The 66,351-nt window shown below is 42.7% G+C and overlaps 3 protein-coding genes across 4 annotated transcripts in view; 1 reads left to right on the forward strand and 2 right to left on the reverse strand.

The window, feature by feature from the left end:
- The window catches only part of WDR31 (WD repeat domain 31), a 23,780-nt gene extending 13,533 nt beyond the window's left edge, over positions 1 to 10,247 (reverse strand). The window contains exons 1-5 of one of the 2 annotated variants that reach the window (XM_027869612.1): positions 10,131 to 10,247; positions 8,914 to 9,008; positions 5,714 to 5,838; positions 5,099 to 5,228; positions 2,359 to 2,433 (exon numbers count right to left, since the gene is read on the reverse strand). In XM_027869612.1, coding sequence (XP_027725413.1) covers positions 2,359 to 2,433; positions 5,099 to 5,228; positions 5,714 to 5,760 — 252 coding nt within the window. In that variant the 5' untranslated portion in view covers positions 5,761 to 5,838; positions 8,914 to 9,008; positions 10,131 to 10,247. Of the gene's footprint in view, positions 1 to 2,358; positions 2,434 to 5,098; positions 5,283 to 5,713; positions 5,839 to 8,913; positions 9,009 to 10,130 lie in introns of both variants that reach the window. The other variant, XM_027869611.1, reaches the window with a different exon arrangement.
- Positions 10,248 to 22,986: 12,739 nt separating this feature from the next.
- BSPRY (B-box and SPRY domain containing) lies at positions 22,987 to 37,212 on the forward strand. Its single transcript, XM_027869288.1, is given in 7 exon segments — positions 22,987 to 23,031; positions 23,033 to 23,545; positions 28,899 to 28,997; positions 30,024 to 30,254; positions 32,056 to 32,081; positions 34,819 to 34,943; positions 35,840 to 37,212. Coding segments are annotated over 7 exon segments (1,566 nt in total). The 3' UTR covers positions 36,367 to 37,212.
- A 2,198-nt stretch (positions 37,213 to 39,410) lies between these two features.
- On the reverse strand, positions 39,411 to 42,027 carry HDHD3 (haloacid dehalogenase like hydrolase domain containing 3). The gene is made up of 2 exons (XM_027869637.1): positions 41,989 to 42,027; positions 39,411 to 40,355 (listed from the first exon to the last, which is right to left on the reverse strand). The coding sequence occupies exon 2, from the start codon at positions 40,349 to 40,351 to the stop codon at positions 39,605 to 39,607; it is 747 nt and encodes a 248-aa protein (XP_027725438.1). The 5' UTR covers positions 40,352 to 40,355; positions 41,989 to 42,027; the 3' UTR covers positions 39,411 to 39,604.
- Between the last annotated feature and the right edge of the window lie 24,324 nt (positions 42,028 to 66,351).

Consider the following 66,351-nt stretch of genomic DNA (forward strand, 5'->3'; position numbering starts at 1 on the left):
ACCCATCTGAAATCCTACCTCTTTGGTGAAACTCTTCCTGACCAACAAAGGCCCAGAGAGTTTTCCCTGCTCTGAGCACCTGAAGCACTGATTTTCTGTTCTATGTTATTCATTTGGCACTTTATCATATAATGCCTTTAGATTTTACTCTATTATTTTTTAAATTCATTAGTTTTATTTAGCTTTTCTTGTCTATAAATTCTCTCTCTCTAGTTAGACAGCAGTCTCTCTCTTTATCTTCCGCTGCTCTCAACAACCCTGACAACACAATAACAAGTCCCTTGTATATCACATGCATTCAATTTAAACTCTGTTGACCATGTGAATAATGTAGTTTGAGTCAGGAAGAATTTCCTCTGTACTTTGATTTGGGGAAGGGTTGGTTCTGTTCTCTCTTAACCATCACTTGAGCTACTGGGAGGATAAGCAAAAGTCAGATGCTTTACACTTAAGCAAAAATAATGGGAAATGTAGTATGTTCTTCTGTTCCTGGAGTAGGGACTGACAATATCAATACCTCTAGTATTTTTCTTTAGGATTAAATAGTCAATCAATTAATCAGGGGGAAGGGAGAAGGGAATAAGCATTTATTAAATGCCAACTATATGTCAGGCATTGTGCTAAGTGCTTTACTATCCCATTTAATCCCACTAAGTGCTTCATTATCCCATTTAATCCTCACAACAGCAGAGGGGGTAGGAGGGGTAGGTGCTATTACTATCTCCATGATATAGTTGAGGAAACTGAAGCAGACAGAGGTTAAGTGATTTGTCCAGGGTTACACAGCTAGTGTCTGAGGTTGGATTTGACCTCAGGTCTTCCTGACTCCAGGCTCAGCATTCTATCTACTGTGCCACTTAGGTGTCAACAAATGTTTATTTAAAAAAAAAGTGTTTAAGAAGTACCTGTGATATACCAGAGACTGTTCTAGTCTCTGTTCTCAAGGAGCTTATACCCTATGCGGGAAATAACATATATAGATAAGGATAGGGATATGGATTTAGATACAGATTTATACACATACATAAAGTATATATAAAATAAATGAATACAAGCTAATTTGGAGAGGGAGATACTAGCCGCTGGAAAAATCAAGAAAGGTTTCTTCTAGAAGGTGGTACTTCAGCTAAGTTTAGATGGAAGCTGGGTATTCTAAAAGGGGGAGGTAAAAAAGGTAACTTCCTCTTAGTATCCTTCATCCTCATCCCTACACACTGTGAATGGTTTCACCCTTTCCTTTGACACATCATATCACCCTGACTGATTCCATTTAGTTCACTTCATTGTCCTCTCATCACTTTCTAGATGACCTCCTACTCATCTTTTCTCCTCTCCATACAAGCTAAGCTTAAATCTAAAGGGTCTAATAAAGTAAACTCAAAAGACAGTTTGCAGAAGTTAAGCATTAATGGGGAAGAGGCAGTGTAAGGGCATGGAGATGAGAGATGGAGGGTCATGGGACAGGAACAGTAAGATGGCATTTTGACTGGGCTGTGGAGTGAAAGGGAGTAATATATAGTAAGTGCTGGAAAGGTCAGTTGGAGCCAGGTTGTGAAGAGTTTTAAATGACAAACTGAAGAGTTTATAGTTAATCCTACAAGTAATATAGAACTACTAATTATGTAGTACTAACGAATCTTTTATTAGTTTGGGTTTTTTTTTCCCTAGAGGTTGGACAAACTCCCTATACAATGATAATTCATCACCACTCACCTGGGCTGTTTTAATAGCTAACTGGTCTCTGCTTCTGGTCTCTTTTCTCTAATCCATTCTCCACACAGATGCCAAATTGATATTCATAAAACATCTGACCACATATATCACTCTGCTATTTGAAAATCTTCATTTGGCTTCTTATCATTGCCTTTAGGATAAAATGCAAAAATCCTCAGGCTGGCGTTTAAAGCCCTTTAGAGGACGGCTTCTGCCTGTCTCTCTGGTCTGATTCACATCACTCCCCTTCACTCTTGCAATGGGCCTGCCAGCTGTCTGCTCTGCAACATTTCATCTTCTGCCCCTTCGCCTCTGTGCCTCTGCCAGCGGGTCCTTCGTATGCCTGGAATGTACTTCTTCCCCCCATCTCTCCCTCCCTCCTCACCTGGGCTTTCTTCCACATACAGCTCAGATCTAACTTCCTTTTCCGATCCCCCAGTTGTTAGTATTCTCTCCATCCTAAAAATCACTTTCTGTTTCTTTGTATAAAGTGCACTTCTCTGTGTCCACAGGTTACCCCCACCCCCTGCAAACACTGTGAGAGCAGAGATGGCTTTGGTTTTGCCTCTGTATCCTCAGAGTCCAGGGCAGTACCTTACACATAGCAGGTATTTTAAAACGCTTGCTGAATTACATTGAACATACCTTGGTGATTTCCCGTTCGTGTCCTTTGAACTGTTTCATTATATCTCCAGATCTCCAATTGTAAGCCACGACCATCTGAGGAGAGTGGTGAGAACCAGTTAACTTGACCATTATCTTCTGATTCAAATCAATACTACACCTATTGTTCACAGGCCCCTGTCCTTATACCACTTCCTCTTAGTATCCTTCATCCTCATCCCTCCACACTGTGAATGGTTTCACCCTTTCCTTTGACACATCATATCACCCTGACTGATTCCATTTAATTCACTTCATTGTCCTCTCATCACTTTCCAGATGACCTCCTACTCATCTTTTCTCCTCTCCATACAAGCTAAGCTTAAATCTAAAGGGTCTAATAAAGTAAACTCAAAAGACAGTTTGCAGAAGTTAAGGGTTAATACATTGGCCTTAAAAAAAAAAAGGTCATTGAAATGTTTTGTTTTTACATAATGGTCTATTATGAATATATCCTCCCACTCATTCCTGTTTGAAATTGAATCTCCTTAGATTGGCCAACATGACAAAACAAGTAACTGATAAATGTTGGAGAAGATGTGGGAAAATTGGAACACTAATGCATTGTTGATGGAGTTGTGAAATGATCCAACTATTTTGGAGAGCAATTTGGAACTATGCCCAAAGAGCTATAAAAATGTACATATCCTTTGACCCAGCAGTAACACTTCCAGGGTTGTATCCCAGAGAGATCATACCAATGAGAAAAGAACCCACATGTACAAAAATATTTATAGCAGCTCTTTCTGTGGCGGCAAATATTGGAAATTGAGAGGATGCCCATCAATTGGGGAATGGCTGAACAAGTTGTGATATACGAATGTAATGGAATACTACTGTGCTATAAGAAATGATGAGCAGGCAGACTTTAAAAAAACCTGGAAAGACTTGTATGGTCTGATGCTTAGTGAAGTGAGCAGAACCAGGAGAACATTGTATACAGCAATAGCCCCGTTGTACAATGACTAATATTGATAGACTTAGCCCTTCTCAGCAATGCAAGGATCTAAGACATCTCCAAAGGCCTTATGATGGAAAATGCTATCCACATCCAGAGAAAGAACTATGGAGTTTGAATGCTATCAAAGCATACTATTTGCTGTCTTTTTCTTCTGTTGTGTTTTGTTTCCTCTTTCTGGTGGTTCCTCCTATTGATTCTAACTCTTACTTACAACATCACTAATGTGAAAATATGTTTAATAGGAATGTATATGTATAGCCTATATCAGATTGTGTGCCATCTTGGGCAGGGAGGCGGGAAGAGAGGGGGAGAAAAATTTAAAACTCAAAAGCTTATGGAAGTGATTGTTGATAAAATCAAAATAAATTAATTAAAAAAAAGAAATTGAATCTCCTTTGTAGCAAATGAAAAGTTAAACAAAAACAAACAATATAGTGACCATGTCTACTGATGTATACAACATTCTGAACCCTGCAGTCCCTCAACTCTCTGCCATATAGACAGGCAGTTCATTATTAGTTCTCCAAGACTGAGACTGAGTATTATAATTACTAGAGTACGGTTTCCTTTAATTGTTGTTTTCATTAATGTTATTGTAAGGGACAGCTAGGTGACACAGTGGATAGAGCACCCAGACTGGAGTCAGGAAGACTCATCTTCCTGATCTCAAACCTGACCTCAGGTACTTACTAGCTGTGTGACCCTGGGCAAGTCATTTAACCATGTTGGCCTCAGTTTCCTCATCTGTAAAATGAACTGGAGAAGTAAATGGCAAACCACTCCAGTACCTTTGCCAAGAAAATCATATTTGCATATCACGATTTGTTCTTTGTTGTTCAGTCATTTCATACTCTTCGTGACCCCGTTTGGGGTTTTCTTGGCAAAGGTACTAGAATAGTTGGCCATTTCCTTCTCCAGCTCATTTTACAGATGAGGAAACTAAGGCAGACAGGGTTAAGTGACTTGCCCAGGGTCACACAGCTAGTAAGTGCCTGAGGTCAGGTTTGAGATCAGGGAGATGAGTCTTCCTGACTCTAGGAGCTCTATCCACTGCGCCACCTAGATGCCCATGAACATAGCTGAACAATTTGTTCAGCCATTCCCTAATTGACGGGTACTTCCTTTGTGTCTACCTCTTTGTTGACACAAAAAATGCTTCAATGCATATTTTGGTATATACTGTACCTTTCTATCTTTGTCCTTCTTAGGGCATATGCTGAGAAGGTCAAAAGTATAAACAATTTAGTTACTTTTCTTGAAAAAGTCCAAATTGCTTTCCAGAACTTTTAGACTTTTAAGAAAAAACAGGGGCAGCTAGGTGGCGCAGTGGATAGAGCACCAGCCCTGGAGTCAGAGGGACCTGAGTTCAGATCTGGCCTCAGACATACTCACTAGCTATGTGACCCCTGGGCAAGTCACTTAACCCTAATTGCCTCCAAAGAATGAAAGAAAATATGAAAAACACAGGAAATAAAACAATCACATGCAAAAATATGTGATGAGGAGGGGAGTGCTAGAATAAGGTGTGAACATGGCTCCTCAAACCTGAGAGATAAAGCTACCAGCACAGAACAAGATGAACAATCTAGTTCAGCTAACCAATGGTTCCTAAATCTATAACAGCAGAACGTGGATACTTCTAACTCTGAACTTTTAAATTCTAATTTTAAGATTATCAACTACATTTAATCAAATCTGTTCTCCCAGAGCCACTCTAATTATTCTGCTCACCCACGCAACAACTGGCACTGTCATCTTTACCTTATCTTTTCCTCCTGAGACACAAATGTCTGGATTCAGAGCAGTAACTGAGTTGACAGCATCGGTGTGAGCTTGTTTGTACTCCTGGACCACTTTAGTAGATCCATTCTCCTCCACATATCCTTCAGTTCTGGTAGACAGGGCAGTCAAATCAAAGGGTGAAAATTTCAGGAGGGTACCGGGACTAGGGAAAGGAATGATCTGAAATGAAATGGGGATGTCAGGCCAACATAAGTTGGACTGAAGCACAGAAAATGATGCGGGCAAATCAGACACTAAAAAGCTTGCTAGGAACTTGGAGTTGTTATTTCTCTATAAATGCTCAGATAAACTAATACAGACAAAAAAATAGGTCTTGTTAATGTTCAGGCAATTTTCCACAAAGATTTGCAGGCTTTCCTGACTCAGAAAGAGGCATTAGCAATGTCAAGACTTTCAGGACATATCCAAACCAACAGGAACACATGAATTTGTCCTTCAAGGGATGGTAATTCAGCCTCCCTGGCCACCCTCTCTAAGCTGTTTTGTTTAGCGGAAGGGTGCATTTGGTGGCTTGTGATGTGGCTCTGGGCTGGAAAGCTTGGGGAGCCCTGGGTTACAGCAAGGTCATTGTACCTGTATTTGTAGGTATTATGTTTGATTTTGCTCTGGAGCTTGCCCATGGTTCAAAGTACTTGGTCAACACCTGTGCCAATGCTACCTGCCACTGCTGGCACATCTGAGCTGGCATTCCTGGGGATCTGCAAAAGTCATATACCACCTGAACGTTACAACAAGAACAACAATTCTACCAGTGATAAAGAAGTAGGGGCTGATGGTCAGAAGGCTTGCTACTAGGTATGTGGGTTAGTAATTAAGAGATGTGGTGGTGCCTTTCCATTCTCTTTCCATACCAATGAATGAATGAATCAATGAACCAATAAATATTTAAGCACTTTCTATGTGCCAGGAACTATGGAGATAAAAGGACAAAGAATGAAACAAGAAAATCAGTTCTACTGTAACGACTGTTTTGAAAATGCAAATTTGTTCCAATGTGATTGATACATTAGGGAACATTTTGAACATCATGCTAATTTCAAGTCTGCTTCTGCTCAACTTCTTCCAGGGAAAAAGAGTGAGAATGCAGAAAACTACATCATTTCACAATAACTCACAAGCAGTAACCTTTCCAAAGTCCACTTCTAGAAGCAAACCTGAGATCTCTGTCAAGGTAACCGTGCCATATTTATTGTACTTCTGGTGCAGCAGGAGCTGTCGGCAGAGAAGGGCTGGTCCATACCATTCTTAAACCCTTCTGATAAGGCCTTGGGCAGAAGTTCAGAGTTTCAACCCTCCCAACTACTTCCTTGTATGCTGCTGACAAGGGGTGGGGGAAGTGAGAGGGAGGTCAAGCAGCAGCCCATGGAAGTGGCCACTATCTGTGGTAGTATTTGTGTATTTCTTAACCATTTGACATGAACAAAACTGAGCTACTGTTTTTTACTAAGTTCCTATCTTTTTTTTTCCTAATGTGTCACTGACAAAGTTTTTGAGCATTTTGCGCCAAACCTATTTTCCCTGTGTTTTTTTATTGAGAGATTTTGCATAATGCGGTGGTTTTTTTTTTTTTTGTCCAATTACAGTGAAACTGATTGTACCTGCTCTCAATGGGTTTATATTTGATTGGTGGAGACAATAAATACATATTATACATATATATATAGCATAAGTATAAAGTGAATAAATACTAATGTATACAAAGTAGTTAAATGCAAGGTAGTTTCTGAGGAAGGACACTAGCAGGGGCAGGACAGGTTTCATGAAGAAGATAGTGTCTTAAAGGAAGAAAGGGGCCTCTATGAGGAGGAGGTAAGAGGGGAGTGTGTCCCAGATATGTGGAACAGCTAATGCAAAAGCACAGAGATGGGAGATAGGAGTGTCATATGTGAGAAACAGAGAGAAGGTGGGTTTGGCTGCAGAGCAGAGTTCAGGAGGTGGAGTCATGTCCAGAGAAGCTAGAAGGATAGCTTGGGGTCAGGTGGCATAGGGCTTTAAAAGCTATAGAGTTTATATTTTATCCTAGAGATAATGGAAGTTTTATAGGATTGACATGGTTACATCTGTACATAAGTTAAATTACTTTGGTAATTGTGCAGAATGGACTAGAGTAGTGAAAGTCTTAAGACAAGAACACCAGAATAGGAGACTGTTGTAATAACTTAGACTAGAGTCTGGATTCAGGACAAGGAGGGGGTGAAGGCCTGAACTAAGGTGGTAGCTACATAAATAGAGAGAAGGGATCGGATATGAGAGATATTGTGAAGGTAGAAACGCCAAGATTTGGTGACTGATTGTATATATGAGTCGAAAAACATGAAAGACCGTAAGGACAGTGATGCCTTCAACAGAAACAGAGACGTTTGGAGCAGGAGAGGTTTGGGGGGGACGATGATGAGCACAATTTTGGACACATTTGAGTTTGAGGTATCTTCAGGACATTTGGTCTAAAAACATCCAATATGTGATTGATGATGCAAGACTGAAGCTAGGAGAAAAACTGGGGCTAGATACAGAATCTGGGCCATCTGCATAGCTGATAGTGGAAATTGATGAGGTTACTAAGAGACAGAGCACAGAGAAGAGAGTGTGTGCCATAACTCTGGGGAGCACTCCCAGATGAGGGTGCATAATACAGATGATGAGCTGGCAAAGGAGACTGAGAAGGAAATGTCAGACAGGAGGAGGATCATGGAGACCCAGAGAAGAGAGAATATCCATGAGGAGAGAATCACCAAGAGTATTAAATGCAGATGAAGGATGAGGACCGCAGATGTGACAGCTAAGGGAACATTGGTAACTTTGGAAACAGCAGCTCTAGTCGAAAGAAGTCAAAAGCCAGATTGCAAAGAGCTGTTAACAGCTCAGTGAGAAGAGAAGAAATGGAAACTGTTAGCATGGACTGCTTTTTCAAGGTGTTTGGTTGAGAAATAGAGGGCGAGACCTTCAGTGCGATGGTAGGTTTAGTGAAAGTTTTTTAAGGGTAGTAAAGGCTTAGGTACCATGTTTGAATGCAGAAGAAATGAACCTGGAGGTGGGAAATGGCCGAAGATTTCAGAGAAAAGAGGGGGGAGATGACTGAGGATGTAATCTTCTAGAGAAGATGGGAGGGGAGGGGGAGAAAAAACTAGACACCTGGACTCAGATTTCTAGGTAGTTAGGAGAACTAAACAGAGATAGGGAAATCACCCCCCTCCTCCTTTCCTATGGGGTTTGGTCTATACAGATAAATAAGAAGGAATTCATGGGAAGCAACAGCCCCAAGAAAAGAAACTCTGCACTGTGAGTATCTCTACTTATTTCTTCTAGGAAGAACTGTTTCTAAGGATATACCTCAATTGTGGCTAGAGAGTATTCTCCATGTAGCAGATGCTGCTAAATGTTTGCTTAAGTAGACACGATGTCTAGACTCCTAATCTACCAAATTATTCCTTTTCCCAAGACTATGACAAATTTTAAAAAAGAAAACAAAAATGGCATTTTTTTTCCCTATATCTGGTACTGCAATTGCACTGGTCTCAGTTTGAAATAATTTGATTGGGTTCTTAACTCTTCAAGTGACATCTTATTTGTAAGAAGTATCTGCGAGCTGGTCAATGTGGGAATTTGTTTTCCTTGACTATAGTTTGTAATGAATTTTGTTTGTCTTTTTCTTTCCTTTTTTTGGGGGGGGGCAGGAGGAAGAAAATTCAGACCTGAAAATAAAATAAAATTTATTTTTTAAAAAAACATTTGTAGGGCTTTACAATAAAAAGATAACTTTTGAAATTACTTACCCCAAATCCCAACCAGATCTGTGTAGTAAATGGATATATCTGAAGATTTCCAATTTGTTCTGGGAGAAGTGATTCAGATAGACCCTTGCTAGTCACTGCAATGAATAATAATATACTTAGTTATTCTTTCTCATTGGCCATATAATTCCAAAGCAAAAAGATTTATAAAATAACCTTTCTTTTCAAAAGAACCTTTAAAATTTTGAGATTAATTTCATTTTTCCCAACAATTGGAAAAATTTACAGTAGTGCAAACATTCTTAGGAATAAATGATAAGCATAGAAACCTTCAAGGTAATTTATTTCATCCTCCCCATAAATATTTCAGGGTAAGCTTAGATTCCACTAACATGTTGTTAATTCATCTCTTCATCAAATAATCTGTTTCTTTGGAGTTTCTAGTTTTGTGATGACAATTTCACCTATTTAAAACTATATATTATACACACACACATACAAATACACACACATAAAAGTATGACTCACTGAATAATGTCAGAGCTGGAAAGGCCCTTAGACACCATCTAATCTAACCTCCTCATTTTACATAAGGGGAAACTGAGACCTACAAAAAGGAAGTGAATTCCCAATGACACACAAAGAGCAAGTAAAAAGCATGATGATGTGACTAATGGAGGAAAAAGGAAAGAGGGAGACAGGGAAGGAGAGGGGGTATCAGCCTTACTCCTACAGGACCGCCGCCCCCCCCCCTCCCCCCCGCCCCAGATCAGGGGCCAGGAAACCCAACAAAGGCGGGGGAGGGGAGATAGGCAGAAGGATTCGAGCTGGAAGCTGGGATTTAAGAGTTATCTCATCTCTTAGGATTATGATCTGAGGCTGGAAGGGCTTTTGTGAGTCATGGGGTCCGATTCTCTCATTCACAGATGAAGAAGCTGAGGTTCAGGGAAGGGAAGCTCAAGAGCACACAGGTAGTAGAGGCTAGATCTGAACCCAAGTCCTCGAGTCCAGAGCCGTGGGCCTCGCCCCGGCACCATTCAGCCAGGGAAGCGAAAGGCCGCGAAGGGGGAACCTCGGTGGCAGCCCCTCCGCTGGGGGGTTCCAGTCTGACCCGCGGGGAGGAAATCTCGTGGGGGCCCTGTCCCGCCCCCGCCTCTGGAACGGGACTCGGTGTCCCAACGATGCAGGGGCTCGGCTCTTCTCCCTAGCCCGCCCCCCTCCCACGTTCCCTACCACCTTCATCCCCACTCCATACGCACTGTCAGGGGCTGAGGCAGGGCTGGCGAAGAGGCCTGGGGTCTGCAAACTCCAGTCTCCATGCGCGCAGGAATCGGTTCTCCAGGCCGTCCCTTAGCAACGAAGCGCCCGTCGCTAGGGCGGCTGTGTGCCGGCCAAATGCGTCCGGGCGGCAGCGCGGGAGGGGCAGAAAAGGGTTCCGCCAATCGAGAGTCCCGCCCCCGGCTGTGCCCAGCTCCTTCTCCCAGGACGGGACTGCCCCGCCTCCTCTTCCCCTCCTCCCATCCCAGGGCTTCCCCCCTCCCCCAGAGCTCTCGGCGTCTCCACCGCGCTGTCCCAGGCCTGACCCTGGCCCGAGGGCTTCTCGTACTCTGGGAGACTGCTGGGGAGTGGGTAGCGCGCTGGGCCTGGGGTCATATACAGCCAAATACAGTCTCAGAAGCATAACCAGTTTGTGACCCCTGAGCAAATCACTTAACCTCTTGTGTGCCTCAATTTCCTCATCTGTAAAATGGGTAAGATAGTACTAGCACCTACCTCCCAGGATTGTTGTGAGGTTCAAAAGAGATAATATTTGTAAAGTGGTTAAATCATTATGTAGAAGTTAGTTATGATTAAGTCACTTAGTACTCCCTGGGCCTCAGTTTTCTCATCTGTACAATGAACAGGTTGGACAAGATGGCCTCAGAGGTCTCTTCCAGACATATATGATCCCATGACTCTTTTTTTACTTAAAAAAAAGTATTCTTAATTTAACAAACATCAAATAAAGTGCGCATCTCCATCTTATACGTAGAACAAGAGAGGATTGTATGTGAAACCATGAATGTTGTTTAGAGCTTGCTTTTCAGGTATACTCTGTAATAAAGTCAACGTGGAACTTGCAAAGCTGTTCTGCTGGTCCGTGATTCATTCCTTTTGGTCTCCTGTTTTCTTCTCCCTAGGGAGGCCTGGTGGGGCTGAAAGGCTTGAAACTCCTTTTCTAAATCTTCTTTCCCTCCTACCTCCTGTCCTTCTTTGGGAGAAAAAAGAAAGAAAGAAAAAGAAAACTCTTGTAACAAATATACATAGCTAAGCAAAACAAATTCCAACATTGGCCATATCTAAAAAAAAGTCACATTCTGCATCTTCAGTCAGTCAATAAACATTTATTTTTTTTTCAAGGGTTACAAATGTCATCTATCCTTGTAAGGATGTAAACAGTTTGCCCTTATTAATAACATGTTGTTTCTTTCTATCCCATTTACCTTTTTATGTCTCTCTTGAGTCTTGTATTTGAAGATCAAATTTTCTGTTGAGCTCTGGTCTTTTTATCAGGAAGGTTTGGAAGTCCCCTATTTCGTTGAATATCCATCTCCTCCCCTGAAAGATCATGATCATTTTCACTGGGTAGTTGATCCTTGGTTGTAATTCAAGCTCCTTTGCCTTATGGAATATCATGTTCCATGCCCTACAGTCTTTTAATGTAGAAGCTGCAAGGTCCTGTGTAATCCTGACTGTGGTTCCATGACATTTAAATTGTTTCTTTCTGGCTGCTTGCAGTATTTTCTCTTTGACTTGGTAATTTTGGAATTTGACTACTATATTCCTTGGCGTTTTCAATTTGGGATCTCTTTCAGGAAGTGATCGGTGGATTCTTTCTATGGCTATTTTACCTTCTAGTTCTAGGACCTCAGGGCAGTTTTCCTTGATGATTTCCTGAAAGATGCTGCCCAGGATCTTTTTTTAATTGTGATTTTCAGGTATACCAATAATTTTAAAATTGTCTCTCCTGGATCTGATGCAATTTAGGGGTTCAGGGGTGCTGGGACCCCAATATCACAACACACAGGTCCTGCCCAATTCTACCCAAGCCTCCTTTTAGTCAAAGACAGGGTTTATTAGAACATCCATCATATTGGGCAGACTTTCAAGGAGTCTGAACATTAGTAAGCTATTGGCTAGATTTTAAGAATCTAAGCCAATAAACATTTATTAAATGTCTACTTACATGCCAGGCTCTATGCTGCTTGCTGGGGATACAAAGAAAGGGAAAAGACAGTCCCTGCTGTCAAGGAGCTCACAGTCTAATGGATGAGACAAATGCAAACATCTATATACACATAAGATTTTGTGTATAGATATAGGTACACACACGATAAATTGGAAAGAACAAAGAACAAAGGCATTAGAATGAAGGAGAATGAGGAAAGGCTCACCTTAGAACGTGAGATTTTAAGTGGGTCTTGAAGGAAATCTTCAATCCATCACCCTTCTGTCAAGAAGGTGACAAAGGTCACTTGTCATAACCTTTGGTAATGACTTCAAGGTAAAGGAGCTCAAGGTGGGTAGCACGTTTCATCACTAGCACTCTATCGTGATTGAGCCTATGATTCTTTTTTAATAGTATTTTATTTTTTCCAATTACATATAAAGACAATTTTTAACATTCCTTTTTTTTAAATAAAATTTTGAGTTCCAAATTTTCTCCCTCCCTCCCTAAGCAATTTGATATAGGTTATACATGTGCAATCATGTAAAATATATTTCCATATTAATCATATTGTGAAAGAAGAAACAGTTTGTAAAAAAATTTAGTTTGCAAAAGGAAAAAATTTTTTAAAAAAAGTGAAAATAGTATCGATGTTCATTCAGACTCTATAGTTCTTTCTATGGATGTGGATAGCATTTTCCATCATGAGTCTTTTGGAATTGTCTTTGTATACAATTTGTCATTGCATTGCTGAGAAGAGCCAAGTCTATCAAAGTTGATCATTGCACAATGTTGCTGTTATTGTGTACAGTGTTCTCCTGGTTCTGCTCAGTTCACTCACCATCAGTTCGTGTAAGTCTTTCCAGGTTTTTCTGAAATCTGCCTGCTCATCATTTCTTATAGCACAATTGCATTCCATTACATTCATATACCACAACTTGTTCAGCCATTCCCCAGTCGACGGGCATCCATTCAGTTACCAATTCTTTGCCACCACCAAAAGAGCTGCTACAAATATTTTTGTGCATGTGAGTCGTTTTCACTTTTTTTATGATCCCTTTGGGATACAGACCTAGAAGTGTTATTGCTGGGACAAAGGGCATGCAGTTTGATTGCCCTTTGGACATCCTTTCAAATTTGAGCCCATGATTCTTGAGGGCAAGGACCTTTTGTCTTTGTATCCAGGAAGTCCAGGAGGTGGAGGTGAGAAGAAAAGGATTCTAGGCAATGTGTAATGACCAATGCAAAGGCACACACAGAGAAAGGTGAGTGTCCTGTGTGGAGAAAAGGGAGAAGACCTGTTTGGCTAGATGACAGTGTGCAAGGGAGTAAGGTCCGTTGATGATGGAAAGCTAAGTTGGGGGAGGTTGTGATGGACTGACTTTACAAGCACAACAGACAAGTTTCTATTGCACCCGTTGATTAAAGGAATGACAGAGAGATGTGTGCTTAAGAAAAATGAATTTGGTAGCAGTATGTAGGATGGACTAGAGTGGGAAGAGACCTGCAGGCCGGTTTTCAAAGAAGCAGAGCAATTAGAGACCAAATTGCCAACATTCACTAGATTCTGGAGAAAACAAGGAAATTCCAGAAAAATATCAACTTCTGCTTCATTGACTATACTAAAGCCTTGGACTGTGTGGATTACAACAAAATATGGTAAGCCCTCAAGGAGATGGGAGTGCCAACTCATCTTCCTTGTCTCCTGAGGAATTTATATGCTGGCCAAGAAACAACAATTAAAACCGACCGTGGAACAACTGATGGTTTAAGATTGAGAACGGATCACGACAGGCTGTATATTGTTGCCTTATTTAACTTTTGTGAAGAGTGCATCATGAGAAATGCCACACTGGACGAATCGAAAGCTAGAATTAAGATTGCTGGAAGAAATAGCAACAATCTCAAGTATGCAGATGATACCATTCTGATGGCAGAAACTGAAAAGGAATTAAGCATCTTGATGATGGTGTCTTGGAGCGTGTAAAAACTGGCTTGAAGCTTAACGTTAAAAAAAGAAAAACAATCTTAGCAACTGGAGACTGTACTAAGTGCGGCAAAAGAAAGGCAAAAACAATCTTTGCTCTCAAGGAACTCACATTCTAATGGGGGGGTCCAGCACATAGCATGTAAATAATTAGGTAAGTATAAAACATACAGAGAGAGTGGATGGAAGGTGATCTCAGAAGGGGGAGGAGATGGGAGAAGTAGTGAGGTTTGAAATGAGTTTTCAAAGAAGTAGGGGCAGCTATGTGGCACAGTGGGTAGAGCACCAGCCCTGGAGTCCGGAGGTCCTGAGTTCAAATACAGCCTCAAATGCTTACTAGCTGTGTGACCCTGGGCAAGTCACTTAACTCCATTGCCTCAAAAAATGAAATAAAAGAAGTCAGAGAAGCTCAGGGGTGGGGATAAGGAAGTGGAGCGTTCCACCACTACCAGTACAAAGCTGTGGAGATGGAAGATGGAGGGAGGGTCCTATTAGAACAACAAATTAGCCTGTGTAGCATACATGAAGCAGAGTATTGTGTAAAAAGGCTGCAAAGGTAGGAAGAGATCAAGTTATAAGAATCTTGAGAGGCCAAACAGAGCGGCTCCCCTTCAAAACCTACGTTGCTAATGAAAGAGAAATTCCCTCTCCTAGGCCCACAACAATCTAGTTGAAATCTCCCAAGGCTTAGTTTAAAAAAAAAAAATTTTTCAGGGGCATAGTTAATTTATTTGTTCAGCTAACCTGAGTTGTGTCCTTTACTCAATCAGAGAGATGTTCATTCTTTATAAAGGGATCATAGGATTCTAGGCTTGTTAACACATTAAAACCTCATCATTTGTGATGACATTCCATGATGATATCAACTAAGCTGAGGGAAGGGGAGCAGTGGAGAAATCCTACCCCACGTAACTTACACTACCCATCCACTGAGTAACTCCTGTGACTGTCCCTTCTTCCTACCTTCTTTTTATTTATTTATTTATTTTTTTTCTTCCTCTCTTCTTAAAATCCTTCCTCAAAACCAGCTTCTTCCAATGGCCCTTTCATGGACCCTTTGAGGTCCCTGAAGAAAACAAGTGATGCATATAGAACCATAAATTTGGAGTATAAGTCAGAGGATGTGGCTTCTAGTCAGTCCTGCCGCACCCTAAGTGACCCCTCTAAATTTGATGTTGTTTCCTCATCTGAAAAATGAGAGGGGTGGAGAAACTGGTACCATTCATTCATACATTCATGTATTCAATAGACATTTACTGAGGATCTGTTATGTGCAAAGTGCGTGAAATACAAAGCTGTGCAGGAACCTACAATCAAGTAATCTGAGATAAGACAAGCCCAATGAAAGACATAAGGGGGACATGATTATTTTTTTCAAAAATTTCTATCTGAATTGGTTTGCAAGTTTCTTTGTACCCAGTATTTTAGGCTTTGGTTTACTTCTTTCATTCCTCAGGTGAAACTTTCCCTAGATCCTTCAATTATGACATGCTATCCTGGTTACCCTCTCCTGGACCTAATCCAGTTTGTTAGTGTCTTTTAAGATACAGTGGCCAGGAGCAGCTAGGTGGTATAGTGGATAGAGCACTGGCCCTGGAGTCAGGAGGACCTGAGTTCAAATGTGGCCTGAGACCAAACACTTGATGCTTACTAGCTGTGTGACCCTGGGCAAGTCACTTACCCCCAATTGCCTTTAAAAAAAAAATGGCAGTGGCCAGCTCTATTGTATTGTTGGTTCTCCATTATGAGCTTTTCATAGAGCAGTGTGGCAATATACAATGAGTCACAATACTTTCATTACTAAGGTTATATCCTGAGTATGATAAAGGGGAAATTCATGTCTACATGAATTTTAGCAAGTGCTTGTTTTTTGGCAATAGCAAGAAGAAAGGAAGGAAGGAAGGAAGAAAGAAAGAAGGAAAGAAAGAAAAGGAAGGAAGAAAGAAAAAAGGAAGGAAGAAAGAAAGAAAAGAAGGAAGGAAGGAAGAAAGAAAGAAAAGAAGGAAGGAAGGAAGGAAGAACTTATGTGTCCAACAAGTTTTTGGTGTCTCATTTCATACCACTAAATAATATTTTCCAAAACATTTTTTGCCATCCTCCCTCATACCCACTATCAAATTGACCTTGTCAAATATAAGAATTGACTTAACTTGGAGGAGAGAGTGAGGAGGTCAGGCATTCCACAACTACCATACAAAGGTGTGGAAATGAGAAATGGAGGGTCCCATTAGAAAAACAGCAAGTCAGTCAGTGTAGTGAAACTTTTCAACTTCTTTTCTCCCTGGGTTCTGTCTCAGTGTCCATTTCAAATTCCTCTTTCTGTTTAAAAAAATTTTTTTTAAATACCAATCCTCTTTTTTTCAGAGGTTCATACTTTCTGTCTCCGTCTGTATATGTCTATTACTCTGGGACCTCTCTATCTCCCTAAATCAATCAGACCTAGAAAAATGTCTCATGCAGATTTTTTTTTGGATTTCCTGAACAGGAGTTCGTGTGGTATGTTTTCTAGAACTTTTTGGAGGAGCTAGGAAAGTGGGATCTCGATATGATGTATTTCTTTGTTATTCTACCACTCACACAGTCACCATCCTAATTCAGACCCTTAATAACTCATCTGTCATCACACCAATCCAATGTTCATATAGCTGACAAAGTGATTTGCCTAAAATGCAGGTCTAATCATGTCACATCCTTTCACAGGTGTGCTGGAGCCAGTTCAAACTGGCTCTCAATAGCTGATTGTTAAATTTTCAGTTCAAGCATTACACCTTGGGATCCCCAAACTATAAATCAGGGCTTGATTTATTGTTCCACTGTTGCCCAGACTTAAGAAAATGTTTAGAATTCAGATTAAGCTTAAAAGTGTATTGGTGAATACTTTTTGGAGAGCCAGTTGTTGAATATTTGCTGGCACATCCCTGTCTCCTGCTTAATAAACTGTGGTGGTTTTCTGTTATGCCTAGAATCATACTGGGTACTAAAATTTCTTCATGGCCCCTTCTGCTTTTTCAGCCTTCTTACATACTGGTGTTCTCCAGCCGTATTGGCCAACTTGCTGTTCTGGACATACAAGATAAGGAGTTCAAATCAGGATTCAGACACTTAATAGCTATGTGACCCTTGACAAGTCACTTAACCTCTGTCTGCCTCAGTTTTGTCATCTGTAAAGTAGGTATAATAATAGTACCTCTCTTCCCAGGGTTGTGAGATTAAATGAGATAATATTTGTTAAGCTCTTACACAATGCCTGGCACAAAGAAATAGGTCTCCACATAGTAGGCACTTGATAGATAATAGACTTTTTTTTTTAGGCAATTGGGGTTAAGTGACTTACCCCCAGGGTCACACAGCTAGTAAGTGTCAAGTGTCTGCTCTGAGGTCGGATTTGAACTCAGGTCCTCCTGACCCCAGGGGCCAGTGCTCTATCCACTGAGCCACCTAGCTGCCCTTATGATACACATTTAATAAATGCTTTTCCCCTTCCCTTTCTCCTATCTTTGTTTCCTTATATTGTCTATCTCCCATGTCTGGAATGAACCAGACGAGCAATGAATGGGGTGTGCAATCTGCACCCTTGAAGGGAAAAGGATACTTACATCCATGAGAGATTGTAGGTCCATTGAAGTATCAAAGAGGTTAATTGTTAATTAGAAGAAGTTAATTGTTAGATTTATGACAATTAAAAGAAAATATAGTGCCCAGAAGTGAAAACAGTACTCCAGATAAGCTCAGTGACCATCTCAGAGTACAACAGGACTATCACCTCCCTCATTAGTGGGATATTTGTTGTTCAGTCATTTAGTTGTATTGGAATCTTTGTGACCCTGTGGACCATACTGTCCATGGGGTTTTCTTGGCAAGGATACTAGAGTGGCTTCCCATTTCCTTCTACGGGGACACTAGATTTTAATTAATGCAGTTTTTGGGATAGACCATATACTGTGATGCTGTACAAATAATACATTTTATACTAAAAACGATGATTACTTAAAAGAAAATAGATGTGACCCAGCAAAACCACAGTTTGGCAGTTGTCACTGGTACAAGACAGTTGAAAAACCAGGCAGAAGGCTTCCAGCATCTACAGGAAATAGGTATTAGGGTCCATGTGCTGCAGCAGAATGAGAGGAAGGTTAGGTTAGCAGGCTGGCTGATCCTGGAGGCAGGGAGGGAGAAGGGGAAGAAAGGAGAGGGAAAAGGAGGAGAACAGAGCGGACAGATAGAGGAAGGCTGGGAGCTCACGATAAGAAAAACTCCAGAAGAAATGCTTGCTGTTTAGAGCCCAGGGAACGGGGGTGACCAAATTCTGGTGAATTGCCATCGTTGCTCTGAAAAAAACAAAAGACTAAAATGTGGTTCCAAGATAAGGAATTTATAGTGGATTTGAAAGGCAGTACAGTGCAGTGGAAAGAGTATCTGAATCCTGATGGGCATATCCCCTCTTCTCCCAGAGCCTTGTTTTCCTCATTTGTAAAAATGGAGGTGATAGTACTTGAAATACCCACTCTATTGGCTTGTTAGTTTTTTTTGTTTGTTTATCTGTTTTTGGAGACAAGTAGGATTAAGTGACTTGCCCAGGATCACGCAGCTAGTAAGCCTCTGAGATTGGATTTGAGCTCAGGTCCTCCAGACTCCAGGGCTGATGCTCTCTAGCTGCCTCTTTGATTTCATATTCTACTGTGTGACTTTGGGCAAGTCAATTCACCCTCTCTCTACCTCAATTTTTTTTCAATTGTAAAATAATCTTAACTATCTACCTTACAGCTAGTTGGTGCAATGGATAGATTGCTGGGCCTACAGTGAGGAAGACTCATCTTCTTGAGTTCAAATCTGCCTTTAGACACCCTTACTACCTGTGTAAGCAAGTCACTTAACCCTGTTTGCCTCAGTTCCTCATCTGCAAAATGAGTTGGAGAAGGAAATGGCGAACCACTCCAGTATCTTTGCCAAGAAAACCCCAAATGGGGTCATGAAGAGTTAGACACGACTGAATATCAACCTTACAAGGTTTGTTATCAAGAGAGTAGGTTGTAGGGAGCAGTTAGGTGGCTGCTCGGTGGCGCAGTGGATAGAGTACCAGCCCTGGAGTCAGGAGGACTGGAGTTCAAATTCGACCCAGACACTTGACTGACTGTGTGACCCTGGGCAAGTCACTTAACCCCATTGCCTAGCAAAAAAACAAAAAAAAAGAGAGTAGGTTGTGAACCTTAAAGGGTTAGATGTAAAATACAATTAGGAGGTAGAATATGAAAGGGTAAATAGAAACTCTAGTTGTGAAGAGGATGTTTTGTAATATATAAAAGAGGTTTATATGTTAAAAAAAATTTATTAAGGAAGTTCAGGATCAATTTGATGAGTATCTTCTCATTCAACTATTTAATCAACTTGATGAGATTAGAGGGAATGTGTCTTTGTCTAAATGTGCCTTTCATGAAGGTAAATCTTATTCTGGGGACACAGGGAACGCCTCTAATTGGTTGCCATGATTGGACTGACTCCAAGATAGCACGTCAGGAATTCTCAAACTTTTTGGCCTCAAGATCCCTTCACATTTTTAAAAAGTTGTTGAGGACCCCAAAGAGCTTTTGCTTATGTGGGTTATAACTTTATATTAATTGTATTACAAATTAAAACTGATAAAAATTGTACATATTTATTAGTTCATTTAAAATATTTATTAATCCATTTAAAAACAATAGCAAAGCCATTATATGTTAACATATTTTAATGAAAAGTAAATATATTTTCCAGAACAAGAAAATTAGTGAGAAGAGTGGCATTGTTTTACATATCTTTGCATATCTCTTTAATGTCTAGCTTAATAGAAGACAGCAGGATTGTCACATTTGCTACTGCATTCAATCTATTTCGATATGTTGCTGTGTGGTTGAAATGTTTGATGAAAATCTGGCCTTACACAGATAGGTACTTGGACAAGGGAGGAGTATTTAAATAAACAAATATTGTCTTAGTATTATTATTAAAAAAATAGGTTTGACTTTGTGGACCCTCTGAAAGGTTGAGACTCCCACCCGTCCTTGGACCACACTTTGAGAACCCCTGTAGACCTCTGCCTCCCCACGCCCCCACCCCAGAGCCAATGGAGAAGGACTCTTGTTGGAAGAGCAATCCAACATTCTGGCTATACAAGCTGGACACTGACCCAATTCTGTTCTAGTGCATGCTGGGGAGTTTTCCTTCCCTGCTAGGCTTGGGTGGAACTCCTCCGTGGTCAGGACTTTCCCCAGCCACTCCAGCAATTCCTGTCTCAGGTGGGAAGGGTGAGTTGTAGGCTAAGTGATCCCCACCTACCCTGGCCCGGGTCCCTGTCTCAGGATCAACCTCACATTCAGGACTGGGAGGAGGAGAGAATAATACCTCAGCTAGGCAAACGGGGGAAGGGAGTGTGAGCTTTGGAGAAGAGGACCACCCATGTGACTCTTGCCAATGGAAAACTCCAGCCAAGTTAGGAAGGAAAGGGGGAAGTAGGATGGCACCTTTCTCCATGATATGACTATGAGTTGCTCACCTAGTGCAGATGGAAAGTGAATGGAAAGTAATTTTTTTAATTTTTTTAAATTATTTTGCATTATCAACAATCACTTCCATAAGCTTTTGAGTTTTAAATTTTTCTCCCCCTCCCTCCCCACCACTCTCCACAAGTTGGCAAGCAATCTGATATAGGCTATACATATACATTCCTATTAAACATATTTTCACATTAGTGATGTTGTAAGTAAGAATTAGAACCAATAGGAGGAATCACCAGAAAGAGGAAACACAACTCAACAGAACAAAAAAAAAAAGTAAATAGTATGCTTTGATCTGCATTCACACTCCATAGTTCTTTCTTTGGATGTGGATAGCATTTTCCATCATGAGGCCTTTAGAGATGTCTGAGATCCTTGCATTGCTGAGAAGGACTACGTCTATCAACAGTAGTCATTGCACATTGTTACTGTGTACAACATTCTCCTGGTTCTGCTCACTTCACTCAGCATCAAACCATACAAGTCTTTCCAGGTTTATCTGAAGTCTGCCTATTTATCATTTCTTACAGCACAATAATATTCCATTACATTCATATATCACATTCACAGATATGATTACTATCTGTGTCTTTCTCTCCATCCTTTCCCCCCTTTCATGCTTTTCTTTCTCCTTTTCCTTCCTCCTAGTGTTTTGCTTTTGACCACACCTCCCTCAGTCCCGCCTCCCTCAGTCCCGCCTCCCTTCTATTAGCCCCCATTCCTTTCCTTCCCCTTTACCCTTACTACTATCTCCCTTCCCTTTTCTTTCCCCTTTCCCCCTCCTACTGCCCATAGGGCAAGTTAGATTTTTTTTTTTTGCTTTTTGATAAGGCAATAGGGATTAAGTGACTTGCCTAGGGTCACACAACTAGTTAGTGTCAAGTGTCTGAGGCTACATTTGAACTCAGGTCCTCCTGATTCCAAGGCCACAGCTCTATCAAGGCCAGAGCTCACCATCTAGCTGCCCCTGCAAGTTAGATTCCTATACCTACCCGATTATGTTATTCCTTTCTTGAGCCAAATATGATGAGAGTAAGGCTCAAACAATGCTTATCTCCTTCCCTTCTTTCCCTCTGCTGTAATAGGTTTTTGTGCCTTTTCCTGTAATGTAATTTACCGTTGTCTGCTTCCTTTTTTACTTTTCTCTCAGTACATTTTCTTAGATCAGATTAATCCACTTACTTGGATCCATTTAACCCACTTGATTTTTTTTATCATTTTATTTTTTTTATCATTACATCAAAGTCAATTTATACCCACCCCCTTTATGTATACCCCTTTAACATGGTATAATAACAATATAGTTCTCAAGAATTACTAGTGTCATCTTCCCAGTTTGTCCTTATTAATAACATGATGTTTCTTTCTGTCCCATTTACCTTGTCATGTCTGTCTTGAGTCTTGTATTTGAAGATCAAATTTTCTGTTGAGTTCTGGTCTTTTTATCAGGAAGGTTTGAAAGTCCCCTATTTCGTTGAATATCCATCTCTGCCCCTGAAAGATCATGCTCATTTTCGCTGGGTAGTTGATCCTTGGTGGTAATCCAAGCTCCTTTGCCTTACTGAATATCATATTCCATAGAGAGTAATTTTTAAATATTATCTTTATTTTCCATGGGGAGCCTAATGAATCTAATGGGCTATTCCAGCATTGCATGTTTCTGTATTTGTTTTTGTTGTTCATTCTTTTTGACTCTTAATGACTCCATTTCTTGGCAAAGATACTGAAGTGATTTACCATTTTCTTCTCCAGCTCAACTTACAGATGAGGAGACGGATAAACAGGGCTAAGTGACTTGCCCACGGTCACACTGCTGGTAAGTGTCTGAAGTAAAATTTGAACTCAGGCCTTCCTGACTCCCATGTTCTATCTATGGCACCACCTAGCTGCTCCTCTGTATTTGTTTAGGGACTCCATTTTCTGTGGTAGATGAAATAAAAGTAGTACAGTACCTGGTATCCATATTGTGCATTGAGTATCTTTTTGAAGAGTTGAGAACCCTATCACCCACATTTGGGGAAACCTAGACAGGAACTTATACCTAAGCTCTACTTTGGAAGATTTTACAGGACTAACCCCGGGTAGGGGCAATGAGCCTAAGAAGAGACACCGACCCTTTGAAGGCAAACCCCAGGGGATCTAGCTGTCCCTGTGAGTCCAGGGTCCTTGGGGAAAGAGGGTGTTGGAAGCCAGCCACAGCAGGGCAATGGAAATAACACTAGACTGGGTGTCAGGAGATCTGGGTTTTAATTGTATTATAACCTTTCCCATTCCGGGCCTTGGTTTCCTCATGTGCAAAATCAGGAGATAGGACTGGATGATCTTTAAAGTCCTCATGAAATCAAACGCTCTTAAATTCTACCATTCTAGGCTAGAACCCCCGACTTGGAATGATAAATTGGCTTTCAGGGATCAGGAAGATCGCTTATTGGCAGTGGGTCCGCAGCAGTGGGGGTACCCAGGGGTGGAGGGCTTGGAGCCACAACCAGCCGGGGGGAAGAAAGGAGCCAGAGTGGGACTTTTCCCCAAGGTGGGTGGGCAGCCGGGGCGGGGCGGGGCGGGGCCAGCCGGCCAGCTCCTAGTGCCACTCGCTCGGCCCGAATCCCGCAGCCGGGGGAGAATGGGGCGGTCCCGAGGCTGGGCCGTAGGACGGGGCGGGCCGTGGGCGCCAGGCCCGGGCCCCGCCCTCCCTCCGCCCTCCCTCCGCCCTCGCCACCTGAGACAGGTGGAGTCGTCGGAGTGGCTGCAGGAGTCATGTCCCAGAAGGAGCCGGACCTGGAGCCCGGGCACCCTGCGGAGCCGGCGCCGCGCTGCCCGGTGCACGCCCAGGAGCTGAAATGGTTCTGCGGCGCCGAGCGGCGGCTCGTGTGCGCCGGCTGCTGGGGGCCGGGGGGCCCGTGCCGCGAGCACCACGTCCGGAGGGCCGAGGAGCGGGCGGAGGAGCTGCGGGTGAGCGCGTCGGGGCGCGAGGGGAGGAATGGGGCAGTGCGTGGGAGAACCCCCGGGGTGGGCGCTCCGCAGTCCGGCCGGCCAGCCTGGCCACCCTGGAGACGGAGACCGGAGACGTGCTGCTGCGGGGCGCGGGGAGCCCCAGGAGCAGGTGGAGAAGGCTCGAGTGAGCATCGGGGCAGGTGGACAGGCTGAGTGTGCGGCCGGGCCGGTCCCCCAGCTCGTGCTCCCCACCGCTCCCAGCCCAGTGGGTGTCCGTCTCCTACATTTTCTGCCCCCGGCCGGAGCTGGGAAAGGGACGTCTGTGAGTGCTCGGGGCGGGGAGATGCTGGGGGTTGGGCAGAGGTGTAGTAGAAGGCCTGGGCGCGGGCAGAGGCTGGACTGGGCAGCTAGCTGAGAGAGGCAAGTAACTGGAGAGGGCTAGGTAGGGAATAGTGTGGGGGGAATGGGGGGGGATGGGGGCAGAGCAGTTGGGCCACTAGCTTTGTCGGAGCTGCTGTTGGTCAGCCTGGGCTCAGGGAGGCAGCAGGGAAAGTTCTTCCAAGTGATGCTAAGAAGGACCTGAGGCTGATACACTTGCCGCACCACTCGAAGCAAAAACTGTTCGTCACTTTCACGTAGAGATAGAATTATCCCCGGTTGGAAAGGAATTTAGAAATCATCTTTCTTTATTGTTCAATTTTATCTGACTCTTCATGACCCCATTGAGGGTTTTCTTGGCAAAGATACTTGATTAGTTTGCAATTTCCTTCTCCAGCTCTTTTTACAGATAGGAAACTGAGGCAAACAAGATTAAGTGACTTGCCCAGGGTCACACAGCTAAGTGTCTGAGACTAGATTTGAATTCAGGAAGAGGAGTCTTCCTGACTCCAGGCCCTGACACACTATCTACTATGCCTGCTTCCTTTAAGTTCCAACTAAAATTCCACCTTCTACAGAGAAGCCTCCTCTAACCCCTCTTAATCCCAGTGCTTTCTCTCTTAATTTTGTCCTATTTTTCCTATATATAGCTTGTTTGTATATATTTGTTTGCAAGTTGTCTTGCCTGTTAATTGTAAGCTTCCTGAGGGCAGGGACTGTCTTTTACCTCTTTTTATATCCCTAGGGCCTACCTGGGCACTGTGCTTAATAAATGTTTATTGAGTTGAATCTAGAGAAGACCAATCCTCCAATTTTATACATGAAGAAAAGGAGGTTCAGAGCTGAGGTGACTCTTCCCCAAGGTGGGTGGGCAGCCGGGGTGGGGCTGAGGTGACTCTTCCACTGCCCCATTTCCACATTGAAACCTCAGGGTGGTATAATGCAAAGAGATTTCCTGTTGCCTTTGGAGACTTCTTTATCCTTTCTTGGCTGCCCTGCCTGTTGGTTTTAACTAGATTTCACCTGGATAAACTCAGGTAGGGCAGAGTGTAATTGGTACTGGGCCCCTCCTACCCTTTTAGGGACAGCCACCAGCTTGGTTATAATAAGGTCAGTGAGAAGTTTGAAGGATCTGGAGGGAGACTACTTTTTTAATCCCTTCCTTTATTAGCTTTATAAGACCACAACAGGTATCTGGGTCAAGGTAAATCTTTCTGGCTGGTCCTCTCAGGTCTCTGAGTGGCTGGGGCATTAAGGAGGCCCCTTCAGACTGGATCTGGAAAATAAACCCTGAAAAGGGTTTTTTTGGTTCCCTTTTCCACCCACTAGATGCCATAGAAACTGAAAGGGGGACCCCAAAGTGTGTAGATGGCATCAGAAATTAGCCTCTGGCATTCACCCCTTAGCTCATTTGAAACTGTTTCCTAACCTCTGGGGATTTCCTTAGTTTGGCTAAGTGTTTTTCTTCTGTACCCCTAAGTCCAGCCTAAGGCATAGGGGCCAGGCTCTGGAGGCTTAGGTTAAGTTCTTGCTCAAACAGCTCCTGGGCTAGTGATGGAGGATTGCATGGAATCTGGAAGGGGCCTCAGACCTTCCACCATATCATTCAGCCTCTGCTGGGAAGACCTCCAAAGTTGAGGAGCTCACTCCTCTGGAGGCAGCTCATTCCCCTTACAATCACACCAACACAGGGTTGTCCTGAGGAAGGTGCTTCAGCAATCTTAAAGGGCTTACATCAGTGTGAGCTGTTAATTTAATAATTGATAGGAAGTTTTTCCTTTTGCAGTTATCTCTCTCAGAATTCCTCCCTAGCCCCATATTGATCGTCATTCTGCTCTCTGGGGCCAAGCAAAACAAACCTCTTTTCCCTTCTCCAGGACAAGTCCTTCGGACATTGATTTAGTCAGAGGTCAGGGTCCCTGAAGTCCCCTCACCCACTCCAAGGCACTTGTGTGTCACGAACTCCTTTGGCAGTCTGGTGAAGCCTATGGACCCCTCCTCAGAATAATATTTTTAAATGCACAAAATAAAATACATAGGATTACAAAGAAAATCAACATTTGGTGAAGATAAGGATGAATTTTTTTTTTTCCCATCCAAGTTCATGGACTCTGGGGAGGGCGTCAGGAACCCCTATTCTGGAGATATAGGAAGCATACTTTCTATGTTAGTCCTCCAAACTCACAATTTGTCACTGTGTTGATTAGAGTTTGTCACTGTGTTGATTAGAGTTCTTAAGCCTTTCAGGGTTTTTTACATTGTTGTGGTCATTGGGTCATTGTATAATTTGTTCTTCTGGTCCTATTTTCTTTGCATCAGTTTATACCAGTTTTCTTAATTTTCTCTGAATTCTCCATATTCATTGGCACAATAATATTCCATTACATTATTGGATTTCCTTCCCCCCTTCAATTGGCAAATGCCTATCCACTTCACTTAATGGCAGTTAATTTAGTTCAATTGGACAAAAATTTATCAATTATCTAATATGTCGCAAGATCCCTGTGCTATTGAGTTTCAAAGATTTAGGGAGAGGAAAAGCAAGTCTCTGACCTAGGAGTTTACAGTTTAATAGCAGAGGAGGGGGAGAGGAACTTTGGAGCAGACATATTTAGGTAAGTGTGATACAACCCAGAAAGTGATTAGTGTAAAGGGGAGGCTTAATCAAAATGGCCTCCCCCTTATAGGTTGTAAAGGGGAGGCCTAATCAAAATGGGTATGGGCAGCTCGGCAGTACATTGGGTAGAGCACTTCGGCTTGAAACCAGGAAGAGTCATTTATGAGTTCAAATCTGACTTCAGACACTTAGAAGCTGTGTGACCCTGGGCAAGTCACTTCACCCTGTTTGCCTCAGTTTCTCATCTGTAAAATGAGCTGGAGAAGGAAATGGCCAACCACTCTAGTATCTCTGCCAAGAAAACCCCAAGATGCTGTCATGAAGAGTTGGACCCGACTGGACCAACTCAGCCACAACAATCAAAATGGGAAAGGAGGGAGAAAATCACTTTTAATTGAGGAGGTCAAGTGAAGTTTGATAGTGTCTCTGGAGGAGTTCTGTCTGAATTGGGCCTTGAAGGAAGAGAAAATTGTTCAATGATTGGTGGTGAGGAGGGAATGCATTAATGAACATTGGTGGGACAAGAAATCTGGGAATAGTTAGTAGTCCAACTTGCATTGGCAACTAGCATCGTCCAGGGAAGGGACTAAGGAGTCGTGGTTGTCTGAGTATGGGCCGGATGGATATATCTATATATGTATAGGCAGATAGAGCATGTATTTATTAAATGCTTACCTTGTGCTAAAATACAAATATAAGCAAGCAAGAATTGCTGGCCTCAAGGAATTTACATTCTGATAGAGGAATACTATACATAAAGGGAGCTGAGAAGGGGACAGAGAGGTAGGTGTTTGGAGTGGGCCAGTGGGGAAGTCGTGGGGAGGCTGGGCCCCCACCATGTAAGGCAAAAGATGACTCGACCTAATCGAGGCTAGGCCCCAAGAGCTGGGTCTGGGTCACCGTGGGGAGGTGGTGGTGATGGCTGTAGCACAGGCAGCCGGGAAGTGGCTTGGAGGCCTACCAGATCCCCCTCCCAAGATAAGGCAAAATCTGATCTGTTAGAGGAACAGCTTCACTGACAGAAGGTCACTCAGCTTCAGCACAGATGTTTCCAATGGATGACAGGAATCTTTCTTCCTTCCTGCTCCTTCTTTTTGGACAGATCTGTTGTTGAGCTAAAATCTGATTCCCTCCACTTTTCCCCCTGGAGCCACAGAAACTGAAGTCTAATCTCTTCTGCCCTACATCTAGATAGTGATCTTGACCATCTCACATCTCTTCCTCGTCTCTTGTCTTCATATCCTGCCTTGGGCAATTCTCCATCTTGTATTGGTCTTCCTTTCAGTTCTAAGGATGGGGAAGGGGGATAAACTTTTATTTTGGGCCTGCTGCCTGTTATTATTATTAAGCACCTAATTGATGTAAGTACGGAGAATCTGTAGACAAAAATAAAAACCACCCTAGCCGTAAGAAGTTTACTTTTGTTGTTGTTGTTAATGTTGGGTGGGGACACAAAAAGACATAAATGTATTTTAACAATTCATTTGGGAGTTGTTCAGTCTTTTCAGTCATTAGGCTTTTCTTGGCAAAGATGCTGGAGTGGTTTGTCATTTTCTTCTCCTGCTCATTTTACGGATGAGGAAACTGAGGCAAACAGGGTTACACAGGCTGAGGTCAGATTTAAACTCAGATCTTCCTGACTCTAGGCTCTGTACTCTATGCACTGCTCCACCTAAGTGCTCTCAACTGGGGGTGCTGATCTGGGAAAGGCTTTTTCTAAGGGGTATCACTTGAGCTGAGACTTGAAGGGTGCTTAGGCCTCTCTAGAGGTAGGAACAAAAGAGGAGTGCCTTCCATGCCAGGAGTGGGCAGCCTGTGCAAAGGTACCTGGGAAGGAAATGGAATGTCATATATGAGCAACAGCCAGTAAGCTGGTTTAAAAGGAAAATAGTGTGTGATGGGGAGGAATGTGGAACTAGCCTGCAAAGACTGGTTGGAGCTGGATTGTGAAGGGCTTGGGAGTTTCTGTTTTTTCCATGACTAGATTGTAAGTTCCTTAAGGGCAAACAGTATCTTTTACTTTGGGACCCACCACAGCACTCATCATAGAAGGTGCTAGGCACAGGTCTTGGCAAAACTGATTGGGAAGAGGCCAAAGTCCTTCAGCATCTTCCAGTCCTCCCTCCTGCCCTCCACTCCTCCAGGGCTCAGAGCCTCATTTCCTTTGTCGATTGGCATTTCAACAGAGATCACTGCTCTGAACTAAAGGGATAGATTTCATTTGGTGGATGTGCTGCAGGTAGAAAGGATTAAAGAAAGGAGAGGGAGTAGGGAGAAGATGGGGCCAAATCAAGGCTGTCTTCTAAGTAAGGGTTTAATAAACACAGGCCTTGTGAAAGTCTTTGCCTAGACCCTAGCTGTTGCCTCTTTTTTCAGAACAAAATAGTGGATCATTGTGAGAAGCTGCAGCTACAGAGTGCCGGCATCACCAAATACATGGCTGAAGTCTTGCCTCGGAAAAACCAAAACGCAGCGGTAACTTCCCTCTCATTCCTTGACCCCGTTCCCAGGAGGAGACCCAGATCCTGGGCCCAGATCCTGGCTTCTCTGGCCACGAGAAGCCCAAGCCCCTGGGCTTCTCTTCGCTGTCGCCCTAATGTAGGTGCCTGGCTCCATTGCTACTGAGCAGATCTGGATGTCCTGGGAAGGATTACTTCCTTCCTGCCATCTCTGAGCCTTGGCTTTCTTTCCCATCTGTTAGAGGAGTCCAGCCTCTAGTTCCATACAGGGGTCAAGAGTCAGTGGCTGTAAAACACCCTGTTTTTAATTATCTTGATGACAGGGTTTCAGATATTAAAAGCATGAATAATTGGAAATCACAGATAATTCCCCCAGACTCAGGCATTTTTCTAATGCCTCTTCCCTACAAACCCTTTTTTATTGCATGTGCCCCGCAAAATCACTTCCTCTTTTTTTACCTTATTCACTGTGTGAAGGTTGGCTGTAGGTTATGCTCTCTGAATTGCATCCCCATTAGTAAGAACAAGTTGTCAATGAGACAGCCATACTCTGCTCTCTTTCCCCTTCTAAAGGTAGTCTTGTAAGGCAACAGAGAGTAGAATCACTGGATGTTAGAAGGGGAAGGAACCTTAGAACACAGAATGTTAGAACATGAAGGGACTCTAGAAAAGCTGAAGTCCAACCCCCTGCATTTATAGATGAGGAAACTGAGGCCCAGAGAGGGGATGCGATTTGTCTGTGGTTACATTATGAGTTCAATAAATACAGCATTTATTAAATGCTGGGGATACCTCAGACAGCCCTTGAGAAGCTTACATTCTAATGGAGGAAGACAGTGCATTAAGGGGAAGTGGAAAGGAGTGGGGAGGAAGGATGCCCAGGAGCAGGTGAGTTAGCTGCAGAAGTAGGGCCAGAATCCCGACTTTCTTTGTACTGTAGTAGACTGAGCTGACAACCAGTCTTTCTGCCCTTGACTTACTGGGAATCCTCTGGGATTTGAGAATACTCTCCTTGACTTCTTTTCTGCTCCGTCCTCGCCAGACCATGGCCAGTGGAGCCCGTGAGGTGGTGATCCAGCGGCTGAGTCTGGTTCGGAATGTATGTGAGAGCGAGGAACAGCGGCTGCTGGAGCAGGTGCACGCGGAGGAGGAGCGAGCCCACCAGAGCATTCTGACCCAGCGGTCCCATTGGACCGAGGCCTTACAGAAGCTTGGCACCATCCGTGCCAAGCTAGTGGGCATGCTCACTTATCTCGATGACCACAGCCTTATTGTAAGCTAGGGCTGGGGGTCAGGTGGGGGCACGGGTGAAATGGGGGGTTGTGATGCAGGTGTCCTTCAGTTTATTTAGGGGGAAGAATGAAAGAAAAAGCATTTATTAAGTACTAAGTGCCAAGTACTGTGCTATATACAAGAATGAGAATCAATAAGATAAAGGCTCAGAAAAAAGCTCGAAAATTTTGGAGACAGCCTCAGACATTGGACACTAGCTATGTGACCCTAGGCAAGTCACTTAACCCCAATTGCCTCACCCCCCAAAAAAATTGGAGAAAGCTTTGTGTTTATTAGTTTGTCTACTCAAGGCCCCTGATTTCTCCCCTCTACCACCCTCATCTCTTTTTAAACCATTCAGAAAAGCATTTTTTCCCCCTAGTTTTATTTTCTTGACCAGGTTTTTAAGTCTTTAGTTGGGACTACTGCAGGGGGCAACTGTCATTTTTTTTTTCTGGCAGTGTGTGGATACATGCCTACCCTTTTCTTCTGAAGAAAGGAATATGGCTAAGAACTTTCCACCTCACTTTTTTTCCTTCTGGAAGGTTCCAGTGGGAGGAAGAAAGAAAGGACCAAGAATGAGTAAAACTCATTTAGACATGAGCCTTAGAGGGAAAACATAACAGGGGGATCTCCTGCCCTGAAGTATGGACTAAGGAAGGGGCAGCAATGAAGGCATCTGACTTGTGCTGCTTCGAATCAGGATTTGAAAGTTTGGGAAATATCTCCATTAGTTAGTTGATACAATCATTCAGTAAACAAATATGAATGAGAGTCTTCCAAGTTTATGGGATTCTTCTGGTGCTGTGGGGGATAGAGATCTGTTTATTCATTCTACAAACTTTGGTCCTAGAGGAGAAATAAAGTTAAAAACCAGTTCCTGTGCTCTTGGAGCTTACCATTCATTAGAATGATAAGACACTAAGATGACTAAAACCCCAAATTATTTGATGATTGCCCAGGAGACGCAAAACAAAAAGTTTGGTGAGTTTCGAGAGAGAATGCTGTTGATCAAGGGAATTAGGGAAAGATTCTTGGAACAGTAATCCACTGAGCTGGGCTTGAAAGGGTAGGAGACGTGCAAAACACAATCTCTGGCCTGGAAGAGCTTAGTTAAGTTGGTGAAACTAACTACAGGGAAAGAGAATGAATAATACAGGGCAATACACATTATGTAGTGCAAGTGGGTACAGACAGTGAGTCTTGTAGGAGTTGAGAGAAGGATGAGATCACTGGGCTGGGGGAAGGGGAGGTGGTGGGAAGAAAATGCCTGGAAGAAGTGGGACTTCAGGGATGGGTAGGAGTCAGTATGTGGAGAGGAGTGGGAAGGGCATTTGGGGTGGGGTGGGGGGAGAGCAGCCTGGACACAGGCCTGTAGGTAGTAAAGGGCAAAGTGTGTTTGGGGGATGGTGAGCTGACCAGTTTGTCTAGAGCAGAGGGGGTTTGTTCCTTTAGGAGAATAGAAAGAGAGAAGGCTGGAGCCAGATTATGAAGAATAAAATCTTATACTGTAGGTAACAGTAGGTCATTAGAGGTCCATTTGACCACTACATCCAGAAGCAAGGGTTAAAGGACACTGCAGTCCTCCCCTGGGACCTGCTACTTTCTGGTGTCCTTGTCAAGGTTGCTTCTGAGGTCTGAGTTCTGTGACAATTGACAGGCAAATGTTTTAGGCAAGGAGCAGGATCACTCATTTCTTTCTTGCCCCAAACTGGGTTTAATATATCTAGTTCATGACAAAAGGCAGGCTTTTCAATGTCAAGAAAAATATCTAACTTGCTAAATGCTTTTTCTCTTTACAGCAATCAGAGCGGGAGATTTTTGAGAGGTGAGTCAGTGATTTGTTTCCCAGAGCCTATGTAAACCTGGAGCCAGGCAGGTCAGTGTGGGTCAGTATGTATAACAGGAAGAATGACTAGTACGAGATCCAGATTCTAGTCTCTGGCTTTGTAACTACCATGTATTATACTGGGTAAATCACTTTTTTGGCAGCCTCAGTTTTCCTTTCTATATAATGGGTAAATGAACTAAAGGAACCCCAAGGTCCTTTCTAGTTCCTAATCCTATGAAACTATGAGATAAATGTCAGACTAAATGATCCATTGTGGTCTCTAGTTCTCAAATGCTGTGAGATTGCTCCTTGAGGTTACTGGTTTTAGGACAGCCGTGCTTAAATAAGTTTTGTTTTTACTTTAGAGTCATTCTCAGATAGGGAACCACCCCACCCACTAATCAAATTCACTACCAAATGAACCCTCTTGTAACAAAGACCACATCTGATCATGTATACAATATTCTATAGTTCCCCCCACCTTTCTGTTATAAGGAGGGGAGGAGGAAGGTGCTCCCCAATCTCTTCTCTGGGGCTAAAATTGTCCTTGGCTCTTTTTCCACACTCTTAGTTCAAGACTCCTGTTGTTGCTTGGGAGATACTTGCTTTTCAGCTTAAGGATTCTAGGCATAACCGAAGTAGAAGTTTATAGTATAGGATGATGATTTTGAGCTCTGGGGGCCCAGCCAAAGACATGGGACTAAGTATCTATGTGTCCCTTACCCTTGGCATTCTCCTTGCGTCCTTGGGCTGTTTCACACATGGGTTGTTAGGACTAGGCTGAGAAACTCAGGTACTTTCCCCACAACGGCTGCCAGTTTGAATCTGGATACTTACTTCTGATGCCTCAATGTCATCTATTGGGTGAAGGTGTGGAACAGCAAGTGACTTGCTGGAAACTTGCCTGTCAAACTGAGAAGTGTCATCTGCTGAGGGGAGGTGGAGGAGGATAAGCTGATGTCTCTCATTCCCTGACAGGTCTGGGCTGTGACCTTGAAACTGTGACATGTCCAGCTATCTGAATTATTGCCCTCCCCCACCCACCCAAGCTAAACATATTAGCCCCCTGCTGTGTCTAGTACCCACCCTTCTCCTCTAGGACTGCATCAGTCTGGAGTGAAAGCTTCTCTCCTGAAGGGTTGTGGGCTCTGAAAGGGATTTGAATGAAGGATCTATCCCTGCCCCCACCCTGAACTGGAGGGCCCTGCCCAGGATGGGCAGCTCATTGGAGATGCAGCACGGTCAGGAGGAGACAGTTCCTCTCTTGTCTTTCCTACAAAGAGGCTTTGTTGGCCAGAGACTCAGCAGGAAAGCTAGCTTTGCTCTTATCTAGGGCTCTTGTTGCTTTATTTCTCTTTGGTGTCTTCATTTTCCCATGTGTGATTGTCTTTTTGAAATCAATCTCTTCCAGGCTATTTGAGCTATCACCATTAAACCTTGAGGCCTCTTAAAAGCTAGGGTGACCCTAATTAATGCAACAGACTTTCACAAGGCACCAGCTATGTGCAAGACACTGTTTTAGTAGTGTTGGGGATAGAAAGATATGAAATGAAATCCCAGGAGTTTATAATTTAGAATACAAATTAGAATGGAAATGTAAAGGAGGAATCCAAAGAAAGGCCTATAAGAAATTTGAGTTCATAGACTTAGGAGCATCATTGAGTCCTTTCTCACTGCATGCCCCTCCCATCCCCCATTTTATAGATGAGAAAACTGAGACTCAGGTTAAGTGGCTTGCCAAGGGTCTCTCAGCTGGTTAGTGTTGGAGGTGGGATTCAAACTCACTTCTTTCCAGATACCAAGTCCAGTGTTTTATCTATTGCATCAAGTTATTTCTCTGAAAGATCACTTCTTCAGACAAGTGGTAGGCTCTTTACTTAGGTGCAATGATCTGTAGCCTGGAATCACCTGGAATTGGTGAAGGGGGTTATAAAAATTGGGCAAGGAGGCTGTCGGTATTGATTGTTCCTATAGTTCCAGGATGGCAATATGGTGTGGGGCAAAGGCCTATGAAATAATCCAAAGTCCACTTCAATGGGGAGTGCACCTTGAACAAAAACAATAAGGGAGAGTCTGAGATCACTTCCATCCTTTGCTTCCAAGTTCTTTCCCCACTTCCCCCTTATCTATAAACATCTTCAAATCTCCTATTCATATAATTCATTAATTTCAGCTAGTCAAGAAAAGTGATCTGCATAAACTAACATGTACCAAGTTATAAAGATCTCATATCTAATCTCATATTTCACATCCTCTCCCTGTTGGCATTGTAACCATTAATGGTAGCAAGACATATTTTAGGTAGCACTAGCACCTGTGTGTACATATATATTGGTAGAGTGGGTTGCACACCCTGAGCACCTTAGCCTGATGAAATCATAGGTCTGGAGCAGGGATTCTCAAGACCTATGAAGTTATACCAAGTAGGTGGATGTTGTGAGGTCTGAGGCTATATCACTGGGGTTCCCCTAATGATACTAGAACTGGTAAAGGAAGTTTCCTATTCCTTCCTTCCCTCCTTTGAACTCCTCAGGGATCTGGTAATGGTGATGGTGATCCCCTGAGGATCTCTTCCATGGATGAGTGATTTGAGGATCCCTCTTTGCCTTGGAGGGCCTTGTAGTGCCTGCTTCCTTTTTCTTTTTTTTTTTTTTTCTTATATGTTTCAGGCCCTTTGTCCTTTGTAGAACATTCTGGAATTTGTAGAGTGACCTTGTGTATTTTCTTCCATTAGGACTGAGGAAGCTGAGGGAATCTTGGATCCCCAGGAATCTGAGAAGTTAAATTTTAATCAGAAATGTGTGCGGAGCCCATTACTAACCCAGCTTTGGGCATCAGCCGTTCTCTGCTGCCTCTCAGGTCAGGATTTTGCCCCAGTTAGATGGGCTCAGAACCATTAATAGAAATCAGTGTGTTCTATGGTTAATATGTTAAGGAGGATTTTGTGGCTGACTTGCCGGGGGGCTTGGCTTTCAGGGTTTGCAAACCTACAGGGCTGGCAGAGGTTGGATATATAAATAGTCCTTCCCATACAACTACATTCTTCCTCATCTTTTGTGTTGGGGCCCTCTGCTGACACTATCCCTGGTCTGGACCTATCCATTCTTCTACTAACTCTTTGCTTCTGTAGGCCTTGGTCTTGAAAAGTGTCAATGCACAAGACAGGATAAATTAATATACCTTAAGGAGTTATATGCTGACAGATTTAATATTATTTCTTCATAGAGTACCAGCATTTTGATAGAGGACTGTGCCTAAATCAGGTAGTCTAGTGAGAACCACCATAGACTGGGAATCATAAAACCTGGGCCCTAGTCTTGGCTCTCCCACTCCCTGGCTCTGTGCCTTCAGTTGAGCAACATCACCTCTTAGGCCTTGGTTTCCCCATTTGTAAAATGGGGATTGATCAGTCAATAAACATTTATTATGCCCCCTACTTGGTTCTAGGTACTATGCTAAGCACTGGGGGTGCAAAGTAAAAAACAAAACAGATTTGCCCTCAAAGAGCTTATATTCTGTCAGGGGAGATATACATATAAGTAATTAAAATAATATATGTATAGGTAATAATAACAACTGTCCTGTCTACCTCACAGGGTTGTTGGGAGGATCAGATGACAGTTAAATGTAGGGTATCTTTACTACTGAGTTTCTGAAGAACCTTCAGGCTCAGATGGGAACTCTCGTTTGGGAGTTGGTTAGGAATGGGGAACTCAGAGCCTGGGAATTTTCCTTAAAAACTACATTTCCAACAGGTACTGAAGACATTCGTGTGGATGAAAGGACCATCAGTCCCTTTCTCCAGCTGTCAGAGGATAGGAGGACCCTTACTTTCAACCCCAAGAAGTCCAAGGCCTATGCCGATGGCCCAGAACGCTTTGACCACTGGCCCAATGCCCTGGCTTCAACCTCCTTCCAGGGTGGGCTTCATGCATGGATGGTGAATGTGGAGAACAGCTGTGCTTATAAGGTGGGAGTGTCCTCCAGTCAGCTGCCTCGAAAGGGTTCTGGCAATGATACCCGCCTTGGCTACAATGCTTTCTCCTGGGTGTTCTCCCGCTATGACCAGGAATTTCGGTTCCTGCACTGTGGCCAGCACCAGCCTTTGGCCCTGTTGCGCTGTCCAGACCGCATTGGGGTGTTGTTGGACTTGGCAGCGGGTGAGCTGTTGTTCTATGAGCCCAGCTCAGGTGCCCTCTTGTGTTCCCACCACATCCAGTTTGAGGGCCCTATCTTCCCCGTCTTTGCTGTGGCTGACCAGAACATCTCCATTGTTCAGTGATGGGCTGCTCTCACAATATTTAAAGGGTTCTCTCCCCCAACCCACCCTCAACATCGTGGTACCAGGTTTTCCCATTGTGCATGCCCATTAGCCATCACCTGAGGGCAGATAGTGGTGGGAAGATGGAGCTGAGGTGGTCCTACCTTCCAGGTACTTGGGTGTGGTGAGGAGCCCGCCCTCACCCCAGTGTGCCACAGGTCTCTTTTCCCTAGCATCCATTCTTAAAGTACCTGATATAGGAGGACAAGGAAAGGTGATAAAGGGAAGTAGTGGAAAGAGAACTGGACAAGCAGTCAGATGCCTGGGTTCTGGTCTCCACTGTGTCACTGACTCATTGTGAGAAGCTGAACAAGTTGTTTGATCTCTTTAGGCATCAATCTCCTCATCTGTAGGGGTAGATGAGCCGAGGTGATTTATTAGCTCTCACATTGGCGATGGCAATTACGGTTTCTGGTTCCCCTGGCAGTGACGGCTTGTGACTGCCAGGCCTGTGTTTATAACCCCTTTTCTTCTGTTCAGGGACTCACCAGGGTCCACTCTCTCGCCTTCTGGATGCAGGGTACTTCTCAGACCCCTACATCTTAGGCTCAGTTGGGTAGGCTCTCCTACCAGGTGCTAACTTTAGCTGGAGTTCTGGGCCAGTCCTGCTGAGAGCTGCTGGCTTTCCTCTAACCCGGCCTGACTGATGTCTTCCACCTCCTCATGACTCAGCGGTACCCGTTCTCTAAGGCGAGGGGTTGGGCACATGAATAAGGAGCTTGAGAGGGGAAGGAGAGGAAGCAGGGATGCCTGATGGCAGGGCAGGCTCCTGAGGAGGTGCCTGGCTGTGGGGAATATTTAAATTATTAAAAGGTTTTGAAAAAACAATCAAATTGCTGGTTTTTTCTGTCCCTGTCCTTTGCTGGTTACTGAGGACCCCCAGGTCCTGACTGTAACCCACCCCTCCCTCCCCCAGCCAGGGTCCTATTTCTTTTCTTTTTTCTTTTGGTTGGGCAATGGGGTTAAGTAACTTGCCCAGGGTCACACAGCTAGTGTTATGTGTCTGAGGCCGGATTTGAACTCAGGTCCTCCTGCATCCAGGGCTGGTGCTCTATCCACTGTGCCACCTAGCTGCCCCATTGGGTTCCTATTTCTGGGAGCTTGTTGAACAATTATTTGCGCTAGAAAACGCATGCCTTCTCCACCTACATTTACCTTCCCAAAGCTGGAAGAGGGCATGATGGAAAAAACACTGGGCCGGGGACCCAGGAAGTCTGGGTTTTAGTTGTGCCTTTAACTAGACATGTTGCTCTTGAGCAACCTCATTGGATTCCTAGCCTCAGTTTCCTTTTTCAGAAGTGAAGGGAAGAAGGGATGCTGAGGTCTGCAAAAACTCAACTACTTAAAAATCTTCTAACCTTCATCAATATGGCATTACATTTGACAAAAGAATGCCTTTTTTTTATGTTATACAAAAGACTAATTTATCTTTGGGTTTGGGCAGCTAGGTGGTGCAGTGGATAGAGCACATAGCCTGGAGTTAGGAAGACCTGAGTTCAAATCTGGCCTCAGACACTTACTACCTGGGTGACCCTGGGCTTATTCCTGTTTTCCTTATTATCTCCTTTTTACAGATAAGGAAACCGAGGCTCAAAAAGATGAAATGATTTGCCCAGTATGACATGGCTAGTGTCAGTTGGTATTTGAACCCAGGTTTCCTGACTGCCAAGTCCAGTGTCCTTTCCACTACAGCTCACTGCCATTCCACTCATCTGAAATGGATGTTAGGCTATCCAAGGCATAATAGGTCACACTGAATGTTTGGCTTCCAAAGACTGGGGAGCCTCTGGCAGAACTGAGTTAATAGTCATGTTCTCAGCAGCAAAGAAGTCAAATCTCAGGAAGCCAGTACTATCTGAACAGACTATCCAGGAAGTTGACGTCAGGTGTGGCCAAGCCAGAATAACAGGCTGCCCTTCCCTCCCCAAGGTATCTGTCTCCCTTTACCCTCCTCCTGCTGCTCTCAACTGTAGGGTTCATTCCCACCCCCAAACTCAAACCCCAGTGGGTCTTTTGTCTCTAAGATCAAGTCTAAACTCAGCCTGGCATTCACTGTCACCTTCATCTGCCACTTTCACTCCTACCTATCCTTTTGATCCTTATCCTGTTCCTCTCTCCCCACCCCAAACACCCCTGGTCTCTGCTTAGCCAAATCCCACACCTCCCTGACCACTCCAGCCCACACAGAGCTTCCCTGTGGAGCTGCTACACACAGTGCTTCCAGGCTCTGGTCCTCATTTACTACTAATCCCAAAGTACTCTGTGGGTCTAACTCTTGGCTGTCCAGGTTTTACATTCCTAGCTGAAGATAAGTTCCTAGAGTGAAGACTTATCCCACAGCACTTAGCCTTTGTGTAAGAGGCAAGGTATGAAACATGGCAGTGTAGGGTGAATGACCTTGGATTGGTAGTCAGAAAACCTAGGTTCAAATCCTGGCTTTCCTATCTAATACCTCTGTGGCCTTGGGTAACCTGAATCTCAGCTTCCTCACCTGTAAAATGAGAGGTTGGATTAGAGGATCCCCACATCCTTTTGGGCCTTGTTTCCTCTCTACAATGGGGTTGGCCAAGATCAGGAAGAAACTTTAGAAATTTGTTTTAATTATTTACATTAAATTTAGAAATCTAATCCAGGGGGTCCTTAACCTGGGGTCCATAAATTTTTTTTTCCATAAATTTTTAAAAAAAATAAATATTTTGATGTAATTTGTTTCCTTATAGATTTAAAAACATTCTGAAAAGGGGGCCATAGTTTTTAACAGATTGCCAAAGGAGGACCAGGACCCAGGAAAGATTAAGAAATTCTGATCGAGTTCACTCTACACCCATCTGTCAGAGGAGAGAACCGAAGCCCAGAAATGGTATTTTGCCCAAGGTCACACAGTGGCAGAGATGGGATTAGAACCCAGGTCCTCTTGACTCCAAACTCTAGTGTTCTTTCCACCAAACAATAACTGCTTTTGAAACCTTTTCCAGCTCTATAATAAGCAACAAGGAGTCACAATATTTAGCTATGGTATTTGACTTTATGGTAGTCACAGACGCCTGCTATTGAGGCTGAAGGGAGAACAGCTCCCACTTTGCTCACATGGGAAGAAGGAGCCAATGTTTCCAATAATAGGATTCTGCTGGCTGGGATTTCCCTTGCCTTCTCCCACCTGGTAGGCTCAGCTTGCAGGCCGCACCTTCCCCACCAATCTTCAGTGCTTTGGGTCTGAACCCTCCAGGAGGTTGAGGGCAGCCAGAAGGTGAGGGAGGGAAGGCAGGATGTGTTCCTTAGGGACAGTTCTTGGAAAGGGGTCCTGGGTCTTGGTACCCATCAGCAGGAAGCTGTGCATGCCCACATCCCGGGGTGCCTGGTAATCATTCAGGTAATTGTCCCCAACGTGGGCTGCCTGGGTGGGCGCTATATCAGCAAGCCGAAGGGCCTGTTGGAAGATTCGTGGATCAGGTTTGGCCCAGCCAGCTGCCTCAGACGTCAGTATGAAATCGAAGTGCTTCCGGAGACCACAGTGAGCCAGGATGTCCTCTAGCCTCCTGTCAAAGTTGGAAATGATACCTAATCTCAGGCCCCGTTCACGGCACTGCTGCAGAGTGGATTCAGCCCCTTCCAGCATCTGCCAAGTTTTAGCACTGCAGAAGTCCTCATAGAGTTTGTGGGCAATGGGATCGAGGATATTGGAGTTTTGTACTCCTGCCAGGTGGAATGTCTGCAAGACAGTATCTAGCCACCATTGTCTTGAGGTGAGGCCTTGGCTTAGCCCATAGTTGGGGAACTTCTGCTTCTGGGCCTTATATGCTTGACGGAAGGCTGATTCAAGGGCTGCTGCCTCTATCTTTAGCCCATAGGCCCGAGCCTGGGCTGAGTATTCTTCTCCCACTGTAAGTCTGAGTCGAAGCAAAGTGTCCTTCACATCCCATGTCAGCAGCCGCAGCCTGGGGGCCATTGGCCTAAGAGATGGAAGCCCAGCAAGGAACAGAAAGTCAAATGTAGCCTTTTATTCCTCAAACTCAGGACCCAGGGGACCAAGGTTAAATAGAATGATTCTTGAAGTTGCCCCAACCAATCCCTTTTACCCTGCTAGACCTACCAAACCAGGTTCTTGTAGGTGGGAGGCCCTCAGGATAAATTTCTTAATTCAAGTTCTTTTATTATTTGTCAGATACTTGGGCTTAAAAAAAAAACAATCTAAGAGCCAAGTATTTTAACAACAATCAGAAGGGTATGTGAATCAGGTATAGGATTAGCAATAGCTAGAAACATTCTTGTAGCCTAGACAAGCTCTCATCACCCTTTGCCTGGGGAGCTGGGCCATCTCTTGGGCTAATAAAACTGCCAAGAAACTGTCCACTCCACTAGTTATAATGGTTAAACGGGGTGGTACTCATTACTATCTGGTGCAACCTCATAAATGGTTCGCCTGGCCTGGCCTTCTGCCTAGAGGCCTGATAAATAAACACACCCCAATCTGCAGCTAGGTTTCACTAGTCCCCACGAATCTGCCCCCAGAAAGGGCAGAGTCCAGTGCCTTTATTTAGTTACCTGGGCCCCAGGTGTGTAATTTCCAAAGGACTAGGATAAAATCTCAAATCTGGAAGGGGCCTTATAGATCATCTAGTATAATTGATTCTGTTTATAGATAAGAAAATTGGAGGTGTGAAAAAATTATTCTTCTTAGTAATCAGTATCTTGGAGATGCAGAGCTCCCCCCACCCCAGCCCCTTGCAAAGTTCTTCAGAAGGACATTACTGATAATTGATTGCATTGTGTCTTATCCTGGTCAAACCCCAACCCAAGCCAGAACTGATTTGATCTACCCATGCTTGGGTAGAGACAGATTCTTCTGTCTAGCTACTCAAGGCTGGGAGTGGTCTGGTATGGTTGGGGGGTGGTCTGATAAAATAGGCATTTCCTCTGTCAGGAGTGATATCAGCCCCTGTTGAAAAGGTATATAAACTGGGCAACCCAACCCCTAAACTGAGCCAGTTCAGGACTGTAACTCCCTTGTAAGGCATGGCGCCAGCTTGAGAGAAATTAAAAAACGTGGATATAACCTACAAACTCTGTTTTGGGGTTGACAGAGGCAAGGCCGGGGAAGGTTCTTTTTCCAGATAACCCAATGAATGAGGGGCAGGGGCCGGGCTAGAAGTCTTCCACTACATCAGCCTCGGGAGTCAAAGGCTGCCACAGGATGGGAGTCCTGCTGACCTGACCTCCCTCCCACCCCTCCTCTGATCTCAAAGCACTCCCCTCCTGAGGTCCGGGGTGGGGGTGGGGGGGTCTGAATGCACGGGGGCAATCGCCAGGGTGGCCGGGCCTGCAGGCTCCGCTCGGGCTCTGCTGCTGGGGAGGGAAGGTCTTCCAACTGCATTGGGCACCTGGGAGCCCCAAGGCGGGGGTGGGAGGGAGGGAGGGACCTGGGTCCCGATGCCTTTAGGGGAGGCTTCAAAGACCCCCGCAGGGCAGGCAGCGCTGGGGGGAAGGAAGAGTCACGATCTGGAGGAGAATGGCGGCCCCAAGTATCGCGCGGTTCCCACGCACTCGCATTGTCCCGGGGACGGCGCGAGAAGATCACGATCTTACCTAGAACTCCGCTCGGAGAGCCTGATGCACAGCGGAGACTGGCAGTGCGCAGGCGCAACTCCCCGGAGGCGGGACGCTGCCTGAACTCCTAGGCTCGCAGGGAGGGCGCGGAGCCTCGCTCACCCTCCCCTCCCCCCTTCTTCCTCCCAGAGCGCTACGCCGGCCTCGCAGAGCGGGGTAGGGCTGGGAGCGCGCTGGGCTGCAGGTGTTTCTAGAATCCCAGAGCATTAACAAGGAGGGCTAAACTGCAGTAGTCCTTAGAGGGTCCTTAGTCCCACACCCTCAGTTTACCGCTGGAGAAACAGGCGTACGTAAAGAGCTGGCTTTGGAGCTCAGGGCTTGAGTCAATAATTCAGTTGAACAACAATAACAAATATTTGTTAAATATCTTCTGTGTGCCGGGCACTTCACTAAGAGCCGGAAATACAAAGATAGAAGTAAAACAGCCCCTGCCCTCAAGGAACTTACATTCTAATGGAGGAGACAGCATGTAGGCGTACATATAGATACGTCTGTAAATATAACTATCTGCATAGAATATATAAACTATAATATATGACATACAGATATGCATGTAATATATAGCAGATTTATTATATAATTATGCCCAATATATCTATGTATTAGCGCTATATTAAATAACATGTATATCTAGATACCTGTGTTTTATTTATATATCTCTACTAGGTAGATACAAGGTAGTTTTGGGAGGAGGGGCCTTAAATGCTCACCTGAAGCCCTCACTTCTGGTTTTGTTTCCTTTAGTCTTGCCTCCAGTTGGAAACCCTGGAGCGTTGATGCAGTGCCTTCTGATCTGAGATCAGATTTGGGGTGCGATCTCTATGCTGCAGGGTTTGACCCCTCCCCCTTTTATAATTCAACCTTGAGTCCATTGTAAGGTTAGGGTGTTGGCCTTTCTGCTGTGGCTTGTAATGAAAGGGCTAGAGTCAGGAGACGTGGACCTGGGGCATATCACTTCATATTTCTGGACTTTAGTTCTCTCATCCATAAAACGAAAAGAATAGTACAGGGGTAGGAGGCCTCGAGGCCACGTGTGGTCCTTAAGTGGCTTGGAGGCCACAGGTGCCGCACCCCTGGACTAGACCGAGATAGAAAGGCTCTTTCTAACTAGCATTCTAGTCAATGATTTGTTGTCTGTGAAGTTCCTGCCTCAGAAACTGAGCTGTCCCTCCTCCCCCAGTCTTTTGGAAATTCCACAATTGGGCCAAAGGTAGCTAAGATCTCTGGGCACTGGACTTTGCCCTGACTATTATAACCTAAAGATATTCCAGTTGGCTACGATCTGCCGCAACACATTTTAATTGCTGAAAACTTAGTTGCATCCAACATACATGTGAGTATGGAAAACATTCAAACATTTTTAGTGATTTTTTTTTATCACCCAATTTCCTCTCTTGTTTAGATAACCATTCCATATAACAGACTTTTTAAAAAGGATATAAAAAAGCACTTCAGTAGAAGAAATATATCAACCAAGTCTGACAACATATACAGTGCTCCACAACCCATAGTTCTTCGCCTCTCCTATGCCAAGTTTGGTTATTATAATTACATGACTTTCAGTTTCATTAAAAATTTTTTTTCATTTACATTGTTATAGTCATGTATGTTGTTTTCTTGGTTCCACTTACTTCAGTCTGTCATTTCATATAAGTCATGCTCCTAAATTCTTCATGTAAATTTCTCACAGTGCATTAGTATTTCATTACCTATATGTACTATAACTTGTTTAATCATTCCCTAGTTGATGGGCATTTACTTTTCTAACAACCATAACTGCTGCAGAGCCCTAGGGCCTGGGGTGCTATGGCTTCTCCCTTTTCACTAAGGGGCACTTCTGCTCTGGATTCATGCATGGGGTGATAGAATTTAAACTTCTGTCTATTAAACTGTCTTCTATTTAGATGGGTTACGTTGCTTTTTTTCTCACATTCTAACTCTTCACACTTCTACCCCAAAGAAAATTACTTAAAACTTAGGATTGGCTCATGTTTAAGGTTTCCCCAAAAGGTGGAAGTATAAAGCTGTTTATTTCCTCCACACAAAAGAAATTGGAAACACAAATGACAATCACAAGCACACATGGATGGGGACTTAAAACTGGGTTTGGTAGCTTATAACTACTGTTACACCTCCTAGAAGACTGAGACTAAAAGCCATCAATCGGATATGATGCAAGGTTCAGGACCACTGAAGAAGTATTTCATATGCCACCTCAGCTCTGCACTGTTTCCTTCTAGATCCTTGACTTTTGGCAAGCACAGTGTTGGTGGTCATTCTCTGTAATAAAGAAACTCCCTCCCCTGCTAAGGGCAACTCCCACTCAGGTTCCCCAGATCTCCAGAGCTCTGGAACTCACAAATTTACTTCCAAGACTTGCATGTGCATCTCTGGATGGGCTTTTGGTCACCTATACTCACTCAGAGAAGAAATAAAGTAGAAGTAGAATCCAGGGCCCAAGACTCAGGCTCTGGCTCTTCAAAAAAAAAAGGAGAGTGGATTCTATTTTTTCCAACCACCTTTCAGTAAAGCCATGTCTCATCTAACAGCAGAGCAGATGCAAAGTCTATCTTCCCTCCCGTTTTCTCCCCTTTAAATCAGATAGAGCAGTGGACATTAAGTGGCTAGTCTGCCTTTCTTCAGCCAGTCATCTCTCAGCAAAGCAATACCTCTATTCCAATCATCACCCATTCCAGAAAAATAGCTGCAAAATCAAACTCTTTTTCACTTTAGTCAGCTTCTATGTTTTGTCTTCTATACGTATTTCCACTCATCATCTTCTGTGACTGACTTATGCTCAGATTCTTTTCCTGATTCTGTCTTCATTGGGTCACAATCTCCTCAGCTCCCAGTGCCTCAAATCAGGCCTCCTTAGTTAGACAGAGCATCTAACTTTTTTGTGGAAACTTGAGAATTCCACCTTTTTGTCAGGTATGGTTCCAACAGTCCTTATAGAATCACTCCACAGTCTCCAAATAGTTGATTTATAATTTCTCAGTTATAAACTTCCAGACTTTGAAGACAGTCATATATGTAAATGCTTGGATGGATCACAGCACCTTGTCTTTTCCTCAGTCAATGAAGGCTCTGTCTTCATACAGGTCCTCTCAGCACCTCTATCTGAAGGGCAGTTTTCTTTCAGACCCTCAGAATTCTCTGTCTCTCTTCAACATTTTATATGAGAGACCGTGTCTTCTCAATCTGATTTTATCAATGTACCTTAAACAAATGTTCTTTTTTCCGCATCTTTTAGCAACCAGAGTGTTTTCATGTGAAAAGGGCAGAACCTCACCTGTGTATTTTTATATCTGAGGTTATCTTTCCAAAGATATGAGACAAATGACCGCTAGCCTTTTTTTTTTAATTGAAACAAGAGAATGTTGTATGTTTTGTTACTGTGTGACTCTTTAAGTCATGTTCAGCTATTTTTCAGTCTTGTCTGACTCTTTGTGACCCCATTTGGGGTTTTCTTGGCAAAGAAAGTGTTTTACTATTTCCCTCTCCAGCTCATTTTTGCAGATAAGGAAACTGAGGCAAGCAGGGTTAAGTGACTTGCCCAGAGTCATACAGCTAGTAAGTGACTGAGGTCAGATTTGAACTCAGGTCTTCCTGACTCCAGGCCTAGCACTTTATCCACTGAGCCACCTAGCCGCCCCTTTAGGTCACATTTGCATCAAATAAAAGAAGGCAAGGAATAGAAAGGAACTGAGTGACAAGAGAGCTTTGTTTCTTCCTGCTTTTCTTGCAGAGCGTATTTTAGCTCAAATAGAGGAATTTGTGACAAATTCAGTCTAAATCTGCCAGAACATCCCTCCTTCACACCTTTTATCATTATTTGTTTAAAACCTCTCACCCCTTTCCTCTTCTTTATTTTTTCTACTCATTTTTCTCCTTGAACACTTCTTTTATTTTTTCCAGTCTTCATTCTACTTTTTCCTCTTCTCTCATTTACTAAGGTCTTACTGGGAAGCAAAAGACACTTAGGACCAGAAGTGAACGGACCAAATCCAAGGAGGAGAGAAACTTTAGAAACTGCAGACATGGAGGGCAAGGTAGCTTCTTGCTATTTCTTTGTATTCTTAGAATTTCAGAGATTTTCTCCTTGAGTGAGATCCAATTTCTCTTGGTTTGAGCTGAGATATCACCTCTCTCAGAAAAGAGCTCACTCATGCATATGTATTGTTATGAGCTTCATTGCTATACCTTTAGACGACCTTTGTGGAGCATACAGGTACATCTTATAGAAGTAAGAGAGATGAGTGGCACCAGGCTAGGACAGGCACATTTCTTTTGGTTTCAGCAACAAGTGCCCCAGGAAAGCACTTTTCAAAGGTTCAGAACAGATTAGGAGAATTTAGACCCACGACTTCTTTTCCTCAAATCTTCCTCTTAGGAGCAAGGGATCATTCTGGGTAAGTATGCCTATTCTAGGACCCTAGGCAGCTAGGTGATGCAGTGGATAGAGGGCTGGGCCTGGAGTCAGGAAGACCTGAGTTAAAATCTAGTCTCAAACACTTACTGCAATTTCCTCATCTGTAAAATGATCTGGAGAAGGAAATGGCAAACCACTCCCAGTATCTTTGCTAAGAAAACCCTGAATGGGGTTACCAAGAGTCAGACACGTCACAACTGAAACAACTGAACAACAGGGTGAGAATTTGGGGGTTAGGGATGGAGACAGAATCCTAGCAATTTGAGAGCAAAATGAGATGGTTGTTATAGGGAATGAAGATGCATTGACAAGATCAATGTAATTCCCTGAGGACAGAGACAATTTTTCATTTTTTAAATCTGTATCACATTTAGTAAAGTCACTTGCACAGAGCAGGCACTCCATAAGTATGTGTTAGGTGTTCCTATGAGAAACATGTTTTTCATTGGCCCCTAAAAATTAGTCAAAAGTAGACTGCTTTAATAGGAACATTTGGTCATATATCACACCGGGGAAGCCCCAGAGTGCTCAATACAATCAGAATAATATTATCTGGAGAATCTCACCATTTGTAAGGAATCCCCATTCTATTTGGACTTTCACAGGACAGGCTTCTATTTTTTTTTTTAAGGCAATTGGGGTTAAGTGACTTGCCCAGGGTCACACAGCTAGTAAGTGTTAAGTGTTTGTTCTGAGGCGGGATTTGAACTCTGGTCCTCCTGACTTCAGGGCCGGTGCTCTATCCACTGCGCCACCTAGCTGCCCCCAGGACAGCCTTAATAAGAGCAGGGAATACCTTTGGTGAGCACCCATCTCTTTGGTTTATGCCTCTCTTGATATTGATAATAAGAGAATCATGGAACACAATTATCATTATGGTCACTTCTATGAAAAATTCTTCAGTTCAATAGAACTCAGTTTGGTTCTACAAGCATTTTATTCAAAGGGTGATGCTAAGGACAGATATTTTTAGATGACAAAAACTGGTTCCTATCTAGAGGAGTTTGCTTTCTAGTGGAAGTGATATAATATTTGTATTTAAGTATAACACAAGGTAGGGACTGATAAGGGCAAAGGATAGAACATACAAGGTGTGCTAGGAATAGGTGCGGGAAAAGAACACAATCAATTTTGGGGATGAGTCAGGGAAAGCTAAATAGAGGAAGTGGCCATCTGAGCTCACCTTTGAAGGAACCCAACTGTAAAATGGGGATTGTAATAACATCTACCTCCCAGGTTATGAGGACCAAATGAGGAAATATTTGTAAAGCACTTAGCACAATGCCTGAAACATGGTTGGTGCTTAATAAATGCTTATTTCAAGAAATACAGGAAATGGGGTATAGAAATCTATCCTGCTCTACAGGAAAATAGAAGGGGAAAGGGATAAGAGAAGGGAGGGCAGATTAGGGGAAAGAGTATATAGAATGCATGCCATCTTGGTGTGGGGGGAGGGATGAGATGAGGATAAAATTGGGAACTCAAAATCTTGTGGAAGTGAATGTTGAAAACTAAAAATTAAAATAAAAAAAATTAAAAAAATGCTTATTCCCTTTCCTCTTACCCCTTTCACAATTTGTTAGAGAAATTTAACTGATTAAAAAAAAATGTCACAGCGAGTATGTCGAAGAGCCCACACATCACTTCAGTCAGGAAATGTGGTGTCCTTGCCAAGCAAAGAGCTATAGAAACCAAGGTAACATTGGTTTCAAATACTTAGTCATCACGGAGAATGATGATGGAAGGCCCTACGCAGTATCACTTCACAAAACTGTGAAAAATAGTAGAGTAAAAAGTGTGAAGAAAGCTTGGGGAGAGATACAACCAAAGTAAGAGCATTTATAGATGAAACTAGAACAGCAAATAAAAGCAAAAAAAAAAAAAAAGCATTGATGTTCACATTTCTATAGATATCTACTCTTATGACTGATCACAACAGAAGCGCCACATCTGGACTCCAACACATCAACATCCAATGTGCTATGTGAAGTGGAAGGGTCATTTAATAATAATTTGAAGGGGCAGCTAGGTGGCACCAGCCCTGGAGTCAGGAGGACCTGAGTTCAAATCTGACCTCAGACACATAACACTCGCTAGCTGTGTGACCCTGGGCAAGTCACATAACCCATTTGAGCCCCATCCCAGATCAGTGGGACAGGTATAATAGGTACTATCATCCCAATTTTACCTATGAGGAAACTGAAGATCAAGAGTATGTGATTTACTCATGGTCAAACAGATACAAATATGTATGCATGTATATATGTATACACATACACATATATATACATACATACACATACCATATATACATATATATACAGATACACACACACACACACATATATACAACCATACTTTTATTTATCAGTTCTTTCTCTGGATACAGTTAGCATCTTCCTTCATATATCCTTTGTAGTTAATTTGGGTATTTATAATAGTCAAAATGGCTTATTCACTCAAAATAGTTCTTAAAACAATATTGTTGTTACTGTATACAACCTTCTCTTGGTTCTGCTCACTCTGTCCTCCATTATTTTGTGCAAGTCTATCCATGTTTTTCTAAGATCATTGGGCTCATAATTTCTTATAGCACAGTGGTATTCCATCTTAATCATATATCACAACCTGTTTGGCCTTTCCTGTTAACAAAAAAAGGGTGAGGGACAGCAGCAACTACTGACCATGCCTTCTTTCTCTTTAATAGATATTTTTATTCAAATGATCTGGATGTATATCAAGTGTTTTATTGATGAAAAGATGAGGATATGAGGAGACTTTTGCAGATTACTTCCTACTGCAGACCACATCTTTAAAATTATAGAAGTCAATGAATAGTATATATTTCATTTATCACCTGGCTGCACTCCTGTATTTCATCATGCTGCAGAAAAACTCTTCATCTGCAAGTCACATTAGCTCTGTGTAACTCACACCTTAACAGCGCCCTTTGTCACTCGGGCCCCTCCTCTCCTCTAATTGGAGGTTCTGGGAAGAGAGCTCTCTTCTAGAACCTTCACTTAAGGAAGGAGCCCAGGTCTGCCATCTTTTCATTTCCTACTGGACTACTCTCTGAGCTTTTCCACTTTGCTCGAAGGTTAGGTACCTTCTTCCTCCAACCCTCTGCTTTTCTGCTTCCTTTCATATATTTTCTGCACATTATACTGTAAGCTCCTTGAAGGCAGGGACAGTCTTTTGCTTTTTTTTGTATCCCCAGACCAGGGGTGGGGAACCTTCATCCTTGAGGCCATATGTGGCACTCTAGGTCCTCAAGTGTGGCCCTTTGACTACACCCAAACTTCACAGAACAAATCCCTTTAATAAAAAGATTTGTTCTGTAAAACTTGGACTCAGTCAAAAGGCCACACCCAAGGACCTAGAAGGCCACATGTGGCCTCGAGGTCGAAGGTTCCCCACCCTTGCCCCAGCCCTTAGCACAGAGCCTGTCACAGAGCAGGTGCTTAATAAATATTTATTGACTGATACTGAAACGAAGTTCTTTTATATCAGTCATTTTTCTCTGGGAAATGGTCACAGAGTTAATGTCTTTATTTTTATCATTCTCCACCCCCCCTTTTTTTTTTCAGGATTAACATCCTGTTTAAATGGAACTATTATAATTATTCTCAGTGCATTCTAATATTTTCATCTTAATCTTTTTGTCTAATCTGGTGTTAATTTGTACTCTAATCAGTTGATGAGCTGATGGATAGTTCTTTCTGGAATGATTCTCACTTTGTTAACCAGTTACTTCCTTTCTATTGAGATGTAATAATTTCAATTGACAGGATTTTTGATCCTATTGACATTTCAATCATTAATAAAAAAATCAATCCTATTGATTTTCCTGATGTTGTTTGGTATTTGCCACATCTGGTGCCTTCCAACTTTCTTCTTTTTTAAAAATTTTTTTTCATGCTCCACTTCTATTTTATTTTTTTCTCGATTACATACAAACAAAAAATTTTAACACCTATTTTTTAAAAATTTTGAGTTCCAAATTCTCTTCCTCTTCACTGTTTGAGAAGCTAAGCAATTTGGTATAGATTATACATATGCAGTCATATTAGCCATGTTTCGAAAGAAAACACAGACCGAAAAACAAATAATGAAGTAAAAAAGCATGCTTCAATCTGCATTCAGACTCAACTTCCTTCTTTTTTTTTTCTTCTTTGGCCTAGGCAATGGAGTCAAGTGACTTGCCCAGGGTCACATAGCTACCAAGTGTTAAGTGTCTGAGGTCAGATTTGAACTCAGATCCTCCTGACTCCAGGGCCACTGCTTTATCCACTGCACCACCTAGCTGCCTCCCAACTTCCTTCTTAAAGAAAGTATTCATGATATACAGGTTTGAAGCTTTGGAGCCATTGGTCTATTTCATACTAAATCCTGAACCTCCATATTCCTATGTGGTTTTTTTTTTTACCATTCTTCCATGCTTAACTCTGAATTGAAATAACTGAATTTCTAAGTATATGTTGACTTTATTTGGATGATCTTTGACTGGCATTAGAACTTTAAATGAAACACAGTATGTATAAGAAGCTGGATTTGTAGATGAGTGGATGACAGTATCCAAAAATTGTTGATGTAAACCATAGCTCAGTACTAAAGCTCTAGTCTTATATGGACTTGGTTCCATCTTGGGGAATTTTCATTAAAATCTCTTTAATTTAATTTTCTTGAAAATCTTCTTCTACCCAAGGTTTTTTTCTGGGATTATCAGATACTGGCTTATGTCTACATCTTTTTTATAAAAGAAAGCCCTCCACTCCTAGGTAAGCACAAGTTTATTAAAACATTAAATATAAGACAAACTTTATTTTAACCAACAAAACATAAAGAATTTGAACCTGAACTGTTGCTTTCTTTTCTTTCTAGTAACTATCCACTTTTCCCAGGGACCTATATAGCCCTCTAGATTTTTAGTACTGTTGCTGTCTAGGGGTGCTAGGAATCCCGAAATTCAAGGGCAAAAGGCTTGGGTCCTGCCTGGAAAGAATTCTACTCAAGCCTTCTTTCAGTCAGAGACAAGATTTATAGTTTAGCTAATAAAAGTGAGCGAAACTTATAAGAACCAGCCCTATTTGTGAAATTGGTATTGACAAGCTGGGCGGACTCTTAAGAAATCAGAGCAATCTAACGGAGGCAAAATGGATACTGATATATTATGGTTAAGGAGTAGGTCTAGATGTAATCAAGGAGTGGCAGTCTAGGGTAGCGCCAGGTGCAGACTATGAGGGTCACATTGAAAGGGCAGTTAAAAGGATTATTTGCACAATGCCTAGTTCAGGGGCTGGTTTCCTGGAATTCATGGGAAAGTTCAAAGGGAAAGGATACAAATCCCATACCCACTCAGTACTACACACAGGACCATGTACTTGTAGTTGTTAGAAAGTGAAACAGCCCTTTCTTCTGGTGAGCCCAGTCTCTCCAGGGACATAGATAGTCCTCTGCCTTTATGGTACTCTAGGTAGAGCTCCCTGACCTGGGAAAATCACATGGAGTCAATAGAAGGTTGGTCTCCTGATCATCTTTGATACAGCCCCCAATGACAAAGATCAAGGAATCAACTAAGTGCCTCTGATTGTACAAATCGTTGAGGTAGGAGCCTGGGGTTATGTATGGGTTGCCTAACCATCCTCTTGTGGAGGCCCACTCAAAGACTCCAAGGACATAGTCCAAACTCAGATCATGCTCCAGGAAGGCCCAAGTATAGCTGATGGGATGAGGTGTGACACTCCCTTATTGCCCTCATACAAATGATTGAAAACAAAGTAGATGTTGATTAGGTAATGGCTAAACAAATTTTGGACAGCCTGGGTAATTTTTATTTTCTTATAGTTTAGTATATACAACAGACCAAAGAGAAAAATCTAATTTAAAGTGGATACAATCTAATTGTCAGATTGGACTTTGCTGTTCAGTCATTTTGTTGAAGTCCATGGTTGGTAGGAACCCTGAAATTTAAGGGCAGAATTTGAGTCCTGCCTCTAATGAATTTGATTCAAGCCTTCCTTCAGCCAGAGACAAGGTTTATTAAAACACCAGTTGGGTTAGGGTGCTATTTGCCAGATTTTGAGAATCTGAGCCAATTTGAGAAATTGTATTGACAACTGGGCCAGACTCTTAAGGAGTCTGAGCTTTTGTGATGCCAATATAATCAGGCCAGATTCTTGAGGAATCTAAGCAGTTTAATTGGGGGGGGGGGGAAGGGGCAAGATGGACCTTAGATACAGAAAGGCAGTGGGAAGGATCTAGGAGTGACCAAGTAGTTTGGGGTGACTGGGAAGTAATAGAGAAGTACCTGGAAGGGCTGGTGCTGTGGAAGGGGTCTAGATGGAATTAAGGAATGGCTGTCTAAGGTGAAATCAGGTGTAGACAATGAGGGCTAGGCTTAGTTAGAGGTAATAGAGAATTGGAGATTGGGACAGAGCCAAAGCCACAATGCAAAGACAGTTGAAAGGATTATTAACAGGGAAAGGCCTCAGGTGAATGCCAGGGTCATGCGGGAGAGTTCAGGGAAAGTTTGGGGGGGGTGTGCAAGAAAGGTTTCTAGGGCCTATACCTCATCAGTTTTGGGGGTTTTCTTGGCAAACATACTGGAGTAGTTTATCATTTCCTTCTCTAGATCATTTTACAGGCGAGGAAACTGAGGCAAACAGGATTAAGTGACTTGCCCTGGATCACACAGCTAGTTAAGTGTCTGAGGCTGGATTTGAACTCTGGAAGATGAGGGGTTTTTTTTGTTTGTTTGTTTCGGTGAGGCAATTGGGGTTAAGTGACTTGCCTAGAGTCACAAAGCTAGTGAGTGTTATGTGTCTGAGACCAGATTTGAACTCAGGTCCTCCTGACTCCAGGGCCAATGCTCTATCCACTATACCACTTAGCTGCCCCTGGAAAATGAGTTTTCCTGACTCCAGGTCTGGCACTCTATCCACTGTACCACCTAACTGCCCCAAATTAGAAAAGTTTATGGAATTTTACCCCTACATGAGAAATGACAAATGTGAAGAATTCAGAGAGGCGTGAGTAGCATGAAATGAGAGGAATCACAGTGTGCTGTGGCTAGAGTGTTGGACTGGAAATCAAGAAATCCGAAGTTTGAATCCTGCTTCAGACTAGCGATTTCCCCCCCATACAAGTTACTTAACTTCCTCATTCAGCCTTAGTATCGTCATTCGAAAAATAGAGAAAACAACTACACCTACCCCCAAGGTTTTTGTGAGAACAAATGAGATAGTACACCTTATATTGATAAATAAATGCTAGCTTTTACCATTATAATGGTCAAGCCTGCCCCAGAGAAGAGATTAGAAAATATCCCTCTGTTTTTCCTTTTTTTTTGGCCAAGTGGGGCACTATTAGGGTCGAATATTACATATATTATCAGGCAAAATTGCTCGGTAGGTTAGTTGGACTTTCATTTTTGTTTCTTTGTTATAAGGGATAGATTCCTGAGATAGGGAAGGAGGTGGCATGTATTTGGTTACAGAGGTGATGTAAAAATTAAAGATATCAATAAAAAAACCTTAAGAAGCCTCACCTTGTAAAAATTTTAAACAAAATAGTTAATAACTTGCCTATTAAATAATCAGATCCAGGCCAGAGTTTATTAACTTCCTCTAGGAAGTTATAAGGAAACTGATAAATTTCTGCATGATTTACTTGTTTCTGGAAAAGAGGAAATTATTTTTTTTCTCTGCAGCCTGTAGTTCTGCTGTTTTTGCAGAACTAAAGGAAAAAAAAAATAATTCTTGTAATGCTTTTGATCTTTGCCTGTTAGGGAAAAGGTTGAAGCCTGGGAGGGGAAGGAAGGAATGCTGAAATCTGGCCCTGCTCTCCCTGTTATCTCACTTAGAAGTGCTGAAGGAAACCTTTGACACCTTAGAATAGCACAGGCATAGATTGCTGAAGGGAACTCTGGACAGATGACAACGGAGAGACCAAAAAGATGGTGCCACTTCTAGAGGAGAAGGGAAGGGATGTTGGGGAGCACCTCTCTGCACCCTGAGTAAATAGGGACTGTGCCATGCTTCTTCATCAAAACCTGAGGAAAATCTTCAATGTGAAAGGAAAGAAAGATAAAAATGGGTCTTCAGAGTCTATAGGAAATCCTGACCCTTAGATCACACAGCTAGAGCAGGAAGGGCCCCTCCCATGGGAGGATAATGTTCCTGGAGTCAATTCCAACTAGATCAGTTGATGGTAAATGATGTTGGCTGGAAAAGTCTAATTTCTTTATAAAAGAAGGCCTTGGAAAGAGTTCATTGCTCTGCCCTCCAACCCTCTAGTGAGGAGAGAGGCAAAACTGAATCAATCTCCAAGATGATGAGATTTCAGGGGATGAGTTTATCCTGGGGAGGAGGTGGGCCACCAACTTCCAGGAATCAAACTAGGCAGAGCTGTTGTTGTTCAAGTGTTTTCAGTTGGGTTGGATGCTCTGACTCCATTTGGGGTTTTCTTGGCAAAAACACTGGAATGGTTTGCTTTTTCCTTCTCCATCTCATTTTACAGGTGAGGAAACTGAGGCAAACAGGGTTAAGTGACTTGCCCAGGGTCACACAACTATAGTAGTTGTATCTGAGACCAGATTTGAACTCAGCAAGAGGAGTCTTCCTGATTCCAGGGAGAGCACTCTGTCCACTGCACCACCTAGCTGCCGTGGTAAATAATGTTAGCTGGAAAAGTCTGAGCCCACTTGAATTGATCATTATTTTACAAAACTATGAAACAGGGGTAGGCAAACCTGGTTCTTTGGGTATTAGCTGGGAAAAACCACAATGGCAGTGAGAAACAGGGTAAAAAAATCACATTTTAATTAGGCATAGAGAGTATGGGGGTCAAAGGCCCATAAAGGCAGAGAAAAGTGATGAGAAGTGAGGAGGGATACAGAGATAGACAGTGGCATGGGAACACCGGGGGATAGGGTGGTGAAGGCAGGCAGTGTGGGGACCTGGATGGGGAGGGGAAAAGTCATGTGTACCTGGGGATTAGAGGTGGGAACACTGGAGCACTGAGGACCCTTAGGGGATGGAGGAGTGCTTGGGGGTGGGGGAGGAGTTCGAGTCTCATTTTTATAGTTCTTTTGGGAAACAGACCAAGTCCTGTTTATGCCACCTTGGGGTTAGTTCATTAACATATCCAAATTATCTCAAAGTTTTTGGTGAAACTTCAAAGTTGTTATCTCAAAGTTATCAGTATCTTTGGAATGGTCTGGAATTTGATTGATCATACTTTACCAGGATGTGAATTTTAGCTGATACATAACATGATTTGTAAATTATACTGCTTTGATCTTTGGGACAGTATGTATGTGCCTTCCAGATTCCCCTTTGCATCTTATTTCCTGCTTATTGCTACTCACTATAGTGTACTGACTAGAAGGGAAGGGAAGGCGGCGGTCAGGGGGCCCCGGAACAAGATACAGTTGGGACACACTTCCATAAAGGGAAGCCTTGATTTGTCCTTGCCCAAGGTCACAGTGTGATGAGCATCAGAGACAGAGTTTGAATCCAGTCCCTCAGCCTCCAGAGCTAGTGCCCTTCCCATTGCATTGGAAGGTTGGAGAATAGGGTGACACCCAGAAAAAGAGGGAAAGAAGGACTCCTGAATACTTGGAACTAAAAAGAAGATTAGGGACTTTTCATGAAGAGGAGAGGCCGTGAGCTATAAAGAGGAAGCAGCTGCGTCTCCTCCAGGAAATGACAGAGCAGCTGCATCAACGTGGTCCTAAAAGAGATCATTCAGTGAGCTCAGAGGAGGAAGATAGTTGTAGGGGGGGTACTCTCTGCTAAGGGATACTGAGGCAGCTATTTGTCAACATGAAAGCACCAATAGGGAAGTCTGTGGTTTTCTCTAGGTCTGTATTCAAGCCATGACCAAGATCCCGAGACTTACCAAAACAGATAACCACTACTTGCTGCTAGTGTTTCTTTGATTTGTTTTGTTTTGTTTTTTCCCAAATGCCAAATTCCCATAAAAATATTTTTAAACTCGCTACCAGCCTCAATTTCTTCAGTCTTAAATTTTCACTGAAAAGTAAAAGTTGTTTTAGAAGTAGACCTATTCTCCCAAGGTGCATTGAGCCAGGCAGTTCTGGAATCTCTCCAGTCTGATGGTCACAAGCGCCAGCACCTGGGCTGAGGGTGCATGGCAGTACTCAATGCGTTGATGATCCTGCTGCATGGAGGCCTGGGTATCCTGAGAGCAGCTGGCACTGCACTGAAACATGGTACCCTACATCCCGAGGATGTTCTGCTCCAGCCCCTTCACTGTGGTATCCACCGCCTCCTGTACTTACTGCTGCTGAGATTGGCAGAAGGAACCTGGACCCCCTTTTTTTTTTTTAAGATTATTGAGAACTCCTCTATTTCTATTGAAGGCAGCATCACCCTTTCAGTCATGAAAGTTCTTGACCTTAACTCTTTACTCTTGCCCTGCCTAGTCAGTTAGCTGCCTAATCTTGGTGTTTCTATCTCTATGATACCTCATCTCTCTCTCTCTCTCTCTCTCCCTCCCTCCTTCCTTTTCTCCTTCTCTTTTTGCCTTTTTCTCTCCCCTTTGTTCAGTCCTTCAGTCATGTCTGACTCTTCATTTTGGTTTTCTTGGCAAAGATACTGGAGTAGTTTGCCATTTCCTTCCCCAGTGAATTAAGGCAAACAGAGGTTAAGTGACTTGCCCAAGGTCACAACAACTAGTAAATGTCTGAGGCTGGATTTGAACTCAGGTCTTCCTGACTCCAGGGCTGGTGATCTATCCACTGTACCACCTAGCTGTGTCTGTCCCCTTCTCTCTACCATACAGCTATTGCCCTAGTTCAGACCTTTATGTACTCTTGGACTATTGCAGCAGCCTCCTAACTGATATCCTTTTATTAACTCCCCTCTCTCTCCATACAACTGCCATGAGATTCTCCTAAAGTTTGGGGTCTGTTGGCTTCCCTCCCCTACTGAGTGCAGCCCTGGTTTACCATACTGGTGGTATTTCCGAAAAACTCAGGATGAAGGAAGTAACTGTGGCAGCCAGGGATATATCAATAAACTCCACTGGCTTCCTATTACTACAAGGATCAAATATAAGCACCTCTTTTTTAGCTTTCAAAATCCTTTACGAACTGGGGGGGCTGAATGCAGGTTGAAGCATACTTTTTCTTTACTTTCTTTATTTTCCTTGTTTTCCTTTTGACTGTCTTTTCTTTCACACCATGACTTACACGGAAATATGTTTTGCATGGCTACACATGTAGAACCTATGTCAAATTGCTGGCCTTTGAAATGAGAGGGGAGGGGAGGGAAGGAGAGAATTTGGAACTCAAAATTTGAAAAAAAAAAAGGAATGTTAAAATTATTTTTACATATAATTGGGGAAAAATAAAATATTAAACTAAAAAAATCAATAAAAAACAAAAACTGTAGATGCCTAAACATCATGGAAAAAGTGCTACATGAAGCAAAATAAAAACTACCTTTTTAGGTAAAAAACCAAAACCAAAACCCAACCCTTTACAAGCTGGCCCCAATTTACCACTTTAACCTTATTAGTCCCTCATTTTTAACTTCTTTACTCCCCTTCCTGCCCTCAGTAGTCTAGCCAAACTTCCTCGCACACAACAGTTCATCTTCCTCTTGTGCCTTTGTCCTGGCTGTTTCCTAGGTCTGGAATGCACTCCCACTTCCTCTTTGCCTCTTAGAATCTCTCATTTCCTTCAAAACTCTGCTCAAGCAACATCTACATGAAACCGCTCCTGATGTCCCCAACTGCTGGTACACCCCCCACCCCTCGGCCAATTTACCTTGTATTTATTTTGTACATCCTCATTAATGTACATGTTATCTCACCCAAGAAAATGTAAATTATTTCAGTATAGCGACTCAGTTTCCACTTTTGTCTTTGTAGTCCCTAGCCTGGCTCAAGTTGTTGTTGTTTAGTTGATTAGTTATGTCTGACTCTTCCTGATCCCATTTGGGGTTTTCTTGGCAAAGATACTGGAGTGGTTTACCATTTCCTTCTCCAGTTCATTTTACAGATGAGGAAACTGAGGCCAACAGGGTGAAGTGACTTGCCCAGGGTCACACAGCTAGTAAGCATCTGAGAACAGATTTGAACTTAGGAAGAGGAGTCTTCCTGACTCCAGGCCTGGCACTCTATCCACTTTACCATCTAGTAAGTGCTTGCTTAATAGAAGATTGTTGATTGATCATGAAGTACTAGGTAAGAAATTGAAGACTCTAGGGCATAGGTAATGTTTATGTCACTAATCCCCATGGAAGGCTACAGAAGCAGAAAAGCAGATTTAGGAAGTAAATAGCTGGTTAAGAATATGGTACCTGAGAATTGGAGTTGGATTTCTGGACCATGGCTTAAGGCATAGGAATGACAGGTTCTTGACCCTGGATGCAGTCAATAAACATTTATTAAGTACCTACTACATGCCAGGTACTGTGCTAAGTATACCTAATTAGCCTGGAAAGAGCCTATTTGCTTGGCTTACTGCAAATAGAATCAAAAGTTTTTTTTTTAAACTGAGAAGGAAGGAAATGAGAGAAAACTGCCTATGTATAACCACTAAGCTAGAGGCCGCATAGAGTGGCTACAATTTATAAAGAATAGTAGTTGAGACACCAAAAAGTTCACAGAGTAAAATTTCAAGAAATAAGCTTTCCAAGCAAAAACCCATGGTCTAAACCAGGGTCCTTGGTCTAAACCTTCTAGGTCCTTGGGTGCAACCTTTTGATTGAGGTTTACAAAATAAATCCTTTTATTAAGGGGATTTGTTCTGTGAAGTTTGGGTTCAGTCAAAGGGCTGTACTTGAGGACCTGGAGGGTCACACGTGGCCTTGAGGCCACAGGTTCCCCACCCCTAGACTGGATGGTCAGCTGCAGTATGTTGTAATGGAAAGACCAGTCCACTGAAAGTTAGTAGTCCTGGTTCTCATCCTTGCTATGTGACCTTTAGAAGTTATTTTATCTCTTTGAGATTTCATTCCCTGTTTGGTAAAATGAGGGGGTCAGTCGGTCAATAAGCATTTGTTAAGAGCCTACTTTGTGCCAGGCACTATGCTAAGCACTGGTAATACAAATACAAGTTTGTTGTTGTTTCTCTTGATTGAGGTGAGTTACCTGGCTCATAATGGGAGAGCTGCTTCATTCTGTACTGTCTGGTATACATTCTCCTGTGTACACTTTCTCTGATTTCTATTTTGCTATTGAATTGGATAAATGGGTTTCTTTGACAATTCCCATGTGTGTTCATTGTCAAAATGGTATTTGGTGGAAATAGAGTCAAGCCTTGGATATAAAGCTGGAGGAAAATTGAGGGAATTGAGGGGATTAGGACAGCAAGTTGTTAATTGTGGGAATTGAGTGAATCACACTGACTCCATTTTGTGAGACAGTACTGGATCTAGCTTAGTTCCATTTCTATTCCACTATGGATCTATTCCAAATTCTGTCTTGTCTGTTTATTCAACTGTGGGAATTGGAAGAAAACCTTATTGCACTGTTTGAAGCTAGCCCTTCGTAGCTAGGAAACTAGACTACCTCTCCCGGCTGCTTAGAGACTCTTAACTAAGGGCCTAGGTTATGTTGACCAGAGAAACTCAGTCAGATTCAGAGACTGATGAAAGGGGTTTTCTCACAATTGTACATCTCATAAAATCCATATGTTATATCTAAAAACTGGCCCCATACTGATCAATCAGTGATTGTTTCCATGATCCTTTGATTATCTACAGACGCTTTGGGGAGCAGGACACCTCCTTTTCTGAATTCAGGGAATTGTACCTATTCACTCTCCCTCTCCCAGCTTGGAAAGTCTCTAATCTCTTCAAATTAGAAATCAGATTACCGAATGTTGTGTTGTTTCCTTTTAATTAATTGGCCTTATTTGATTAAATTTTTAAATGTATAAAAATCTGTCCCTCCCTGTATTTGGGGTCCAGGCCTAAGGTGAGGAGTCTGGTCTTGCTTTATTAGGCAAGTGGCATGCATTGCTTAATAGATCGATATGCTCAGAAGATCCAACATTTGTTTTCATCACAAGCAAGACCACAGGCTTGTGGTCCTGCTTCCTTCCTTAAAGAAATACTGATGAGAAGTTAGCTTGAACTTGAAAATCACTTCTGCTAGACCAGGGATAGGGAACATGGGGCCTCGAGGTCACATGTGGCCCTCTAGGTCCTCAAGTGCAGCCCTTTGACTGAATCCAAACTTCACAGAACAAATCTGCTTAATAAAAAGTTTTGTTCCGTAAAACCTGGACTCAGTCAAAAGGACCTAGAAGGTCACATGTGGCCTCATGGCTGCAGGTTCTCCACCCCTGCCCAAGAGTAACAATAAGACTGACAGTATTTAAGGGAGCAGATAGATATAATTCTAGCCTGGTACCCCCTCTGTCTGAAGAGAACAGAAGGGCCTCCAGTCCCAACCTCCTGCTTCCCCTTCTGGCAGGAATTAAATTCTCCCTTGGAGAAGGGAGGGGTGGCATCGAAGAAGAGGCTAGAGATGTTTATTCTGGCTCTTTTGACGGCATACAACAACACCGCCAGGCTACAATTGGGGGTAGCCCTTCCTACATTTATATGTTGTCTCCCCAATTAGATTGTAAACTCCTTGATGTCAGTAAATTGCTTTTGCTTTGCCCCTCCTCCCCCCTTTCGAGTATCTTTAGTGTCTAGTATAGTTCCTGACACACAGCAAACACTTAAAAACTGCTTGTTGATTGGTTCAGGTAGAATCAATTTGCTAACCGCTTTGTATTCAGAGATCGTTAGGAAGCAGTCAGTTTTATGATAGCATAAATATTTAAACTGACTCAATTTTGCATCTGTTGGAACTATTTCTTTTTATGACCTTGGAGGGCAAATGAAAGAGGAGATTCATAGGGAAAATCAGGTCAAGGAGACAGAAATACTCCAGGTCATGGTTTTCTCATGCACATCTTTAAAGATGTAATGGCAACAGCACTAATAATAACTAGCATTCCTATAGCACTTTGAGGTTTGCAAAGCACTTTATGTAAATTATTTCATTTGATACAACTACACTGTGAAGTAGGTGCTATTATCATCCCCATTTTACAAATGAGAAAACTAAGGCTGAGAATTTAACTGACTTGCTCAGGGTCATATAGCTAGTAAGAGTCTGAAGAAGGATTTGACCTCAGGTTTTCCTGACTCCTCGTCCAGAACTCCTTCCATGATGCCAAAAGGACCTGGGTTTAAAGCTCATCTCTAGTCATATGAAAAAACTCTCTAAATCACCATTGATTAGAGAAATACAAATCAAAACAACTCTGAGATACCACATCACACCTATCAGATTGGTCAAGATGACAAAACAAGAAAATGATAAATGTTGGAGATGTGAGAAAATTGGAACACTAATGCATTGTTGGTGGAATTGTGAAATGATCCAACCATTTTGGTTGGATTTGGAACTATGCCCAAAGGACTATAAAAATGTGCATACCCTTTGACCCAGCAATACCACTTTTAGGGCTATATCCCACAAATGGGAAAAGGACCCACATGTACAAAAATATTTATAGCAGCTCTTTTTGTGGTGGCAAAGAATTGGAAATTGAGAGGATGCCCATCAATTGGTGAATGGCTGAACAAGTTGTGGTATATGAATGTAATGGAATACTATAGTGCTATAAGAAATGATGAACAGGCTGACTTCAGAAAACCTGGAAAGACTTGTACGGTCTGATGCTGAGTGAAGTGAGCAGAACCAAGAGAATGTTGTACACAATAACAGCCATGTTGTGTGATGACTAACATTGATAAACTTAATCCTTCCCAGCAATACAAGGATCTAAGACATCTCCAAAGGCCTCATGATGGAAATTGCTATCCACATCCAAAGAAAGAACTTTGGAGTTTGAGTGCAGATCGAAGCATACTATTTGCTATTTTTTTTTCTTCTGTTGAGTTTTGTTTCCTCTTTCTGGTGGTTCCTCCTATTGGTTCTGATTCTTCCCTACAACGTCACTAATGTGAAAATATGTTTAATAAGAATGTATATGTACAGCCTATATCAGATTGTGCCATCTTGGGGAGGGTGGTGGAGAGGAAGGGGGAGAAAAATTTAAAACTCAAAAGCATATGGAAGTGATTATTGATAAATCAAAATAAATTAATTAAAAAAAATAAAGCTCATCTCTGCTACTTATTACCCATGTGATCTTAGCCAAGAGCCTTGGCTTCTCTTGGAAATGAAGAAGTGAAAGGCAGCTAGGAGTGTTGGATCTAGAATCAGGAAGACCTGAGTTCAAATCCAGCCTCAGATATTTACTAGTTATGTGACCCTGGGCAAGGCACTTAACTCTAACTACCTCAGTGTCCTCAACTATAAAATGGGGATGATAACAACAGCACCTTTCTCCCAAAATTGTTGTGAAGATAAAATGAGTTAATATTTGTAAAGTGCTTAGCAAAGTGCCTGGCACATAGTAGGTGCTTATTTGCTTCCTTCCTTCTTTCTTAATTTCCTCATCTTTAAAATGTGAAAGTTGAAGTTGGCTCAATTAAACAATTCAACAAATATTTAGAAGTATTTTATATTCACAGCACTTTACTAGGTATTGGGGATAAAAAACTTGCCCCTATCTTCAAGGAATTTACATTCTACTCAGAAATATAGCATGGATACAAGGTCAATCAATTAATATGAAATGCTTGCTATGCACCAGACACTATGCTGAGTGTAGGGGATACAAAAAGAGGCAAAACACAGTTCCTGCCCTTTAAGGAGCTTGCAAGCTCAGAGGGGAGACAACGAGCAAGCGAATATGTATAAACAAGCTATATAGAGGATAAATAAGAAATAATTAACAGAGGGAAGGCTAGAATTGGGAATTAAGAGAAGTTGAGGAAGGCTTCCTGTAGAAGGAAGGATTGTAGTTGGGACTTAAAGGAAGCCATGGAGGTCAGTAGTTGGAGAGGAGGAGGGAAAGTGTTCCAGGCATGGAGGACAGCCAGCCAGAGAGAATGCCTGGAGTGGAGAGTTGGAGTTTCTCGTTCATGGGACAGTCAGAAGGCCAGCATCCCTGGACTGAAGAGTATGTTAGGAGTAAAGTGTAAGGAGACTTAAAGGATAGTTGAGGCTAACCAGGGTGGCCGCTAGATGGCGCAGTGGATAGAGCACTGGCCTGGAAACCAGGCAGACATATTTCTAGAGCTCAAATATGGCCTCAGATTCATTCACTCCCCCTCACTTCCTCTTCACCTTCACTGTAAAAGCTTTTTCTTGCCTCTTTTATATAAGATAAATTACCCCATTCTACCTCTCCTAGTACATCCCTCTCTTATCCCTTAATTTTCTTTTAGATATCACTTCATATTCAAATCACACTCGTGCCCTCTGTCTGTATATACGCCTTCTAACTGCTAACAATGAGAAACTGTGTACACATCTTCTCCAACATTTATCATTTTCCTGTTTTGTCATGTTGGCCAACCTGATAGGTGTGATGCGATACCTCAGAGTTGTTTTGATTTGCATTTCTCTAATCAATAGTGATTTAGAGCATTTTTTTTTTCATATGACTAGAACATCCAAATTCTTAGAGGAGTCATTCAGGGAGTTATAGGAAGAAATAGACAGCAAAACTGTACTAGTCAGGGACCTCAACTCCCCTCTCTGAACTAGATAAATCTAACCACAAAATAAACAAGAAAGAAATTAAGGAGGTGAATAGAATTTTAGAAAAGTTAAATATGGTAGCCCTCTGGAGAAAATTGAATGGAGATAGAAAGGAAATGTACTTTTTTCTCAGTGGCATATAGCACCTACACAAAAATTGACCATGTGCTAGGGCATAAAAACCTCACAGTCCAATGCAGAAAGGCAGACATATTAAATACATCCTTTTCAGATCATGATGCAATAAAATTTATGTGTAATAATGGGTCATGGAAAGATGCACTAAAAATTAATTGGAAACTAAATAATCTAATCCTAAAGAATGAGTTGGTGGCGGGGGCAGCTAGGTGGCACAGTGGATAGAGCACTGGCCCTGGAGTCAGGAGGACATGAGCTCAAATCCGGTTTCAGACACACAACACTCACTAGCTGTGTGACCCCAGGCAATTCACTTAACTTCAATTGCCTTACTAAAACAAAACAAAACAAGAACAAAAGAATGAGTTGGCAGTTATCTTGTGCCAGAATATGAGGGGTCTAGTATCCTTGAATTGGGTGCTGGTTATCTAGTGGTAGGTGCTTCCTTCCACTACATCCTTCTCAGACAAGAAGATGACCATGCCTGAAATGTTATCCCTCCTCAACTCTCACTGCTAACCTCCCTGGCTTCCTTTAAGTCCCAAGTAAAATCTCAGCTTTTACAGGAACCCTTTCCCAAACTTTCTTAATTCCCATGCCTTTCCTTTGTTAATTATTTCCTATTTATCCTTTATATAGCTCGTCTGTACATTTTTTTTTTGCTTGTTGTCTTCCCCATTAGATTGTAAACTCCTTGAGGGCAGGGACTGTCTTTTTGCCTCTTTTTGTACCCCTAGCACTTAGCATAGTGCCTAGCACATAGTAGGTGCTTAATGATGTTTATTGATTGATTGATGACCACCAATAGGAAGATGAACCATGACTGCCTGGCTGGCCAGAAGCTACTGAGAGTACAGATCTGAGATGAATCTGAAATATCTGTTCAGCAGTCCCATAAATCTCCCAGGAGTCTTTACTTCCTGCCCCATCCCCAGAGAGTATCCTAAGAATGATGGATTATTTCATGTTTTCAGTATGCTAATATCTGCTTATGAGCCTTTTCTGTTTTAAGCATTTATTCTGTGGTGGAAGAAATAAATAGCTGACTTTTACCTTTATCTACTTTGTGCAATGTATATCTTTCTAGAAGGACTATTTCCTTTAAGGGTTATTTCCTGTTAATTCCTTTGGAAAGACCCTAGACATAGCTCATACCTAATCCTTGGGAGATTTTCCCTAAGACTCTGGGGTAAGGGAATAATGAATAAGAGAGTTAGAGAAAAGTCTGATCCCTTCCCTTTTAGAAGTCAGACTTCCCTAGGACTGAATCTGGGTCCATGTGAGCCCAGAGTCAGGGATTCTTGTGGGAGACTGCCCTCCCCCATGCCCAGGCCATGGATAATACTCATAGTCATCATTTTTACTGTACAATAATATTACATTACTTTCATATGCCATGAATTTTCCAGTAATTTTTTTTGTCCTGTTTCTCTTAGCCCCGAGTATAAAGGAAAATGCTTGAAGTTGTCTAATGTCTCTTATTTGCTTATGTACATTGGAAAAAATCCCCTAGTCTAAAGACTGGTGCTGACAATGATCCATAGCCATAGTGTATTTTGCTTTCATTGATGTGGAGAAATGGAGGGAAAGAATGCGCTGAAAAAGAATGCTCTATTAACAAGGCAGACTTTTTTGGGGGGGAGAGGAGAATGGTGAAGATGGAGCCCAAATGTGGAATTTCCCCATGTAGTAGTAGTAGCAGCAGCCACCTTGCCCTCTATCACTTTGGAATGCCTTCATCACTGGAGTTAGGGGGGTGTCTATCCCAAGCACGTAAGGACTTATCCTGGAGGAATGGGAGGATGAGAACAATTTGTTCCAAAAGCCATGAAGGTGGCTGAAGTAGGTGCCGTGGATCACTTAGAGCTTGGTTAGGCATCGAAGATGTCAAAGTCATCCACTGGGGTATCACCAGTCCTCTTGACTTTTGTCTTGTCCTTGGGTTTCAAAGACTCTGGAAGAAAGGGTGAGATTGATACCTTTGTGCAACTCTGCCTCACTTAAATCCAATTTACTCATGAGTCAAGATTTCACTCTGTGATATCATTGGTCCTCTTTGAAAATGAAGGACAAACAAGTAGTAGTAGTAGTAGTAGTAGTAGTAGTAGTAGTAGTAGTAGTAG

Source organism: Vombatus ursinus, unplaced genomic scaffold (assembly GCF_900497805.2).
Source record: "Vombatus ursinus unplaced genomic scaffold, bare-nosed wombat genome assembly UNPS02014793.1, whole genome shotgun sequence".
In the NCBI taxonomy this organism is placed as follows: domain Eukaryota; kingdom Metazoa; phylum Chordata; class Mammalia; order Diprotodontia; family Vombatidae; genus Vombatus; species Vombatus ursinus.

Coding starts and splice junctions, on each gene's coding strand:
- HDHD3 (XM_027869637.1), bottom strand. CDS start 40,351: ATGGCCCCCAGGCTGCGGCTGCTGACATGGGATGTGAAGGACACTTTG.